At 37.3% G+C, this 61065-nt stretch overlaps 4 protein-coding genes across 4 annotated transcripts; all 4 read right to left on the minus strand.

Annotated features, from left to right (window-relative positions):
- Window positions 1-9002: 9002 nt before the first annotated feature.
- On the minus strand, window positions 9003-19054 carry LOC306773412 (beta-1,3-galactosyltransferase 1-like; the record flags this gene model as incomplete). Its single annotated transcript, XM_079263212.1, has 2 exons — window positions 9003-10107; window positions 19011-19054. The coding sequence occupies 2 exons, from the start codon at window positions 19052-19054 to the stop codon at window positions 9003-9005; spliced, it is 1149 nt and encodes a 382-aa protein (XP_079119338.1).
- A 2969-nt stretch (window positions 19055-22023) lies between these two features.
- LOC306773421 (globoside alpha-1,3-N-acetylgalactosaminyltransferase 1-like) lies at window positions 22024-31615 on the minus strand (the record flags this gene model as incomplete). Its single annotated transcript, XM_079263223.1, has 8 exons — window positions 22024-22171; window positions 22276-22353; window positions 22785-22918; window positions 23371-23475; window positions 23788-23901; window positions 24007-24115; window positions 24387-24521; window positions 31560-31615. The coding sequence occupies 8 exons, from the start codon at window positions 31613-31615 to the stop codon at window positions 22024-22026; spliced, it is 879 nt and encodes a 292-aa protein (XP_079119349.1).
- Window positions 31616-36551: 4936 nt separating this feature from the next.
- Window positions 36552-48350, minus strand: LOC306773432 (globoside alpha-1,3-N-acetylgalactosaminyltransferase 1-like; the record flags this gene model as incomplete). The annotated part of the gene is made up of 8 exons (XM_079263234.1): window positions 36552-36699; window positions 36804-36881; window positions 37315-37448; window positions 37901-38017; window positions 38330-38443; window positions 38549-38657; window positions 38930-39064; window positions 48325-48350. 8 exons carry the CDS (start codon window positions 48348-48350, stop codon window positions 36552-36554), a joined length of 861 nt encoding a protein of 286 aa, XP_079119360.1.
- A 7476-nt stretch (window positions 48351-55826) lies between these two features.
- LOC306773436 (beta-1,3-galactosyltransferase 2-like) lies at window positions 55827-58023 on the minus strand (the record flags this gene model as incomplete). The annotated part of the gene is made up of 2 exons (XM_079263248.1): window positions 55827-56925; window positions 57950-58023. The coding sequence occupies 2 exons, from the start codon at window positions 58021-58023 to the stop codon at window positions 55827-55829; spliced, it is 1173 nt and encodes a 390-aa protein (XP_079119374.1).
- Between the last annotated feature and the right edge of the window lie 3042 nt (window positions 58024-61065).

Below are 61065 nucleotides of genomic sequence, written 5' to 3' on the forward strand. Positions count from 1 at the left end.
GAGTCAGCGATCAGAAGAGCTTCCTCAAATCTGAGGTGATCACATAACACCTGATACTTAAATCTCTCTGTTGCGTCAGTTGGAAGAATGTTGTCCAGAGCCAGTCTAAAACGTGCAAATTGCCTGGGATCAGCACATGTAAACTCAGGTATTGATGGTTTGGGGCCTCGGTACGCCTTCTCTGTTGTAGCTAGAGGCTGAGTTGTTGTCGACACTTGCTCTGGAGGGAGGAGGCTGCTTCCCCAATTAGTGTCAAATGCTGCTTGGGATGTTGGAGCAGGTTGCGGTGCACTGTCCCGAGGGTCTGCATCTGTGGTACCTGCTGCTTGCTGAACTTGTACATTTCTCAGACACTGAACAAGCTCTTGGACAATGCTCGGTTGTTGTGAGGGTGGAGCAGGCGCAGGAGGAGAAGGAGGAGGATGATCGGGTTGGTCCATTGGGAGGAAGACTGGAGGTGGGGGTAATGGCCACTCCTCTTCCTCCACTGCACCTCCTTGCATACCAAATGTGTTATCTTGTTGCTGGGAAGCTATGGTGGGAGGATGTGTGGAGAGAAACGCATCCTCTGCTGACGGGTTAGAACTTCCTGGTTCCATAACCCACAAGCTTCTCGTGGCCAATGTAGCATTGCTGCAATCCATATGTCTCCTCATATCTGTAAGCATCATCTGAAGACGCCTGTTATCTTCCTGGAGTTGCTGGATAATGTTCATAACCTCAAAGGGGGTACTGGATAACGGTGGACTAGTATTTCGGGCTCCATAAAGACCAGAAGACATCTCGCTTCTCTGGCCTGAGTGTCGCAGAAGGGGTGTTATCTCGGCGCATCCCTCACTAGCCCTGTACTGCTCTGGCGAGGAAGGTGGCAGTGTGTATCCCTCGTAGTCACTCATCCATTGCGGTGGTCGCACAGCCCTCCTTGGACGGGCACCACCTCTCTGGGAATCATAATCCATCCTCACTCTGTAATCACCTGGACCCGGGTTTTGTAATGGGGACTTTCCTACGCTGATCTGGTTCAGTGTTGTTGTAATCGCGGAGTGTGCATTGGTTAAAATGCAAGAAAAAATCCAGGGGAATCCTTTAGGCTCTTTTATTTCCAGCCATGGTTCACATACTAAATGGTACATACATGTATGGGAGTGTGTGTGTGGTTCTGTAACACACAAAATAAAGAAGATATGAGACTAGTAATACAAACTTCACAGATGATAGAATCACAATCAAATTATAAACAGAAATAATGCAGATCAATTCCAACATAAAGAAGCAGCCATGCTCTGCTTAAAGGCACTGGATAGGCCTCAAAGTAATCACCACTAATTGCCTGGGTCTATTCAGAATTCAGAAATAAGATTGAGCACATTCTTGATGTCTGGCACCATGTACAAATCTAACATAGTGGGCTATTCCACCCATATGAAGAGGTATACACAATCAAATAATATATGTACAAAGTCTGCCGGACAGTCGTGGTTAGTTTACACATTAGCTTTGGTGCTAACAGGAATAATCAAGAAAAATAAAGCTTACAGCATAATCATAAGACCATAAAACTTATGCAGAACCTTTTATGTCACACTGTAAGACACCCACCTGTCTCATGGACGCACACTTAAGATAAAAACCCACAAAAGAACATGCCACCATCCCCGTAGCTTAGGACCAAACTAATAAAAAACAATTATTGAACATTTTAGCTCACAAATGGCCGCGCCCTCTGGTGGTCGGTCTGAAAACTGCACCCAAGGTACAATGCAACCACAAATAGTCCTAATAGAGTCCTGTCTTCTTAACATTACCACATGAATGAAATTAGTGGTTTGTTAACATCCTGGCAAAGGACTTGATGAAAAGTTGAATAGCATTGGACAAGAACCACATCTAAGACATTCAGGGCAGTGGGTTCTGAGGACTTCTCTCATCTAGCAAGTTGTCTGCTTAACTTTTCTTTGTAATACTTGTCAGATACTTGCTGATTAATCATTTTTAGTAATATTTTATAAAGAGGTATAAAAAGCTCAAGCTTTTTCTCCGACAAAGGTATTCTATCATTTCAATTTTTTGGTAATACAGCCAAATAAGCACACACACACACACATTGTAATGACATGGAACTACACAAAGCAGTGTGTTTACTTTAGGTTTTAAATACCATCAGTGTTAATCTTAATAAATTTGCCAAATTAGGTGTGCTGTTTTAGCCAAGAGTCTGGAAAATGTTGTGATTTCCACATGACAGATCTATGGTTGATTTAGCCACCATGCAGCCATATTACTGTACAGATAAATAACATGAAGTTAAGTGTCCTGTATAAATAAAGCATCACAGTGCGGCTGCACCATCCTGATGAGGCTTCCTGCTGACCTATGTAGACCCGTGTTTTATACATGCAGCATCATCTACCATCTTTTATGTTCTAATTATCGTCTCTGTTAAGCTGCACATGTGGAAACTCTGCTACAATGCTAACAGAAAAAGAACAGGGAACAGCAAGATATTACCTTTTACTGTGCTTAGAAAATAAAATGTCTTTTTTTTCACTTCTCAGGTGCTCAGAAGGTAGGATGAAGCTCCAAACTCCCCCATGTCTGATCCAACATCCTGGTGTGGAACCTGTCTCTTTAAATGCTTTTTCATTACAAAATGCAAGAATCATTTCTAAACAGGATTATGTACATTTACCTATTGGAGGAAAGGAACTGGAAGTTTCTCTTCTCAACCCAAAAATTCAGAAATAAAGCTATTCAAATGGCAAATAACTGTAAAAGGTGATGATATATGTCATTGCCATTTCATATTACATCGAACAAACAGTAACTTTGCTGCAGTCACTCAGGACAAAAGCAATTGAATTAAATACACAACTTTACCATATACACATTTCTGCATCTGACCTTTGAATGTAAAGCTGAAGTAAAAAAAAAAACAAAACAAAAAAAAAAAATTTCAATAAAACACAATGTCTTTATCAGTGTACAGAAATAAAATCAATTCTCATTTTTAATGTAATAAAATTAAAATGACATTTTTCACTCTTCAGTATTGATTCTGTTAACACAGTAGCTGAGTTTTCTGGGTTAAATGTGGTTAAATGTGCTGTCAGGGGGTTCTGGAGCCACTGAGCAAGCTTCCAAAGAAAATTGTCATCTTCCTTCAGACCAAGTTGAGGCCTCTTCAGGGATGGCTGTTAGAACCAGAGAGGCTGGAACCATAGTATCAAGAGATGTGCAGATTCCTACATAATCTTCACTGCTGTCATCTGGGTTTCTTTTCTGCACAGAACCAGATACTGATGTCAAAACAAACAAGTGCCTCTTAGCTTCCTTTAAGAAAGTATATGTGTTTGATTAATTATCATTTTCTGTATGTAAAATTAATGAAAAAGATGACAAACCTGTACTTCTGAAGTGAGGGTGGAAAGTCCTTAATGACAGCTGTGTTCCAATTGTTGCCTGCCTTGCCGTATCAGTCTATAACCAACATCTACCTGTAGACCGCTGGTGCTGCGCATGGCATGAGATGTGCTGGACTAAAATCTGCAAGTAGAAGTTAGAAAAATATCAGATCATCTCATGAATAGATTGTAGCTGTAAATAGCTGCAGTATATGAGTCATCAAAATATCAAAATACCAGTAGATGAAATCAAACTTTATAAAGAACTTTGATGCCAAAGTTTTTTTTGTAAAACAAAAAAAGAAGCATATTAAATAAAACAGGTTTTCGCAAACCAAACTATACAACAGAATATTAAAAACATGATAATTTTATTTCACACACTGCAACACACAACACACTCAACCCCACCCCCCCTCCCCCACCTCATATAGATTTTTAAAAAAATAAAAATATGTGAAAATATCAGAGATATTAATGGTAATGGTTCAGTGATCAAATCTGATGCTAAAAAAGCAGTAAGATGTAACTCTTTTTATACATATAATGATGAAATTATGCAAGCATCAAACTACATGATGGTCACTGTGTTAGATTAAATGATAACTACCATGTCGTGGTCGAAAGAAAACACCAGCATCATGATAAACCATCATGAATACTGTACTTACTGTGTTGTAGCAGACATGAAAAATGAGAAATAGACAAGTCTTTTACAAACATTTACATGGCAGAGTATAAGATAGATATAAGAAAATAAAACACGGGACTCATTTGCACACAGCAGGAGGTTAAACCTTTAGGCTTGTCCTGTTAGCATTAGCATTATCTGAATCAGGTTAGGTCACGTATCAGCCATGGCAAAAAATAACTTTATATCAGTTGCAAAACTTACCGACTGCATTGATGATGAGCCGCTTAAAGTTGCAAATGCCTTCTTTCCAGCCGCAGCAGGATTGATGCCATCTTCATATGGTTTTTTCCCAAATATTTGCAAAATGCACAAACAGGCCGCAGCCGGCAGAGATGCAGGTGCATTATCAACAAAAAATTATGTAATCCATCCGTCCCTGGTAGTTGGTTCTCTGATGAAGGGAGAGCAAAAACATTCTGGTGTTAGTTTTGGCAACAGACATAGGAGCAATGGACATGGGACGCATCTTCGCACAACTTAACTGTGACTGAGGCAGGCAGGTGTATTTAGCCGCAGAAGAGGGGTGTGTTTAGGCCTAGAATAGGGGTGGATTTATGCAATTAGCTCTCTGGGATGACAAAATCCCGGGGACAAAAAAAAACTGTGTTTGCGAGACTTCAGCCTTGTGGACAGTTTTGCTGTGAACAAAGCGCCCAGACGGAAAAAAACTTGAACGTGTTAAAAAAAAAAAAAAACGCTTCTGGGGATGTTAACACTTCCTGCAAACGCCAATAAAAAGTTTCATTTCTGGGTGATGACCCCTTTAACAAAAATAAACATTTTAATAAACATACATATCTAAGGCAAATCTAGGGCAGATGGTGGCCTCGCCCTCCCTAACTTTATGGCATATTACTGGGCGGTATGCCTTCGTTCTATCTCCTTCTGGTTAGATGACACATTTTTGTTGTCTGATTGGTTGGGGATAGAAAGGGAGGACTGCCTGCCCTACTCGATAGGCGCAATTATATTCTCACCAGTTGCAGTTGACAAGAAATGGTACAGATACAATCCTATAATACACAATATAATTAAAACATGGAAACAAATATTGAAGTACTTTAATCTCAGAAAAATCTCCTTTCTATTACCCAGAGCGTCAAATCCATCATTTGCGCCTTCGAACATGGATGGATTTTTTAATGCCTGGAAAGAGTTAGGGATTGTTAACATTGGGGACCTCTATATTAATGGGACTTTCGCATCTTTTGAAAAACTTAGGGGAAAATATGACCTACCTTGGACTCACCGTTTTAGATACTTTCAAATCAGAGAATATGTAAGGGAACATCTGCCTGGATTCCAAAATACGTCTCCTGATAAGCTAGATGAATGCGTGAAGCGTTGCATTGGTTCAGAGCACACAATATCTATCCTGTATGATTGCTTGCAAGACCTCTGTATACCTAGTATGGTTAAAATAAAATCTGAGTGGGAGAGGGAATTTGGAATACAATTTACAGATAATATTTGGAAGTCTATCTTAGAATACGTTCATACCTGCTCTCTAAATGCTAGACACCGCCTAATTCAGTTCAAAGTTCTTCATAGAATTCACTATTCAAAAATGAAGTTACATAACATTTTCCCTGAAATTTCACCCCTATGTGATAAATGCCTGTCTGCAGAAGCTGATTTATTGCATAGCTTTGTTTTGTGTCCTAACTGTGAGATTATTGGGTTGACATTTTTAATGTGTTATCTAAAATACTTGAAGTACAGATACAACCTGAGCCTGTTCTAATTATTCTGGGTAGTTTAGACAGATTGAGACCCCTAAGAGTAACTCTTAGGGGTCTCAAGCAACTTTTTTGTCATACGGTTTGATTACAGCTAAGAAGCTAATTTTAATGTGTTGGAAGTAGACAAAGGTTCCCACACTGAAAAGATGGTTTACGGAATTGACAGATACACTTCATTTAGAAAAGATCAGGCACTCCATTAAGGATAGAATAGAACAATTTGAAAAGATTTGGCGACCACTACTCTCCTTCCTGGAAAGGGAACGGACCCCTGACCCTCTTAATCTATATGTTTAGGGTTGGACTGGCTAGGGAGGGTGGTGTAGAGGGCACGGGGATTGTTTTTTTGTTTTTTTTTGGGGGTGGGGGGCTGTTTTTATTTTTAGGGGTTTTTTTTGTTCGTTTGTTTCCTTGAGGGCTTTTTTCTTTCCTTTTATTTTTTTTTATTTTTTTATGTAGAGTACTTTGAATTTTGTACCCTTTTGTACTCTGCCTATTTCCCCTTTTTTTTCTTCTTGCACCCATTCTTTAAATTAATAAAATAGCTGTGGGAAAGGAGAATAGGAGAGAAACTTTATTTATTTACTTTTTCCTTTTTCACATTTAGGGGTTAAGAAGAAGGGGGAAGGAAGAAGGGGGAAGAAAGAAGGGGGCGGGGGGGGAGGAAATTGTCAACTATATATGAAATTCATGTAAGATGCTTGTTCATGATTTACCTTTTCAAAATAAAAAGATTTGAAACGGAATAAACATACATAAAACCATACTCAATAAAAGTAAAATTTTTGAAAACATTTTAAAAAAAGAACTGTATGTTTATACAATGACAACTGACAATGACAACTCTATCAGTGTTGATTGATGCAGTTGACAATCCCACTAATAATTCATGTGCAAAAATATTGCTTGTGAACTTTGGAAAGAATTTAATTGTCATTTCAGTGTTTAAATCACAGACTGTAAAAGAGATGGACGGAGCCTCCATGATGTGACACATAGGTTTCTGAAGACCTGAATTGAAGCCTGGTGGGTTCCCATCATCGCGATCTTGGCAGGGGCATGGGTGTAGTCTTGCCCCGGAAAATACAAATATAGGCAAAGAGGTAGAGCAGAGATGGGGGCTGTGATTGACATCGAGTGATTGACATCGAGCAAACTCTGTGCTACCTGTAGCTAAGAGCTTACCGAGCTTACCCATATATAATCGGAGCTCACCAGCTAATGGAGGTAAGCGGGCTAAAGCTAAGTCACGTTGTTAACCGGCTAAAAACCGCAGTTTTTCTGTGTTCTTCTTACTTGAAGCGGGAGATCGGGTACCTTTTAATCAAAAGGACACACCCTTAAATATGCTGGATTTTGAAATTAAATTACTTTTAAATGGGGGAGTTAGAAAAAAATTCACTTCCCCCACAGTAACCATGAAGATAAACCTGACCTATTAAACCGAAAATAGATTTTTGTAACAAGTTGTAAACATGTTTACAGCCCCTAGGGGATGAAGAGGGAACTGCCATTTTATGCACTTCTGCATAGGCTTCACTTTTTACTGCTGGAGGTTGCCATTGGCTTAAATGTAGCCTACACAGGAATTATAGCAGTGGTACCAAAACTTTTTCTGCAAGGCACCCATTTTCATCTGCTTCCATAATGTCTTAACTATCTGTTTTATTTAGCCATACACTCTCCCAGACAATACTTTGGTTCCACCATGGGGGTCCAACCCCCAGTTTGGCAACCACTGAACTATAGCGTTCACATTATTTGTATTATATAAGTTACACTTCTAACATGTAGTGCATTGGTAGGCTGTTGTTTGCTTATTATTATGTCACTTTCAAGCCTTTACAGTATAAATGTTTTTAAAAGTGAGGTTTAGTTTTTCACAGAGAAGAAAAGAGAGAACCAGTTATATTTGTTATTCATCGTTAACCTCAGAAATTGGCTTTGCAAACTTCTCCCAGAAATATTTTCTGGGTGACTATAATCACCCAAGAGATATGATATGAACCAACATGAAGCCTTTCCTTGTGTAAAATTTATAGGATATTTTAGGATTTTATTTGACATGAATTTGTTGAAGTAGCACAAATTTTGTCTTCGAACATTTGTATTTTATTTCCCTTTTCTCACATAATAATATGGACATGGCAAGTTTATTTCTTAACCACATTCAATGTACAAGACAACTTCAAACACAAAAACATGACAAGTGTAACAGCAGGTTGCAAGAAACATTACAACTTAGATTAGATGATTGTTCCGTCAAAAGTAACAAACAAAGCGCAAACATTGCTGTTCTTAGCAATGGTGTTAATTAATTCCCATTTTTTGGGAGTTCCGATCCGATACCAATGTCTGAAAACTGAATATCTGCCGATACCGATATTTGCCAATGCCAAATCTGTTTATGTGAACATTATTGTGACTATGGTTAAAATTGCTGTTATAACTGTGTAAGATTTCATTAGGCTATAATAGATTACCCATCCTTTCTTACGTTACCTCACCAATACAAATATAATCCCATTACAGATCTGACAATTTCGACAAGTTTTATTTTGTTTTGGCACATTTTACCTAAATATAAATGTGTGTTATTTAAACAAAGATCTAGCTTTTAGTGACTAAAAGCTAGATCTTGTAACAAAAAAATGTCACATTTTCACATTCAAGGCATTTATTTCTTTTTTAAAACATGTCCAAAGCATCTCATCAAACACATCTGTGCTAGCTTGACTAGTGTGATATCGGTTGTGGTATCGGCACACTTTTATTAATACCAAGTACGAGTACACACGCTTGGTATTGAGCCGTGCATCCCTAGTGTCAATAAAAGAATAATTGTCTCATACACAGCCTATCATTATATTGAGTCTAGCTGTTTTGACACATTGACACACAGTTGCAAATCATATGAACAGAAAAGTAATACAAACTTTAAAACATTGTAGTAGTAATCACAAGCTTCCCAGAATCATTCATTACCATTTTGATTTTTCCCCTGATTTATTTTTCTCAAATATTAATAACTGAAAAGTCATTTCTTTCTATTGCAAATTTTGTTCAGATTTTTAAAAAAAATTAAATAGGATAGTATATATATATATATATATATATATATATATATATATATATATATATATATATATATATATATATACTATCCTAACAGTGTGGTCCAGGCTTCTTAAAGTCTGTCCAATAGTTCACCAACTCTTGTGGAGATCCAAGAATGTAGGTGATAATTGTCGAGTATTCACAGCGGTTGTAGTTTGTGTTATAAGTCTTGAACTGGGAAGGATTGGGTGGTGATGTGGGTGCAAGTCCAAGCTTTTTCATGCACATTCCAATATAAGCATCCTCTATGTTGAATGGTTTTATCAGTTTTGAGACCTCTACAAATTTCTCTGGAAGATCATTTGAAAAGATGTATCCCATACCCATGGCGTATGGTGGGTAAGTAGGATCAGGGAACAGCTCCTCTGGAACATACCACTTTGAGTCTTTTGAACGGACTACTTGGCTGTTCCAGAAAATCATTCCTGTCAGGTAGTTCAGCTTGGGGATTTCTGGTTTTTGTAGCATGATCACCAGATTGTCAATGTTCAGAAACATGTCAGAGTCAACCTTCATGGCGTAGGCTGCTTTATGGCAGTGTGTGGCCAACCAGTCCATGATCACCATGGTTTTGATGGTCAGATTTAGATATGTGTCCATGAAGTTACTCTGGATCAAGTCGTGATGCTGTAAATTCTCCTGTTTCAGCTTCTCATGATTATCTTCACCAGAGAGACCCAACATAAACAGAGTGACTACCACCTGCCCCTGAACCAGCTTTTCTTTGCCCCATGTCTGACGGATTGCATCCCGAGCTTGAACGTTACTTGGTGCTACTGGAACCATCAGGATCAGGAAAGGGGTTTCTTTTTTGCAAACCTCTGGGTTATCCAAAATGAAATGGTAGTTTAATGGATAGGCTTGGTGGTACTGGATACTTTGAGGTCGCACAGTGGGAGGGTCTGTGATTGTGCGAATGTAATGGACAGCTTGGTGCTTTGCAGAGACTCTATAAGCGGGTACTTTAACTTGAAAGGTATTGTTGAAAAACCAATTGTAGTGTATGTGCTGTGGAAATCTATCCCGCCATGACAGTAAGTTGTCAGACAAGGCAAAACACAAACTGAACACCACTAGACAAAGCACAAGCAGGAACTTGAACCAGGAGTGGAACAAAGGCTTCTTCTGATGGCACTGGCTCTCAACAGGCTCTCTACAAAGAGAAGAGAATTAAAAATGGTGAGTTTATCAGTCTCAAAGGATTATCTTTTCCCCCAAGTCCTGTAATGATAACATAATGGCAAAGTTACACTGAGAATTGAAAAATAATTAAATGATATCAATCTAAAAATGGGGGTGCTGGATCCCCTTGCGCGGTCATTTACAGGTCTTAATCTTTCCTATTTTCCCTGAAAGTCAAGGACTATGTGGGGCCATGTTTGTGTGGCATTTTGGGCATTTTTACAGGTTTTGTGGACAGACTGTTCTTCTGTGGTCTATAAAACTCAGTAGATTGGCGGGCCAACTATTAGTTGGACCGCCCGCTGAAATTTTCAAACATCATCCCCTTTGCTGTGGTCCCTGTACCATGTGGGGAGAATAACATGCTCCTTTGTAACCACTGGTCATGGAACACACATATCTGCAGCTCATTAGTTACTTTTTAAACTGACACCAAGCTTAAGGAATCAGACACCTTTACCCCTTGGCATTCCTGCAATCCTGCATGAAAAGTCAGTGTCCTGCCTGCATCCCACTGGAATGGCAACCTGATTTGACTATGCTCCAGTGGATGCAGCTACACTTACAAGGGAATACAAGGGAATTTTCATACCCATAAAGAAAAGGCAGAATTCACAATAGTCACTCAAATATCTATAGACTGAAAAAAGTATTATAAATAATTTTTAAAAAATGTTTTATTATTATTAATTTAGTTAAATAAGACATTGCTGTTGAATTTAATTGAGTCGACGACAAACATTTAAAAACAAACAAAATTGTCCCAGACAAATCAAAGCAGTGTGCCAAAATACTTGTTAAGAGGCTCAGAAGTCTGATTTGGTTTTGAAGAAAATATTTGATTGCAGTGATTGCCTCAAAGTTCAACAAAGTCTTAGTTTACAAGTAGTATAAACTATATAAATTTGTCATGTTTGTTTTCTTCTTTTATTATTACGTTGATCAACTTCAACTTAGTTCTGGGATAGCTTTGTTTTTTTTAATAGGGGAGCATGAATAACTTTCAGGATGACTGTACCTGTCAAAACAAATAACAGAAGCAAGTCAAAACCATGACAGAAGAAAGAAGGACACTCCCAAAGTCCAGAAATGATTAACATATTTATCACAGTAGGACCTTCATTAGCTGCCCTGGATGATGATGATAGTAGGAGCTGTGGTAAGTTTTACTGCTTTTACATGAGGTTCTGTGCTGACAAATAAGACTCATTGGCTCCAATAAATCTGAGCCATATAAGCCAGTTAATTTTGAAAATGCTAACTGCAAAGTTATGATCAAGTGAATAAAAACGTGTGAATAAAACAGCTGTTTAATCACCATGTTAGTTGTTCTACTTTTATGAAAATAGTTGATGATGTCTTAAACTATTTAAGTGCTTTTGTTACAAACAGCAGATCAAATTTAGGACTTTAATGTCTCCCTGAACTTTTTTTTGTTTTTTTTTTTTTTGTTTTTTTTTGCTGAAAGTGAGAACATTTTTTAATAATCATTCAACAAGATGTACAGTTGTAACACTTCTTAAGATTATTTACATTTTGTCCAAATGTTACACTGATACAGCATTTTCCTGCTTTATTGGATAATCAAATAATTCTTTACCTGACTGCATAATTAAATGCACAGGTCCACTGACTTGCTACATTTGCCACAACTGAAATATCAATCTTGTGCTGATGATAACAATACTCTTAAAAACTCCCCCAACTGGTTTTTACCATTGAGTAAGTGATGTACCGTGTTCATCACAGATGGAAACATGGTACCACTTAAGTCTCAGTCATCCAGGGTCACACTTTATTTCACACACTGGTAAAAATAAAGTCATAAGGGCTTTTACTCATTTATAAATGCTGTTTGTATATTCCTTTGTTTTACCTATAACATTTCACACTTTATTTAGATTGTTTTGAGTATTTCCATGACATCACCACAAAGCTTTGGTCTCTATAGATGAGTTGCTCGGAACAAAAACTCCTGCCACTTTGCTAGTTACTCTCCGTTGTTCATAATTTCAAAAAAAAAAAAAAAGAAAAAGAAAAAGAAAAAAATAAATGATAATAATAATAAACACAAAAGCCTAACTCTTTTAAAAGACAAGTACTACTTTTAACATCTTTCAAATTTAAGTTGTGAGATCAAATCAAGTCAAACCTTATTTATAAAGCGTTTTTCCAGGCAACACAAAGTGCTTTAAATGGAAAAACAATGTATGTATATTCAAATAAAACAGTTCTCCACACAGCAAAGTAAACATACGAATGTAAAAAAAACACTCATAATAATTATCATCACTATCCAAAGATGTGTTTTATAGCATCGCAAAAAAGTTCAAATTTACCTCCATTAGCTGCACAACATGAAACTTTCAAAACCTTTACAAATAACCAACTCATTTAGCAGCTGCGCGGTTTTAGAGAATTTGTTCACCGTTTAATTTGAGTAACAATCCAAGTTGTGCTGCGAGCCGTCCAGGACGTACCCGCTCGCGCAGAAAATTGATGGCTGGACCTAAAGTGTTAGTACTATAAGGAATGGCATGAAATAAACATGTCAAACAACTTCGAAAATTGGTCTATGCATTTGTCTGTGCCAGTGGTTAAAGTCTGATTATGGACCCTCATCTCCTGTGGAAGAAAAGAAATAAAAGTTTGGCATCAAGCTGCACACAACCGGTTATTAAATAAACAGGGGGGGGAAAGTTGCCTTAAACTCAAAAAAGTTATGGATAAACAAACAAACAGCGGAGGAAACCTGAAAGTGAAAACAACTAACAGCTGCAAATCTTACTTGTGTAAAGGAATTGTCCCCTCCATCTCAATGTATGATAATTTGAAGAAAACTCCGTGATCCGAGCATGGACGAGGACAATATGGATAACAGGACGCCGAACTGCGCAGTGTACGCCAACTGCTATGGTGGCCTATGTTGAAAAAGTGATGCACAGGTCTGCTGAGAGAGACAGCCGACGAGCAGGTTCTACAGACAGATGTCAAAACATATCAGAGAGAATCAGAGAAAGACAATGTAAATGTAAAAGTTCCATCATTTACGCCCGCAATAAGGTGCATTCAGGGACATTTCAAAAACTCTGAAATATACACCACACGTTATTTTTTTATTTTTTTTATTTTTTTTGCCGTATATGTTTTTACGCTGTAATATTTCAATGAATGAATGAATAAATGAACGAATGAATGAATGTTTTTACTGGGTTTATTTGTTTGTCTGTTTGTGTTTAAGATAACTTAAAAAGTTATGAACGGATTTTCATGAAATTGTCAGGACTTGTTGGAAACGTGAAAGGGAAGAATTACATTTCACAAGATCGAATAATAATTTATTTCACCAGATAAAAATAGATAGATCAATCTAAATGTATCAAAAACAATCAAACATGTCAGTATCAAATTCATGTATACATTTGTTTATGTTACAGTTACCTTATGTCTTAGTTATATAGCATTATAAAAATATTTTAGCATAAAAGCACGTTGTTTTTTAATGTTTTATAGTGATCTGTGTCATAACAGTATCTCTGCCCTTTGTAACAAACCAAACTGAGAAAAATTTGTTAAAAATTCGTGAAGTTATTGTTTTGCTTGGGCCTACCCCTTACAAATAAAAGCATTGGAGGCGCATGGAAGACCCATCCAAGAAGGCGACGCGATGAGCCGTATAGGCAGCGTGATACATATGGAAGGCCGACGTCTATGTATTTGTGATGTATATGTATATGGATACTGATGTTAACCAAACATCACCATAAAAGTGCATGAAATGGTTCGGTCCTTTCCTGAGCGCGTCAGTTTTCTCATCAGCAACAGTTCGCAAGAGACGTTCATTAACCTGCGGGTTACTAAAATGCAACACGGGCCATGGCAAGAAAGGAAACTTGTTTTTAAAAGCAAAAGAATAAAAATTAAAAAAAGATAATGAAGAGAGACCAAAAAATAAACAAGTAAATAAGTAAATGAAAAGGGTTCCAATATGCGACCCAGTTTTTCTCCAAGAACCGTGTGTCGCCTCGTTAGTTTGAGATCGGTTGAAATTAAACTAGCTCAGTGAAATAAGCTATATAGTTACTGCTTACTTACATTAACCACAATTGTCTTTGTTCGCAAGCATCGCATAATTTATGAAGACGGAGTGGTGCTCAGGCCTCTCGATGCCGCATGTTTCCCGCAGGTTGCGTCGGGCTGGATAAAAAATATTTACTGTAATTGCTGGTCATTAAGTACTTCGGTGCACTGCGTGCGATCATGTCTCGTTTGCTGTGTCCACTCTGTTGCATACATTTAAAAAAAAAAAAAAAAAAAAAAAAAAAAAAAGCTCTGTTTTCTGAATGAACGACATAAATTGAAAAAGTACATTTTTATCTGAATTAACACTGTATTTTCTAAGCCCGTTAGCATTTTTAACAGGCTTGATCCAGAGAAAGTCCAACATGTTCCCTTTGTTTAGTTTAATTCACTTTTACTTTGTTTTGGGATTGAGACTTTGGAAAATAGCCTTATTTTGTCTCTAAGTTATGTTGATCAGATCATTATTAGTTCGTGCACTTTGCGAAGACACCTGCTAACTTTGCGCTTGTTCAGACGGTTTCAGAGGTAAAACCAAATATGATATCCTGAATTAGGCTGTCTCGTTATTTGAGAAAAAGAGCTTTATTTTTTTCAAGTGAATGCAATACGTTCTCAAATACGTTTTCAGGCCAAATAAAATCATCCTTCACGTGCATATTTAGCGTGTGTTTAAACAAGAAAGATGATTTTATAAATGCAGGATGTTTCGCCTAACCCTAACGTCCTCCTTTCGGCTTGTCCCGCAGAAGTGAATCGTGTCGCAGTTGAAATGGCACATGTTTTACGCCGAATGCCCTTCTTGACGCATCACTATGCATTGATGGGAAGTCTGCCCTGCGACAGGTGTGGACAAAAAAGATGATTATATAAATGCGGGATTGAAAAACCTGACCCGCGCGTCACACCGGGTATTCCTGTGTTTCTGAAACAACAATAACATCAACAAAAAAGATGTATCATATTTTTTTCTTTTTCTTTCTTTCTTTTTTCTTTTCTTTTTTAATAACAAAACCAGCCTACTCCCAAGCTTTTTTAATAACCCATCAGTACATTTGCTCGTTGTCTAATAATTTCTGCTCTTCGGTTTCAGGATGAAGAGTTATGAAATGACTAAAGCAATACTGGCACAGGCTCATAGACACATATTGCATCTTTATTTTGTCTATTTTTGTCTATGTTCAGGTTAAAGTTAATGCAGCTGATGGCTTGCGCCAGTAGCAACCTTAGCTGAGCTGCTGATTGGCGTAGATATATGGACGTTTGTAATTGTGAGAGCATAGAAATGAGTACTCAATGCTGACAAAGGAAAAAGCGGCATTCTCTGTCCGTATATAAAGACAGCCATTAAATATAACCACAAACCTTTATCATTCCTGAAAAGGAAAATTATTTTGTCAGCTTTAAGCAGTTAGAGCAAAAATATAGATCTAAAGTTTGCAATCAAGCGGTGTGGTCTATGTGACTGTGGGGTCAAAAATTCCTGGCAGTGCACCCGTGTGAGTTTTGAAAACACATTTCAAATTTCTAAAAGGTTTTTTTTTTTTTTTTTTGTCTTTACTCATTAAGATTTCAGGACAGAGTTGACAGTTAAGCTTGACAACAGCCTTAATGTGATGAGAAACACAAAATATAGGTATTAATACTTACTTTGCAACTATCCTCTGTCTCCACCTCTACTGACGAAAGACAAAATACTTACAGTGACGTCTCTTTCATGTACACAAACAAAATATAATTGTTAAAAATATAAAATATTGCATATATTTAATTTAAAAAAAACCGTTTTATTAAGTAAGTATTTGTGGACAGTAAAGCTACGTAAATATATTTTTGATTTAGTATCATTTTAGTACTTATTGATCAAGCAACAGTTAAAAAAAAAAAAAAGAAAAAAAAAAAGCAGTGAGTGGGAGATGCCAAAATCCTGTAAATCCAATTTTTTTAAAAATGCATAAAGTTAATGAAATATGTTTAAAAAGACTTTTTTTGACGTTTTGACCATTGTCAAAAGACCGCTGTCATCACTCACTCAAGTGAAAGAAAAATAAAACAGAAACAAATAAGACTTATTTTTATATTTCAGCATTTATTTTTCATTTTGACAGGTTCAGTCTTGCATCATTTCCAAGCAATAGAGAGCACCTGAGTGAAAGCCACTCCTTAACCAACCATGCAGCAGCTCTATTATCTTCTTCAACCGCCACATTGACTATTTTTAACTTGAAGGCTTCATCGCATGCATTTCTTTGTGTGTTTTCGATGATGAGGGTGTGTACATGAAGTGCAAAATGCCAGTAAAATCCTTAAGTAGCCACATCATTCTTTGAGCCTTGGTGTGAAAAAAAGCAGCAGCTTATTGTCCAAAAATTATGGTACACTGTGTAATGGATGTTTTGCCTGGTAAAGTAATGTAAAGTTAAATAAATAAATAGACTGACTTCTTTTAAATATTTAGAAAATGTGACCATATTCAATATGGTCACAGCTTTAAGCAGTTACAGCAAAAATGTGCAATATGGCATATTGCATTCAAATGAATACATTTAATGTTGGCTTAGAAATTTTAAAACGTTTGGTCCATATTTGTCATAAAAAAAAACATATATTTGCTTCTATTGGTGGACAAAGGACAAAAACATTTCAGGTGAACAGGATAGGGTTTACCGCCATGTGTGTCTCCTCTCAGTTTTGCGACAGATCTGTTGTGAATGTTTTGTAGAATAAATGTGTCTGAATTTGGTCATTTTGGCATTAGAATGACCTTTTCTGTAATGATAATCATAATAATGATAATAATAAGAATAATAACAATAATAACAATTTATTATGTTATGGCTGATATTTCCTTCTGGATCTTTTACAGAGGAAGATTGTTGTTTCTCCTTATTTTTAATTGATTAACCAGGAACCTTCTGATTTGTTGCCATGTTCAAAGTTCTCCAAGTGAAGTCTTTGCACCAAGAATTGTTGGGTTGTTTTTTTTTAGCTTTTATTTTATTAAGTTTAAGGTTGGCCTTCCTTATCTTGTTCAGTGTGTGTTCTTTCTGGATGATACGGTCAGCATCCTCTAGTGATTTAATTATTCCAACTCCTGAGATTCTTGAAGCTTTTTTTTTTATATGTGTAGGGAAGGTATCTGGCCACTGAAAACTGTAAGGTGCTGGACGTATTTATCTCCACTCTCAACCTGGAGTGTCGAGCAGAACACTGCTTGAGGCCAGGACATTTCTGTAGCTAAGTGGACGTTGGCAAAGATGGAGGTGGCAAACTCTGAAAGAATGAGTCAGGATGGTTGGTTTGAATGGTCTGTATTTCTGTTTTCTCAGAAGATGGATACACCTGGGATACATCATCTGTAAACTCGGCAGTTCACAGCAATGCCTAATTACATCGATCCCACCTCAGGTGACAGAGTTGTCCAAAGAAAACTTAAACACTTGACAAAATTCTCATTCCTACTACCAATACTGACTGAGGAAAAGCATAGTGTGAAATGATTTCTTTTACCATCTGGTGATGCAGTTATTTTCTGCTGTGATTAAAACGATTCAAAGTAGTACTCACCCTGAGCTGTTAAGTCTTCCCCAAATCTGTGTTCTACCATGGATGCAGATTTTTAAGTTGTGTGCTTAAACTTCTGTTTAGTTCAGGCCCAAATATCTGTTGAAATTACATGGACTATTGGGTAAAGACAATTTCTTCAAGTATTCAATTCAATTTTCATTTAGACCAAATTACTAAATAAAATGATCAGCTCATTGTAATGTCTGCACTTACTAATCCCATTAATCATTTCTTAGAGTGATGTTCTCAGAAGGAACTCATTGAAAATTGAAACCGCCATCCTGCATGTAAAATGTACTTGGAGCATGCAAACACAAAAAAGTTGTAAAACAGGAAAAGCACAGACAGGGTCCTTACTGTCTGTCTTGCCGTAATGCAACATGATTGATTGTATATTGTGCAGTTACACACCCGCTCACTGATGTGGTTAATCTCTCTTTCAGATGAACATAACTCAAAAGTTCAACTGGAATCATTGGGTGTTACAAATCTGCGTGCTTTATTTTTTCTGTTTGTTTTTGTATGACCATAAGTTGTCGTTCAGAAAATGTTCCATTGTATTCTGAAAATTCATGCTTTGTATGAGTTATTTTTAAATTGTACAAATGCCCCACCCAGGCTTAAAAGAGGAGACAATCATGGTCATCTTTTCTCAAGGGAAACTGTTGTTGTAATGCTTGTAGGTACGGTATCTGTTTTAGAACTGAACTCATCTATCAGAATTAGTCTCATTGTATTCTGATCAATCTGCTTTATACGATCCTGTGTGTGAATTATTTTCATATTGTACAAACACCCCACCCATGAATCTAGAAAGATGCACATGTGAACAACTAGCAGTGTTGTGCAAGTTCATGCTTCTTTTGAACATATTGAAAGTTCAGTTCATTTATTCAAAAATTGATAATTCACACTTATGGTTCACTGTTCAAATTTTGAAATCGTTCAATCTTCAGATCATTTCAGCAAGTCATACCCTGAAAACTGCAGGGAGAACTGTGTTGTTTGGGGCTTGTTAAGAAGACAGGACTCTATTTAAGTGTGTGTCCATGAGACAGGTGGGTGTCTTACAGTGTGATATAAAAGGTTATACATAAGTTTTATGGTCTTATGATTATGCTGTAAACTTGATTTTTCTTGATTATTACTGTGAGCACCAAAGCTAATGTGTAAGCTAACCACGACTGACTGGCAGACTTCGTACATATATTATTTGATTGTGTATACCTCTTCATATGGGTGGAATAGCCCACTATGTTAGATTTGTACATGGTGCCAGACATCAGGAATGTGCTCAATCTTATCTCTGAATTCTGAATAGACCCAGGCAATTAGTGGTGATTACTTTGAGCCCTATCCAGTGCCTTTAAGCAGAGCATGGCTGCTTCTTTATGTTGGAATTGACCTGCATTATTTCCGTTTATAATTTGATTGTGATTTTATCATCTGTGAAGTTTGTATTACTAGTCTCATATCTTCTTTATTTTGTGTGTTACAGAACCACACACATACACACCCACACATGTATGTACCATTTAGTACATGAACCATGGCTGGGAATAAAAGAGCCTAAAGGATTCCCCTGGATTTTTTCTTGCATTTTAACCAATGCACACTCCGCGATCGCAACAAGACTGAACCAGATCAGCGTAGGAAAGTCCCCATTACAGGGCTGTTGGCAAGTGTATTGTCCGTGAGCCAACAAATGCAAATGCTGTTTATGTACTAAACAGCTGAAAGTACAGAGGAGCACTGCAAATACAGGACTACTGCATAAATGAAAACAACTGCAAGAAGGAAAGTCACACAACAGAAGTGCTCTAACTTTATCAAAGTTTCTGCCATGCTTACATAAAAACTTTAGATCAGCTGATCTTTTTATAATATTGTACAAGATTAACACCAAATGTAAATGAAACAGAAAATGTAACTCATCACCAACAGGACACTCCAACTTCTGAAAGATGTTGACATTTTCACATTTGTGACTCTCTGCGGCTACGATAGCGGTAATAGCATGCTTATAAAAATCTGTTTCAGAAATAAGGTTTCTTTTTGATTAGACAATGATTTTCTTTTAAAGGAACTGGAGTTTTACCTTTGTCCCAGTCTTTTTTTATACTATCCTTATAGCATAAAATTACAGCTCCTTTCTCAAAATAACTTTTTGTCTGATGAGAAAAACAACCTTGATGTAAAATCAGAGTAGACATAGTACAACTTATCATGCTATCCCAAGGAAGTTATGTCTGAAAGAAAACTGCACCTCTTTTCTAGGAAACCTCATAGTCTTAAAGGAGATAAGCTTTTAATTTTATAGCGTTATCTATGGGGTTATGGAGATAAAATACCTTCTGTGTCGCATGAATTACTTCAGATGAAAAACAATCAAATATATGAAAAGAAAGATCTTTGTTCGTGAATTCTATGTTTGTTGCCAATATCTTCATTTTCAGTCTTTCATTTGGCAAAAACAAATAAAAGCTTTTGGTGGAGTATCATATTTGAAATAACTTTTCGCATGTATATTTCTTTTAGTAGCAGACTCTGCCTAACAGATAATCTGGCTTGTAGGGGTTTTCATTCAATGCTGTTAATATATGATGATCACAACAAGACTGAACCAGATCAGCGTAGGAAAGTCCCCATTACAGGGCTGTTGGCAGGTGTATTGTCCGTGAGCCAACAAAAGCAAATGCTGTTTATGTACTAAACAGCTGAAAGTACAGAGGAGCACTGCAAATACAGGACTACTGAATAAATGAAAACAACTGCAAGAAGGAAAGTCACACAACAGAAGTGCTCTGACATGTATGATTGTGTATTTTATAATATAGCCACTTACAAATTCATGTCGTATTTGGATTCTATGGACCACTGAGGTCTCTGAAATGAAGACTGTGCAGTTTTAGAAGAGGTTCTTTGAAACTGATGAAATATTCAAATTGTCAAACCAAATCTTATAATAAGTTTGTGTCCTATTTTAAATATGGTATTGGCTAAGTGGTTTGGGGAAATTTTTACTTTTTAATTTCTATTTATCTATTTTCATCATAAAAACGAAAAATAATGCCTTGTATGCATTTGGGGTTGTTTATATGATGACCCCAAAATTTTGTAAGAGGGACTCAGTGTTGGTCTATTGGATCAGATATTTTGTTGTTAATACATTTATGTCCTCATAACACAAAAAAACTACATCTTTTTTATTTTCTGGAGTATGTGCAAATAAAACATCAAGCAATAACAAATCAATGGTGCTGAATAGCCAGTGGGTGAGACTGTATTTCAGAAACAAAGTCCACTCTGCTAGCAAATACCTCTGATTTTCAGAAAGAACATACTTAGTGTTTGTCAAGCCAGCGAAAGACAGTGATATATTTGCAGAACAAATCATGCGACAGAGGTGATACTTCTGATCTGTACCAGTATCCAAATGAAAAATTGGAAACATGCATTAGAGCAGTAGAGTGTCATATACGGTGCTCCATTCAGTAAGGTGGATATTTTTTGCAATGATGACTACATTTGTGTTACCCCAATGCAGAATTTTAAAATGCTGGTTGTTGAGAGTGTGGTGGAAATTATGCACATAGTGTAGTTTTAATACGTTACTCCTTTATTAAGCTTCTTTTTATACACCCTGAGCAGGGGCAAAGCTCTCGATACTTCTCGTTTGCAACTACTGGGCATTGTCAATAAACTGGACAGAGCACAGTTGATTTCTAGATTTATTTCTCATCAGATAAATTCCACGACAAAGAGACAAAAAAAGGAAACTTTTTTAAAACGTTCTTTTATTAAAACCTTTCTTTTGTTTTGGACCACTGTCCCTGCAAAGTATTCACTACAGTACTGTGGGCAAAAATGTGTTTGTGGGACAGAGAAGAAAACAACACATATCGACTCAAAAAGAATGCAAGTAAGCAACTACAGAATTTCCCAGTTCCAGATTCACCCTTCCAACACCAATAATATCCTAATTTGTCACTTCATAAATTATTGTAATTTCATGTCTTTCCATAAAAGTAAAGTTTTGTCCCTTATCCTGCCAAAAAAAAAAAAAAAAAAAAAAAACAATAGGTCAAAAAGCATTAAAAAAATATATAATTTTTGTACATTTTCACAAGGAACATTTTATTGTATAGCTGTATACAATATATACTAAATATGTTGAAAAACCCAAAACCACTGATCCAAACGTCTCAGATTTTTTGCCTTCATTAATACTGATGGGATATCACTGTCCACCATTGGGCCGTACTTGTGCATAATCCTTTATTAGCTGGGAGATCCTCACAACTTTAATGTCTTCTGGTACCTTATCATAGTCAGACCACAGATATTCTGGAGACAACACCTTGGTTGGTTTGTTGTATAAGAGGTACCTGCATTGAGAGAGAGGCAAATATGAATTTAACTTTTGTTCTAATACTCACTGGCTATTAAAAGATTTTATCTTCTGTGAAGTCAAAGTTATGTAACAATGTACTTGTTGAGATGACTCTCCTCTTGCCAAACAGCTTCAATTTTGTTCTTGGCATCCTCCTCTGACTGCTCATAGCAGTATCTAATTATACAGGAAGAAAGAGACAAGTCAGCTGCTCAAGTTAAATATAACTTAAGTTTCAGCCACAGATGACAGCAACAATAAATATTCTAAATATGAAGGGGTTTTTAACCCTTAATTAGGCAAGTGACTATTTTTTATCACTTTGTTTTCTTTCATTTTCAGCATAAAATTTAAAAAAAAATGTAACAACAGAATGGAGGTCTTGGTACATACCAGAAGGACAATTTTAGTTTTTTTTTTTTTTTTTTTTATTTCAAGTTATTTCATTGAGTGCCCTATTAAGGGTTAAAGGTTCATACTGTACATTATCTAAGTACATACACTGTGAAACCAAACTCCTTATTGTATACTTTAACAAAAATAGAAAACAAAAGAAAAGAAAAGATAAGAAAAGGGGAACAACTAAAATGATGTGTATTTTTGGTAACCTGACAAGCCTGTACATGTCCTCCAGGTATCCACCCCACACAGCTGCAGTGTAATAATAATCGCCTTCACCAGCAGGGATGTAAGCCTTGGACTCTGGTCGACGTTTGTAGGGAAAACCGTCTCTCTCTGTGTTCTGATAGGAAAAAGGACAAGACAATAAATCAAGCATCAATCAGATACTTCAGGTTGATAATTGAAGGTTAAAACATTTCAGCCAAAGTGGCCAGGTGGTATAGCGGGTAATCTAATGACCAGAAGGTTAGTAATTCTCCCCCAGTCAATTTTCTGGTGTTTTTGATGAGAGCAAGACAGTTCACACATATGTGAATATTTGGTGCTGTTTGGAGAGCTCATGTGCTCCTCAGTTCATCAGAGTGTAGGAAACGATTTGTGGAAAGTGCTCTGAAAATGTCCCTTATTATTATTAAAGTCAAGATGTTAAGAAAACACTCGGCCATATTTTGTCCAGTAATAGCAGGAATGTATATTTAACAGAAATTAGTAAAAGTAAACAGTGATAAAACATTAAAAATTAAACTGACAAGGAAATGAAATGTCAACATAATATAGGAAATGAAATAAAACCTTGTAGTATCCACGATGAAGTACAGCAGACAGCCGACTGAGAGATTCTGCTCCAAAAACACTGTCGATGTCCATCATAAAAAGATAATCTGCTTCATTACGGATCTGTAACCATGGCAGATTTGAAGTGATATTAAAAACAACTCAAGAAGATTCCAAATTCATTGTCCAGTAATATTATGGCTGTTTTGTTTTTTTCTCTTTTTATTATTTTGTCATCTTTTTTTATTGAGATGACAACATTACTGTTTGTGAGGTTTTGCTATTGCTGTTCTTTGTCTCACATAAGGTGCAAGTCAAAATGAATTAAAAGAGTGCCCCAACTTTCTACTGTGCTACAGCTTTGTGTGGATGTAATACTTTTAAAGCAACTAGTTCCATAACTGTGGGGGAGACTTTGTGTTATTCACTTTTTACCTTTTCATCAATGGTTGTGGTGGCCCATTTCATCCTTCCAAGCACAACCTCCTGCCAGCGTTTGGCACTAGGGACAGTGAGAACTGATATGTTGTGGCCTTTACCTAGCTGAACCTGAATAGTCATATAAGGAAACCTGATGACATATTTCATACACCAACAACAAAGAAAAAAAGAGAAATTATACACAAGTACAAATTTTGGAGTAAAACAACTTACCTGAGGAACCTGATCTTTGTTGTCAGTAAAGATATAGTAAGTAACCCTGAAACCAGTCATGAAGTGCTTCTCACCGGACTCAATGAAACCCTTCAGAAAACGGGTGTATCTGAAACAAACCAGAAAGATTAGTGTGCCACTTGTACTACACATACAGCCAAGGAAAAAAATATTAGACCAACCTTTTTTTTTTTTTTTTTTTTTTTTTTTTCCAAATTTCATGTTCATTTTAATGCCTGGCATAATTACAGGTACATTTGTTTGGAAAAGAAGGTGATATAAGTATTTTTTCTACAACTGTATGTTTTACATAAAACAACTTGTGAGTGTGAAGTAACCTCTGTCCCCCAATGACCCATAAGAACATCTTATGCACATACTTGCCAACAGCAAAAACAACAACAGCAATTCTTGGGTCCATTTTTGTATAGATTGCATCAATCACCACTGGATCAAAGGTTCCTTCCCAGACCAGAGGAGCATTCCAGTTTGTCACTGAGTTCACATCAGTACGTCTGTGAAAACATTCCAATACAAATCTTAAATGCAGTGTTTAGCGCTTAGTCTAAAAACACTCAAAACACTGTTTTTCTTTCTTTCTCTGCGATTAAGTCATGCTGGATTTTACTATTAATTTCTTCTTTGTTCATTTCAGCACAAGCACACACAATCTGTAGTATTAACCTGCCATCCAAGTAAATGTAAGTTCAGTTCTCCTGCAGTCAGTTGGGGCCAGTGACCCAAAGAAACTAAATGAACTGAAAGAGAGTTGACTCTGTGGAGCATGTTGCTTAGCATAATAGGCAAAAATGTATATACCCCTCCCCAACTTTAGTATAATTTAGTATAAGCCCCTAAAGAAGAGTTTTATTATCTGATAGGATATCGGAGTATATTTATAAATCTGAGCCATATAAGCCAGTTAATTTTGAAAATGCTAACTGCAAAGTTATGATCAAGTGAATAAAAACGTGTGAATAAAACAGCTGTTTAATCACCATGTTAGTTGTTCTACTTTTATGAAAATAGTTGATGATGTCTTAAGCTATTTAAGTGCTTTTGTTCAGTGATTACAAACAGCAGATCAAATTTAGGACTTTAATGTCTCCCTGAATTTTTTTTTTTTTTTTTTTTTTTTTTTTTTTGCTGAAAGTGAGAACATTTTTTAATAATCATTCAACAAGATGTACAGTTGTAACACTTTTTAAGATTATTTACATTTTGTCCAAATGTTACACTGATACAGCATTTTCCTGCTTTATTGGATAATCAAATAATTCTTTACCTGACTGCATAATTAAATGCACAGGTCCACTGACTTGCTACATTTGCCACAACTGAAATATCAATCTTGTGCTGATGATAACAATACTCTTAAAAACTCCCCCAACTGGTTTTTACCATTGAGTAAGTGATGTACCGTGTTCATCACAGATGGAAACATGGTACCACTTAAGTACACTTTATTTCACACACTGGTAAAAATAAAGTCATAAGGGCTTTTACTCATTTATAAATGCTGTTTGTATATTCCTTTGTTTTACCTATAACATTTCACACTTTATTTAGATTGTTTTGAGTATTTCCATGACATCACCACAAAGCTTTGGTCTCTATAGATGAGTTGCTCGGAACAAAAACTCCTGCCACTTTGCTAGTTACTCTCCGTTGTTCATAATTTCAAAAAAAAAAAAAAAAAAAAAAGAAAAAGAAAAAAATAAATGATAATAATAATAATAAACACAAACGCCTAACTCTTTTAAAAGACAAGTACTACTTTTAACATCTTTCAAATTTAAGTTGTGAGATCAAATCAAGTCAAACCTTATTTATAAAGCGTTTTTCCAGGCAACACAAAGTGCTTTAAATGGAAAAACAATGTATGTATATTCAAATAAAACAGTTCTCCACACAGCAAAGTAAACATACGAATGTAAAAAAAACACTCATAATAATTATCATCACTATCCAAAGATGTGTTTTATAGCATCGCAAAAAAGTTCAAATTTACCTCCATTAGCTGCACAACATGAAACTTTCAAAACCTTTACAAATAACCAACTCATTTAGCAGCTGCGCGGTTTTAGAGAATTTGTTCACCGTTTAATTTGAGTAACAATCCAAGTTGTGCTGCGAGCCGTCCAGGACGTACCCGCTCGCGCAGAAAATTGATGGCTGGACCTAAAGTGTTAGTACTATAAGGAATGGCATGAAATAAACATGTCAAACAACTTCGAAAATTGGTCTATGCATTTGTCTGTGCCAGTGGTTAAAGTCTGATTATGGACCCTCATCTCCTGTGGAAGAAAAGAAATAAAAGTTTGGCATCAAGCTGCACACAACCGGTGATTAAATAAACAGGGGGGAAAAAGTTGCCTTAAACTCAAAAAAGTTATGGATAAACAAACAAACAGCGGAGGAAACCTGAAAGTGAAAACAACTAACAGCTGCAAATCTTACTTGTGTAAAGGAATTGTCCCCTCCATCTCAATGTATGATAATTTGAAGAATGAATAAATGAACGAATGAATGTTTTTACTGGGTTTATTTGTTTGTCTGTTTGTGTTTAAGATAACTTAAAAAGTTATGAACGGATTTTCATGAAATTGTCAGGACTTGTTGGAAACGTGAAAGGGAAGAATTACATTTCACAAGATCGAATAATAATTTATTTCACCAGATAAAAATAGATAGATCAATCTAAATGTATCAAAAACAATCAAACATGTCAGTATCAAATTCATGTATACATTTGTTTATGTTACAGTTACCTTATGTCTTAGTTATATAGCATTATAAAAATATTTTAGCATAAAAGCACGTTGTTTTTTAATGTTTTATAGTGATCTGTGTCATAACAGTATCTCTGCCCTTTGTAACAAACCAAACTGAGAAAAATTTGTTAAAAATTCGTGAAGTTATTGTTTTGCTTGGGCCTACCCCTTACAAATAAAAGCATTGGAGGCGCATGGAAGACCCATCCAAGAAGGCGACGCGATGAGCCGTATAGGCAGCGTGATACATATGGAAGGCCGACGTCTATGTATTTGTGATGTATATGTATATGGATACTGATGTTAACCAAACATCACCATAAAAGTGCATGAAATGGTTCGGTCCTTTCCTGAGCGCGTCAGTTTTCTTATCAGCAACAGTTCGCAAGAGACGTTCATTAACCTGCGGGTTACTAAAATGCAACACGGGCCATGGCAAGAAAGGAAACTTGTTTTTAAAAGCAAAAGAATAAAAATTAAAAAAAGATAATGAAGAGAGACCAAAAAATAAACAAGTAAATAAGTAAATGAAAAGGGTTCCAATATGCGACCCAGTTTTTCTCCAAGAACCGTGTGTCGCCTCGTTAGTTTGAGATCGGTTGAAATTAAACTAGCTCAGTGAAATAAGCTATATAGTTACTGCTTACTTACATTAACCACAATTGTCTTTGTTCGCAAGCATCGCATAATTTATGAAGACGGAGTGGTGCTCAGGCCTCTCGATGCCGCATGTTTCCCGCAGGTTGCGTCGGGCTGGATAAAAAATATTTACTGTAATTGCTGGTCATTAAGTACTTCGGTGCACTGCGTGCGATCATGTCTCGTTTGCTGTGTCCACTCTGTTGCATACATTTAAAAAAAAAAAAAAAAAAAAAAAAAAAAAAAAAAAGCTCTGTTTTCTGAATGAACGACATAAATTGAAAAAGTACATTTTTATCTGAATTAACACTGTATTTTCTAAGCCCGTTAGCATTTTTAACAGGCTTGATCCAGAGAAAGTCCAACATGTTCCCTTTGTTTAGTTTAATTCACTTTTACTTTGTTTTGGGATTGAGACTTTGGAAAATAGCCTTATTTTGTCTCTAAGTTATGTTGATCAGATCATTATTAGTTCGTGCACTTTGCGAAGACACCTGCTAACTTTGCGCTTGTTCAGACGGTTTCAGAGGTAAAACCAAATATGATATCCTGAATTAGGCTGTCTCGTTATTTGAGAAAAAGAGCTTTATTTTTTTCAAGTGAATGCAATACGTTCTCAAATACGTTTTCAGGCCAAATAAAATCATCCTTCACGTGCATATTTAGCGTGTGTTTAAACAAGAAAGATGATTTTATAAATGCAGGATGTTTCGCCTAACCCTAACGTCCTCCTTTCGGCTTGTCCCGCAGAAGTGAATCGTGTCGCAGTTGAAATGGCACATGTTTTACGCCGAATGCCCTTCTTGACGCATCACTATGCATTGATGGGAAGTCTGCCCTGCGACAGGTGTGGACAAAAAAGATGATTATATAAATGCGGGATTGAAAAACCTGACCCGCGCGTCACACCGGGTATTCCTGTGTTTCTGAAACAACAATAACATCAACAAAAAAGATGTATCATATTTTTTTCTTTTTCTTTCTTTCTTTTTTCTTTTCTTTTTTAATAACAAAACCAGCCTACTCCCAAGCTTTTTTAATAACCCATCAGTACATTTGCTCGTTGTCTAATAATTTCTGCTCTTCGGTTTCAGGATGAAGAGTTATGAAATGACTAAAGCAATACTGGCACAGGCTCATAGACACATATTGCATCTTTATTTTGTCTATTTTTGTCTATGTTCAGGTTAAAGTTAATGCAGCTGATGGCTTGCGCCAGTAGCAACCTTAGCTGAGCTGCTGATTGGCGTAGATATATGGACGTTTGTAATTGTGAGAGCATAGAAATGAGTACTCAATGCTGACAAAGGAAAAAGCGGCATTCTCTGTCCGTATATAAAGACAGCCATTAAATATAACCACAAACCTTTATCATTCCTGAAAAGGAAAATTATTTTGTCAGCTTTAAGCAGTTAGAGCAAAAATATAGATCTAAAGTTTGCAATCAAGCGGTGTGGTCTATGTGACTGTGGGGTCAAAAATTCCTGGCAGTGCACCCGTGTGAGTTTTGAAAACACATTTCAAATTTCTAAAAGGTTTTTTTTTTTTTTTTTTTGTCTTTACTCATTAAGATTTCAGGACAGAGTTGACAGTTAAGCTTGACAACAGCCTTAATGTGATGAGAAACACAAAATATAGGTATTAATACTTACTTTGCAACTATCCTCTGTCTCCACCTCTACTGACGAAAGACAAAATACTTAAGTGACGTCTCTTTCATGTACACAAACAAAATATAATTGTTAAAAATATAAAATATTGCATATATTTAATTTAAAAAAACCGTTTTATTAAGTAAGTATTTGTGGACAGTAAAGCTACGTAAATATATTTTTGATTTAGTATCATTTTAGTACTTATTGATCAAGCAACAGTTAAAAAAAAAAAAAAGAAAAAAAAAAAGCAGTGAGTGGGAGATGCCAAAATCCTGTAAATCCAATTTTTTTAAAAATGCATAAAGTTAATGAAATATGTTTAAAAAGACTTTTTTTGACGTTTTGACCATTGTCAAAAGACCGCTGTCATCACTCACTCAAGTGAAAGAAAAATAAAACAGAAACAAATAAGACTTATTTTTATATTTCAGCATTTATTTTTCATTTTGACAGGTTCAGTCTTGCATCATTTCCAAGCAATAGAGAGCACCTGAGTGAAAGCCACTCCTTAACCAACCATGCAGCAGCTCTATTATCTTCTTCAACCGCCACATTGACTATTTTTAACTTGAAGGCTTCATCGCATGCATTTCTTTGTGTGTTTTCGATGATGAGGGTGTGTACATGAAGTGCAAAATGCCAGTAAAATCCTTAAGTAGCCACATCATTCTTTGAGCCTTGGTGTGAAAAAAAGCAGCAGCTTATTGTCCAAAAATTATGGTACACTGTGTAATGGATGTTTTGCCTGGTAAAGTAATGTAAAGTTAAATAAATAAATAGACTGACTTCTTTTAAATATTTAGAAAATGTGACCATATTCAATATGGTCACAGCTTTAAGCAGCTACAGCAAAAATGTGCAATATGGCATATTGCATTCAAATGAATACATTTAATGTTGGCTTAGAAATTTTAAAACGTTTGGTCCATATTTGTCATAAAAAAAAACATATATTTGCTTCTATTGGTGGACAAAGGACAAAAACATTTCAGGTGAACAGGATAGGGTTTACCGCCATGTGTGTCTCCTCTCAGTTTTGCGACAGATCTGTTGTGAATGTTTTGTAGAATAAATGTGTCTGAATTTGGTCATTTTGGCATTAGAATGACCTTTTCTGTAATGATAATCATAATAATGATAATAATAAGAATAATAACAATAATAACAATTTATTATGTTATGGCTGATATTTCCTTCTGGATCTTTTACAGAGGAAGATTGTTGTTTCTCCTTATTTTTAATTGATTAACCAGGAACCTTCTGATTTGTTGCCATGTTCAAAGTTCTCCAAGTGAAGTCTTTGCACCAAGAATTGTTGGGTTTTTTTTTTTTAGCTTTTATTTTATTAAGTTTAAGGTTGGCCTTCCTTATCTTGTTCAGTGTGTGTTCTTTCTGGATGATACGGTCAGCATCCTCTAGTGATTTAATTATTCCAACTCCTGAGATTCTTGAAGCTTTTTTTTTATATGTGTAGGGAAGGTATCTGGCCACTGAAAACTGTAAGGTGCTGGACGTATTTATCTCCACTCTCAACCTGGAGTGTCGAGCAGAACACTGCTTGAGGCCAGGACATTTCTGTAGCTAAGTGGACGTTGGCAAAGATGGAGGTGGCAAACTCTGAAAGAATGAGTCAGGATGGTTGGTTTGAATGGTCTGTATTTCTGTTTTCTCAGAAGATGGATACACCTGGGATACATCATCTGTAAACTCGGCAGTTCACAGCAATGCCTAATTACATCGATCCCACCTCAGGTGACAGAGTTGTCCAAAGAAAACTTAAACACTTGACAAAATTCTCATTCCTACTACCAATACTGACTGAGGAAAAGCATAGTGTGAAATGATTTCTTTTACCATCTGGTGATGCAGTTATTTTCTGCTGTGATTAAAACGATTCAAAGTAGTACTCACCCTGAGCTGTTAAGTCTTCCCCAAATCTGTGTTCTACCATGGATGCAGATTTTTAAGTTGTGTGCTTAAACTTCTGTTTAGTTCAGGCCCAAATATCTGTTGAAATTACATGGACTATTGGGTAAAGACAATTTCTTCAAGTATTCAATTCAATTTTCATTTAGACCAAATTACTAAATAAAATGATCAGCTCATTGTAATGTCTGCACTTACTAATCCCATTAATCATTTCTTAGAGTGATGTTCTCAGAAGGAACTCATTGAAAATTGAAACCGCCATCCTGCATGTAAAATGTACTTGGAGCATGCAAACACAAAAAAGTTGTAAAACAGGAAAAGCACAGACAGGGTCCTTACTGTCTGTCTTGCCGTAATGCAACAATTAAGTGTGTGTCCATGAGACAGGTGGGTGTCTTACAGTGTGATATAAAAGGTTATACATAAGTTTTATGGTCTTATGATTATGCTGTAAACTTGATTTTTCTTGATTATTCCTGTGAGCACCAAAGCTAATGTGTAAGCTAACCACGACTGACCGGCAGACTTTGTACATATATTATTTGATTGTGTATACCTCTTCATATGGGTGGAATAGCCCACTATGTTAGATTTGTACATGGTGCCAGACATCAAGAATGTGCTGAATCTTATCTCTGAATTCTGAATAGACCCAGGCAATTAGTGGTGATTACTTTGAGCCCTATCCAGTGCCTTTAAGCAGAGCATGGCTGCTTCTTTATGTTGGAATTGACCTGCATTATTTCCGTTTATAATTTGATTGTGATTTTATCATCTGTGAAGTTTGTATTACTAGTCTCATATCTTCTTTATTTTGTGTGTTACAGAACCACACACATACACACCCACACATGTATGTACCATTTAGTACATGAACCATGGCTGGGAATAAAAGAGCCTAAAGGATTCCCCTGGATTTTTTTCTTGCATTTTAACCAATGCACACTCCGCGATCGCAACAAGACTGAACCAGATCAGCGTAGGAAAGTCCCCATTACAGGGCTGTTGGCAAGTGTATTGTCCGTGAGCCAACAAATGCAAATGCTGTTTATGTACTAAACAGCTGAAAGTACAGAGGAGCACTGCAAATACAGGACTACTGCATAAATGAAAACAACTGCAAGAAGGAAAGTCACACAACAGAAGTGCTCTAACTTTATCAAAGTTTCTGCCATGCTTACATAAAAACTTTAGATCAGCTGATCTTTTTATAATATTGTACAAGATTAACACCAAATGTAAATGAAACAGAAAATGTAACTCATCACCAACAGGACACTCCAACTTCTGAAAGATGTTGACATTTTCACATTTGTGACTCTCTGCGGCTACGATAGCGGTAATAGCATGCTTATAAAAATCTGTTTCAGAAATAAGGTTTCTTTTTGATTAGACAATGATTTTCTTTTAAAGGAACTGGAGTTTTACCTTTGTCCCAGTCTTTTTTTATACTATCCTTATAGCATAAAATTACAGCTCCTTTCTCAAAATAACTTTTTGTCTGATGAGAAAAACAACCTTGATGTAAAATCAGAGTAGACATAGTACAACTTATCATGCTATCCCAAGGAAGTTATGTCTGAAAGAAAACTGCACCTCTTTTCTAGGAAACCTCATAGTCTTAAAGGAGATAAGCTTTTAATTTTATAGCGTTATCTATGGGGTTATGGAGATAAAATACCTTCTGTGTCGCATGAATTACTTCAGATGAAAAACAATCAAATATATGAAAAGAAAGATCTTTGTTCGTGAATTCTATGTTTGTTGCCAATATCTTCATTTTCAGTCTTTCATTTGGCAAAAACAAATAAAAGCTTTTGGTGGAGTATCATATTTGAAATAACTTTTCGCATGTATATTTCTTTTAGTAGCAGACTCTGCCTAACAGATAATCTGGCTTGTAGGGGTTTTCATTCAATGCTGTTAATATATGATGATCACAACAAGACTGAACCAGATCAGCGTAGGAAAGTCCCCATTACAGGGCTGTTGGCAAGTGTATTGTCCGTGAGCCAAGAAATGCAAATGCTGTTTATGTACTAAACAGCTGAAAGTACAGAGGAGCACTGCAAATACAGGACTACTGCATAAATGAAAACAAGTGCAAGAAGGAAAGTCACACAACAGAAGTGCTCTAATTTTATCAAAGTTTCTGCCATGCTTACATAAAAACTTTAGATCAGCTGATCTTTTTATAATATTGTACAAGATTAACACCAAATGTAAATGAAACAGAAAATGTAACTCATCACCAACAGGACACTCCAACTTCTGAAAGATGTTGACATTTTCACATTTGTGACTCTCTGCGGCTACGATAGCGGTAATAGCATGCTTATAAAAATCTGTTTCAGAAATAAGGTTTCTTTTTGATTAGACAATGATTTTCTTTTAAAGGAACTGGAGTTTTACCTTTGTCCCAGTCTTTTTTTATACTATCCTTATAGCATAAAATTACAGCTCCTTTCTCAAAATAACTTTTTGTCTGATGAGAAAAACAACCTTGATGTAAATCAGAGTAGACATAGTACAACTTATCATGCTATCCCAAGGAAGTTATGTCTGAAAGAAAACTGCACCTCTTTTCTAGGAAACCTCATAGTCTTAAAGGAGATAAGCTTTTAATTTTATAGCGTTATCTATGGGGTTATGGAGATAAAATACCTTCTGTGTCGCATGAATTACTTCAGATGAAAAACAATCAAATATATGAAAAGAAAGATCTTTGTTCGTGAATTCTATGTTTGTTGCCAATATCTTCATTTTCAGTCTTTCATTTGGCAAAAACAAATAAAAGCTTTTGGTGGAGTATCATATTTGAAATAACTTTTCGCATGTATATTTCTTTTAGTAGCAGACTCTGCCTAACAGATAATCTGGCTTGTAGGGGTTTTCATTCAGTGCTGTTAATATATGATGATCACACCAACACTGAACCAGATCAGCGTAGGAAAGTCCCCATTACAGGGCTGTTGGCAAGTGTATTGTCCGTGAGCCAAGAAATGCAAATGCTGTTTATGTACTAAACAGCTGAAAGTACAGAGGAGCACTGCAAATACAGGACTACTGCATAAATGAAAACAACTGCAAGAAGGAAAGTCACACAACAGAAGTGCTCTAACTTTATCAAAGTTTCTGCCATGCTTACATAAAAACTTTAGATCAGCTGATCTTTTTATAATATTGTACAAGATTAACACCAAATGTAAATGAAACAGAAAATGTAACTCATCACCAACAGGACACTCCAACTTCTGAAAGATGTTGACATTTTCACATTTGTGACTCTCTGCGGCTACGATAGCGGTAATAGCATGCTTATAAAAATCTGTTTCAGAAATAAGGTTTCTTTTTGATTAGACAATGATTTTCTTTTAAAGGAACTGGAGTTTTACCTTTGTCCCAGTCTTTTTTTATACTATCCTTATAGCATAAAATTACAGCTCCTTTCTCAAAATAACTTTTTGTCTGATGAGAAAAACAACCTTGATGTAAAATCAGAGTAGACATAGTACAACTTATCATGCTATCCCAAGGAAGTTATGTCTGAAAGAAAACTGCACCTCTTTTCTAGGAAACCTCATAGTCTTAAAGGAGATAAGCTTTTAATTTTATAGCGTTATCTATGGGGTTATGGAGATAAAATACCTTCTGTGTCGCATGAATTACTTCAGATGAAAAACAATCAAATATATGAAAAGAAAGATCTTTGTTCGTGAATTCTATGTTTGTTGCCAATATCTTCATTTTCAGTCTTTCATTTGGCAAAAACAAATAAAAGCTTTTGGTGGAGTATCATATTTGAAATAACTTTTCGCATGTATATTTCTTTTAGTAGCAGACTCTGCCTAACAGATAATCTGGCTTGTAGGGGTTTTCATTCAATGCTGTTAATATATGATGATCACAACAAGACTGAACCAGATCAGCGTAGGAAAGTCCCCATTACAGGGCTGTTGGCAGGTGTATTGTCCGTGAGCCAACAAAAGCAAATGCTGTTTATGTACTAAACAGCTGAAAGTACAGAGGAGCACTGCAAATACAGGACTACTGAATAAATGAAAACAACTGCAAGAAGGAAAGTCACACAACAGAAGTGCTCTGACATGTATGATTGTGTATTTTATAATATAGCCACTTACAAATTCATGTCGTATTTGGATTCTATGGACCACTGAGGTCTCTGAAATGAAGACTGTGCAGTTTTAGAAGAGGTTCTTTGAAACTGATGAAATATTCAAATTGTCAAACCAAATCTTATAATAAGTTTGTGTCCTATTTTAAATATGGTATTGGCTAAGTGGTTTGGGGAAATTTTTACTTTTTAATTTCTATTTATCTATTTTCATCATAAAAACGAAAAATAATGCCTTGTATGCATTTGGGGTTGTTTATATGATGACCCCAAAATTTTGTAAGAGGGACTCAGTGTTGGTCTATTGGATCAGATATTTTGTTGTTAATACATTTATGTCCTCATAACACAAAAAAACTACATCTTTTTTATTTTCTGGAGTATGTGCAAATAAAACATCAAGCAATAACAAATCAATGGTGCTGAATAGCCAGTGGGTGAGACTGTATTTCAGAAACAAAGTCCACTCTGCTAGCAAATACCTCTGATTTTCAGAAAGAACATACTTAGTGTTTGTCAAGCCAGCGAAAGACAGTGATATATTTGCAGAACAAATCATGCGACAGAGGTGATACTTCTGATCTGTACCAGTATCCAAATGAAAAATTGGAAACATGCATTAGAGCAGTAGAGTGTCATATACGGTGCTCCATTCAGTAAGGTGGATATTTTTTGCAATGATGACTACATTTGTGTTACCCCAATGCAGAATTTTAAAATGCTGGTTGTTGAGAGTGTGGTGGAAATTATGCACATAGTGTAGTTTTAATACGTTACTCCTTTATTAAGCTTCTTTTTATACACCCTGAGCAGGGGCAAAGCTCTCGATACTTCTCGTTTGCAACTACTGGGCATTGTCAATAAACTGGACAGAGCACAGTTGATTTCTAGATTTATTTCTCATCAGATAAATTCCACGACAAAGAGACAAAAAAAGGAAACTTTTTTAAAACGTTCTTTTATTAAAACCTTTCTTTTGTTTTGGACCACTGTCCCTGCAAAGTATTCACTACAGTACTGTGGGCAAAAATGTGTTTGTGGGACAGAGAAGAAAACAACACATATCGACTCAAAAAGAATGCAAGTAAGCAACTACAGAATTTCCCAGTTCCAGATTCACCCTTCCAACACCAATAATATCCTAATTTGTCACTTCATAAATTATTGTAATTTCATGTCTTTCCATAAAAGTAAAGTTTTGTCCTTTATCCTGCCAAAAAAAAAAAAAAAAAAAAAAAAAAAAAAAAAAACAATAGGTCAAAAAGCATTAAAAAAATATATAATTTTTGTACATTTTCACAAGGAACATTTTATTGTATAGCTGTATACAATATATACTAAATATGTTGAAAAACCCAAAACCACTGATCCAAACGTCTCAGATTTTTTGCCTTCATTAATACTGATGGGATATCACTGTCCACCATTGGGCCGTACTTGTGCATAATCCTTTATCAGCTGGGAGATCCTCACAACTTTAATGTCTTCTGGTACCTTATCATAGTCAGACCACAGATATTCTGGAGACAACACCTTGGTTGGTTTGTTGTATAAGAGGTACCTGCATTGAGAGAGAGGCAAATATGAATTTAACTTTTGTTCTAATACTCACTGGCTATTAAAAGATTTTATCTTCTGTGAAGTCAAAGTTATGTAACAATGTACTTGTTGAGATGACTCTCCTCTTGCCAAACAGCTTCAATTTTGTTCTTGGCATCCTCCTCTGACTGCTCATAGCAGTATCTAATTATACAGGAAGAAAGAGACAAGTCAGCTGCTCAAGTTAAATATAACTTAAGTTTCAGCCACAGATGACAGCAACAATAAATATTCTAAATATGAAGGGGTTTTTAACCCTTAATTAGGCAAGTGACTATTTTTTATCACTTTGTTTTCTTTCATTTTCAGCATAAAATTTAAAAAAAAATGTAACAACAGAATGGAGGTCTTGGTACATACCAGAAGGACAATTTTAGTTTTTTTTTTTTAGTTTTTTTTATTTCAAGTTATTTCATTGAGTGCCCTATTAAGGGTTAAAGGTTCATACTGTACATTATCTAAGTACATACACTGTGAAACCAAACTCCTTATTGTATACTTTAACAAAAATAGAAAACAAAAGAAAACAAAAGAAAAGAAAAGGGGAACAACTAAAATGATGTGTATTTTTGGTAACCTGACAAGCCTGTACATGTCCTCCAGGTATCCACCCCACACAGCTGCAGTGTAATAATAATCGCCTTCACCAGCAGGGATGTAAGCCTTGGACTCTGGTCGACGTTCGTAGGGAAAACCGTCTCTCTCTGTGTTCTGATAGGAAAAAGGACAAGACAATAAATCAAGCATCAATCAGATACTTCAGGTTGATAATTGAAGGTTAAAACATTTCAGCCAAAGTGGCCAGGTGGTATAGCGGGTAATCTAATGACCAGAAGGTTAGTAATTCTCCCCCAGTCAATTTTCTGGTGTTTTTGATGAGAGCAAGACAGTTCACACATATGTGAATATTTGGTGCTGTTTGGAGAGCTCATGTGCTCCTCAGTTCATCAGAGTGTAGGAAACGATTTGTGGAAAGTGCTCTGAAAATGTCTCTTATTATTATTAAAGTCAAGATGTTAAGAAAACACTCGGCCATATTTTGTCCAGTAATAGCAGGAATGTATATTTAACAGAAATTAGTAAAAGTAAACAGTGATAAAACATTAAAAATTAAACTGACAAGGAAATGAAATGTCAACATAATATAGGAAATGAAATAAAACCTTGTAGTATCCACGATGAAGTACAGCAGACAGCCGACTGAGAGATTCTGCTCCAAAACGGTTGTGGAAAACACTGTCGATGTCCATCATAAAAAGATAATCTGCTTCATTACGGATCTGTAACCATGGCAGATTTGAAGTGATATTAAAAACAACTCAAGAAGATTCCAAATTCATTGTCCAGTAATATTATGGCTGTTTTGTTTTTTTCTCTTTTTATTATTTTGTCATCTTTTTTTATTGAGATGACAACATTACTGTTTGTGAGGTTTTGCTATTGCTGTTCTTTGTCTCACATAAGGTGCAAGTCAAAATGAATTAAAAGAGTGCCCCAACTTTCTACTGTGCTACAGCTTTGTGTGGATGTAATACTTTTAAAGCAACTAGTTCCATAACTGTGGGGGAGACTTTGTGTTATTCACTTTTTACCTTTTCATCAATGGTTGTGGTGGCCCATTTCATCCTTCCAAGCACAACCTCCTGCCAGCGTTTGGCACTAGGGACAGTGAGAACTGATATGTTGCGGCCTTTACCTAGCTGAACCTGAATAGTCATATAAGGAAACCTGATGACATATTTCATACACCAACAACAAAGAAAAAAAGAGAAATTATACACAAGTACAAATTTTGGAGTAAAACAACTTACCTGAGGAACCTGATCTTTGTTGTCAGTAAAGATATAGTAAGTAACCCTGAAACCAGTCATGAAGTGCTTCTCACCGGACTCAATGAAACCCTTCAGAAAACGGGTGTATCTGAAACAAACCAGAAAGATTAGTGTGCCACTTGTACTACACATACAGCCAAGGAAAAAAATATTAGACCAACCTTTTTTTTTATTTTTTTTTATTTTTTTTTCCAAATTTCATGTTCATTTTAATGCCTGGCATAATTACAGGTACATTTGTTTGGAAAAGAAGGTGATATAAGTATTTTTTCTACAACTGTATGTTTTACATAAAACAACTTGTGAGTGTGAAGTAACCTCTGTCCCCCAATGACCCATAAGAACATCTTATGCACATACTTGCCAACAGCAAAAACAACAACAGCAATTCTTGGGTCCATTTTTGTATAGATTGCATCAATCACCACTGGATCAAAGGTTCCTTCCCAGACCAGAGGAGCATTCCAGTTTGTCACTGAGTTCACATCAGTACGTCTGTGAAAACATTCCAATACAAATCTTAAATGCAGTGTTTAGCGCTTAGTCTAAAAACACTCAAAACACTGTTTTTCTTTCTTTCTCTGCGATTAAGTCATGCTGGATTTTACTATTAATTTCTTCTTTGTTCATTTCAGCACAAGCACACACAATCTGTAGTATTAACCTGCCATCCAAGTAAATGTAAGTTCAGTTCTCCTGCAGTCAGTTGGGGCCAGTGACCCAAAGAAACTAAATGAACTGAAAGAGAGTTGACTCTGTGGAGCATGTTGCTTAGCATAATAGGCAAAAATGTATATACCCCTCCCCAACTTTAGTATAATTTAGTATAAGCCCCTAAAGAAGAGTTTTATTATCTGATAGGATATCGGAGTATATTTATTTGCATTTTTGGAACATGAGTCATCATTGGGTCCCTTGCTGTTTATTTTGTATTTTAATGACATGTTGAGTTTAAAAACATGTTACACTTTATTTCAGTTGCAGGTTATGCTAATACAGTCTTTTGTAGATGGAAAAATAAATAGTGTTTAAGAAGTAATGATTTAGAAAAATTAACTCTAAATTTCAACAAAATGAATTTCAAATGTATGGAAATCGTGTTATCAATGTGGACAGCAATTTAGTAATAAATAACTCTAAGAAATAAATGTCTTTAATTATACAAAATAAACTTAGTTGGAGACCTCATGTAAGCAAATATGTAAAGAAATAATTTCAAAAGTCTAAGTTTTCTTGAATAAAAAGTTAGTCTAAAAGCCTTTTTAAAAGACTATGGACCGGAAATCAATGGTTTGCGTGCACTAAAAGGTGTGCAAACTCACTGCAGACGCAAAGAAGTAGGCCTACAAACTGATTATTGACTGCGCCCTGCACTTAGGGTGGTGTCTTTTGGCTGCAAAATAGCGCGTGCATGTGTTGGGAGGAGATTTGGTATCAGCAATATGATATCAAACCTGAGAACAATTTTGCACATACAAAACTGCGCATTTTAACACGTTTCAAAAGGATGTGCAAACAGTCTGCGTGCATAATTGCGCACGTCTGCGGTTATTATCACCGGGGGACACAAAGAAATGAGACGCAGAGAACGCGTTTTTTTCACCCGCGTTTGAATATAATTTTGGATGAACAAGGAAACAATCATCACACATATCACTTATCCACCATTGCCATTTTGAAGCAGGTTGGATTTGGAGAGGAGTCACGCATACCTGCAAATTACAGATATTATGTCACAGCTTTATAACCCAAATCTGCTTTCCGCGCATCCTGTCGTCATTTACTAAGGCCAAGCATGTTTCTATTGTCTTTTTTAACTAGTAGCTGGATTCATAGCATTATATGAGCAAATGTATGCGCCTATATGTGGGAAATATCTTGGATCAATACTTCTTTTGTTATCGAAAAACAGTCTCGAAACGAGGCCCGCCGGTGCAGTGCCCTTCAAAATAAAGCTCCTGCTCAGAAGCTGAAACTAATTTTAATTGTATTGCCTGCATGCATTCTAAATTAGAAAAGATCTTTTACGCACCTACGGGAGTGCAAAGGATTAAAGATTAAGGTTCCATCCATCCATCTTCTGCCGCTTATCCGGGGTCGGGTCGCGGGGGCAGCAGCCTAAGCAGGGAAGCCCAGACTTCCCTCTCCCCAGCCACATTTGCCAACTCTGCGGGGGGGATCCCGAGGCGTTCCCAGGCCAGCCGAGAGATGTAATCCCTCCAGCGTGTCCTGGGTCTTCCCCGGGGTCTCCTCCCCGAGGGACGTGCCTGGAACACCTCACCAGGGAGGCGTCCAGGAGGCATCCTGACCAGATGCCCGAGCCACCTCAACTGGTTCCTCTCGATGCGAAGGAGCAGCGGCTCTACTCTGAGCCCCTCCCGGATGACTGAGCTCCTCACCCTATCTCTAAGGGAGAGCCCGGCCACCCTGCGGAGGAAACTCATTTCAGCCGCCTGTATACGAGATCTCGTTCTTTCACCGAGCAGGTGTGCATTCTCATCAGCCCCCAGCTTGGTGCCTGCACGTTGGGGTTTACCCCGGTGGATGAAAGGGTAGTTTCCTTCCGCCTCCGGGTGGGGGGACGGGTCCTGACTGTTGTCTGTGCTTATGCACCGAACAGCAGTTCAGAGTACCCACCCTTTCTGGGGTCCTTGGAGGGAGTGCTGGAGGGTGCTCCTTCTGGGGACTCCATTGTTCTGCTGGGGGACTTCAATGCTCACGTGGGCAATGACAGTGAGACCTGGAGGGGAGTGATTGGGAGGCATGGTCCCCCCCCCTCTGAACCCAAATGGTGTTTTGTTATTGGACTTCTGTGCTCGTCATGGATTGTCTATAACGAACACCATGTTCCAGCATAAGAGTGTCCATATGTACACCTGGCATCAGGATTCCCTGGGCCGCAGTTCAATGATCGACTTTGTAGTCGTATCGTCGGACCTGCGGCCACATGCCTTGGACACTCGGGTGAAGAGGGGGGCGGAGCTGTCAACTGATCACCACCTGGTGGTGAGTTGGCTCAGATGGTGGGGGAGGAAGCCGGTCAGAGCTGGCAGGCCCACACGTGTTGTGAGGGTCTGCTGGGAACGTCTGGCTGAGTCCCCTGTCAGAGCGAGCTTCAATTCCCACCTTCAGCAGAGCTTCGAACATGTCCCGGGTGAGGCGGGGGACATTGAGTCCGAATGGGCTGTGTTCCGTGCCTCTATTGCTGAGGCGGCCAGCCGGAGCTGTGGCTGCAAGGTCGTTGGTGCCTGTCGTGGCGGTAATCCCAGGACTCGTTGGTGGACACCAGCAGTGAGGGATGCCGTCAAGCTGAAGAAGGAGTCCTATCGGGCCTTCTTGGCCTGTGGGACTCTGGAGGCAGCTGATGGGTACCGACGGGCTAAGCGGCATGCGGCTTCGGCCGTTGCCGAGGCAAAAACTCGGGCATGGGAGGAGTTCGGCGAGGCCATGGAGAAAGACTTCCGGACGGCTTCGAGGAGATTCTGGTCCACCATCCGGCGGCTCAGGGGGGGGAAGCAGTGCTCCATCAATACTGTGTACAGTGGAGGTGGGGTGCTGCTGACCTCAACTCGGGACGTTGTGGGTTGGTGGAGGGAATACTTCGAAGACCTCCTCAATCCTACCAACACGTCTTCCCATGAGGGAGCAGAGCTGGTGGACTCAGGGGTGGACTCTCCTATCTCTGGGGCTGAAGTCGCTGAGGTGGTCAAAAAGCTCCTTGGTGGCAAGGCCCCGGGGGTGGATGAGATCCGCCCGGAGTTCCTTAAGGCTCTGGATGCTATGGGGCTGTCCTGGCTGACACGCCTCTGCAGCATCGCGTGGACATCGGGGGCAGTACCGCTGGATTGGCAGACTGGGGTGGTGGTCCCCCTTTTTAAGAAGGGGGACCGGAGGGTGTGTTCCAATTACAGGGGAATCACACTCCTCAGCCTCCCTGGTAAGGTCTATTCAGGGGTCCTGGAGAGAAGGGTCCGCCGGATAGTCGAATCCCGGATTGAGGAGGAGCAGTGTGGTTTTCGTCCTGGTCGCGGAACAGTGGACCAGCTCTATACCCTCTCTGGGGTCCTGGAGGGGGCATGGGAGTTTGCCCAACCAGTCTACATGTGCTTTGTGGACCTGGAGAAGGCATTCGACTGTGTCCCCCGGGGGCTCCTGTGGGGGGTACTCCGGGAGTATGGGGTACCGGACCCCCTTGTACGAGCTGTCCGGTCCCTGTACGACAGGTGTCAGAGCTTGGTTCGCATTGCCGGTAGTAAGTCGGATTCGTTTCCGGTGAGGGTTGGACTCCGCCAAGGCTGCCCTTTATCACCGATTCTGTTCATAACTTGTATGGACAGAATTTCTAGGTGCAGCCGAGGGGTTGAGGGGATCCGACTTGGTGGCCTCAGGATTGGGTCCCTGCTTTTTGCGGATGACGTGGTCCTGTTGGCTTCATCTGGTCGTGATCTCCAGCTCTCGCTTGAGCGATTCGCGGCCGAGTGTGAAGCGGCTGGGATGAGAATCAGCACCTCAAAATCTGAGACCATGGTCCTCAGCCGGAATAGGGTGGATTGCCCTCTCCGGGTCGGGAGTCAGGTCCGGCCTCAAGTGGAGGAGTTTAAATATCTCGGGGTCTTGTTCACGAGTGAGGGAAGGATGGAGCGTGAGATCGACAGACGGATCGGTGCGGCGTCTGCAGTAATGCGGGCTCTGCGCCGGTCTGTCGTGGTGAAGAAGGAGCTGAGCCAGAAGGCGAAGCTCTCGATTTATCAGTCGATCTACGTTCCTACCCTCACCTATGGTCATGAGCTGTGGGTCGTAAAGATTAAGGTTGATTTATCTAAATGTAGAGCTGTCATCCATATAAAATAAAATATGGAACTTATCACCTGCGATGGACTGGCGAGCTGTCCAGGTGTACCCTGCCTTTCACCCAAAGACTGCTGGGTTAGGCTCCAGCTTCCCCGCGAGCCTTAATTGGATTAAGCGGTTAGGATAATGAATGAATGAATGAATGAATGAACTTACGTTATAATGTGAGTTTTAATTGTAAGAACAAAAAATGTGTCATAACTTTGTTATTTAAAAAAACGTGAAACATATATAATAACTTGATAGTTTACAGCAAAAACGTGAAACAATTCATTTTATAACATAGTTCATTTTATTGTTCCAACATAGGCTCTGCCGATGTAGTGACGTGGCCTACAATTATGCATATTGGAGGAAAATACTCTGTACTGCGATTATTCACATCAAGCAGAAACGTTTCTCTTTTCTAAAATCAATGATGTATTGTTGTTCAGCGAAATGTGGGGCAGATACAATTAACAGGGTATGTGCCACCTGCTGTGCGCAGGGAGAGGAGGCTTATGTGTGTGTGTGTGTGTGTGTGTGTGTGTGATGCGTCTGGTTAACATTTAGGCCACCTGTGGTAACGCTTTTGATCTGCTGTCTTCTAAGAACTAAAATTAAAGTTACACAGACAATGCACCTTTTGAAAATGAAATGCCATGAGTCTGCAGATCTTGGCAGGCAGGTGAGGTGTGTGACGTGTGCGTGGGCTTGTTTTGAAGATGGAGCTGCGGATCGCGGGAGCAGGTGTTCAGACACAGCTGGTGATCGTGTCATTGATGTCTCAGTATTTAAACCTCGGTCTGATCGTCTCTATGTTAAGAACACACCCAGGTTTCATACTGAGTCAATAAAAATATGAAAGATCATAAAAGAACGTTTACTTTGCTTTTTTTTCTATTCTTATTCAATGTATATCGACAGGAACAACTTCATATTGTTAATACAGACTTCACAAAATGTATTTATCACTATATAATGAATACTGTCCAGTCATAAAAATACAAATAATAGTGATTTTAAAAAAAAAAAAAAAAAAAAAAAAAAAAACCTTGGATAACAAGGGCTTACTGAATTCACGTAACTAGAAAAATAAACTTCCAGGGATTTCTACAATTACAGAACAAATAAAGCTGAAAAGAAGTATAAGCTTTATAAAAATTTAAAAAAAAAAAAAAAAAGATAAATTGGTAACCATACAAAGACAAGTTTAAAGTGAATATTATTAGAAGAAGTTAAAAGAAAAGAAAATTAATATTAAATTAATACTAAAGGCACTTTAAGAAATTTAATTTAAAATATTAAAATATATTAAATCTACATCCAAAGGTTGGCCCACTCATTTTATTTAATGGCAATAATTAGGTTGTAAAAGACATGCATGAAGTAGCTAATAAATTTAACTCCTTTTGTTTTTGTGGGACCTAATCTGGCTACTGCAATTAAAACATGCGATGATGGGTCAGTAAGCAGCGCCAGGAATGGAGGCAGTGAATGTTGCAATCGATGTTCTCTGAGAAAGTGAGTGAAAAGGAAATTAGGCAAACTGTAGCTAAAATGAAATATAAGACATCAACTAATTAAAATAGATATGGTCTTTGTAAAAAAAAAAAAAAAAAAAGACAATGGGTTGTTAAACAAACCATTATTTATCTTTTCAAACAGGCAGTTTTCTTGAGAGAATGAAAGTTGCAAAAGTTATTCCTCTTTTTAAAACAGGAGACGAGCATAGTTTCACTAATTATAAACCAGTGTCTTTACTGTCACAATTTTTAGAAGTGCTTGAAAAATGATTTGCCTACAAACTGGATAACTATATTGAAAACAATTAAGTACAGAGTGAGAGTTAGTATGGATTTAGAACAAATGGATCTACGGCTCTAGCTATGATGAAAATAATGGGAGATAATACAACTGCAATTCAAGATAATAAATACACAATTGGGGTTTTATTGACTTGAAAAAAGCATTTGACTCCATTTTAATTTCTAAATTAAAATATATGGAATGGGAGGAGTTGTTCTAAAGGGGTTAAGTATCTGGAAACATGTAACAGTATGTAGCTACAATTTCCTGGCAATATTTCAGAGTGCAAGAACATTAAATATGGCGTGTCACAAGGGTCAATTTTCGGGCTTAAACTTTTTGTTTTACATATTAAGAATATAACTGAAGTGTCAAAATTATTACGGTTCGTTTTGTGTTCGCTGACAATACTATTTTTATTTTATTTATTTATTTTATTTTTTTAGTTCAGGTAATGAATTCAAAGCTCTGTCAGAAAGTATAATGAATGAAATGGCGGAACTCGAACAATGGTTTGATAACAGGCGATCAGGCTGACAGCAGGAGGGCGGATCACATGGAGGTCTGGAACAGCAGAGCAAACCACAGAACAAGCTTACTGGTCAGCCATAGATCGTTTCTATCGCCCCCCACCATGTCCAAGCATGACCCAGTTTAAAATGTAGAACAAGCACATGTTGTTCATAAGGTATGCTGCAGGGTGAACAGTTTCAATAAACGGTTGTTCGTAGAAAGTAGCAGATTTTTTAAAATGAAATTATCTTCTCTGTTTATGTAAATGGCTTATGTTAAAAAGTTATTATGTTAATCTTCTGTAAAATGGGTTTAGGCTCCCTGTTAAACTCAGTAGTGGGCAAATTTGGGGTTTTATGTTCCAAAAATGGTTATAGATAAGAAAATGCAGAAACAGATTTTTTTTCTGCTGCTTTCTCGTGTCCATAAGGAGCCAAAAGACAAACATAAGATTGTGTTCCAATATTGATCGAAGTTTGTACCATTAAGTGATGCCACATGTTTCAGAAACAGTATGTATTATATATGTCACGCTGGGTTCCTGTGGGTTAAAATATGTTAAATGGCAATACGGTGGCTGTGTAGTTCATGATGACAGCAGGAGGGCCAGCGGCAGCGGATCACACGGAGCTCTGGACCAGCAGCAGAGATCACAAAGCAGAAGGACAGAGCGTAACCTACGTTATACAAGGACGATGAGGAGACAAAATATATAGGGAGGACTGATGGAGCCACAGTAGGACAGCAACGATGTCGCAGAGACGATCAGACCGGGGTTGAAATATGAAACAGCAATGACACGATCATCAGCTGTGTCTGAAGACCTGCTGCCGTGACCCGCAGCTCCGCAGATCAAAAGCGTTCCCACAAGTGGCCTCAATGTTAACCGCACACATCACACACCCAGACACGCACATGCCCCCTCTCCCTGTGCACAGGCAGGTGGCATATAACGTTACTTGTATCACATTCCCTTGTACGACAATAAATCATTAATTTTAGAAAAGAGAAACGTGTCTGACGAGAATAATGGCAGTAAAGGGTATTTTCCTCCAATAGGCTTAATTGTAAGTCACTACATCTATTCTGCATATTAGCTTTTGGGAGATTTAAACGAATTACATTGTAAAATTAATTGTTTCACGTTTTTACAATAAAATTATCACGTATATTATGATACGTTTCACACTTTTGTAAATAATAAAACTATTACGTTGTGACACATTTTATGTTCTTACATTTAAAACTGTCACATTAAAACGTGATAAGTTCCCAATATTATTTTATACAATTAAAGTTAGTTTCACCATGCCTGCCTGAGCAGGAGCTTTATTTCGAGGGGCACTGCACCGGCGGACTTCGTAGTCCCGCCCACCAATGAAACAAAAGAAGGGTATTCTCAGTTTTTGGGGGAAAAGGGAAAAAAAAAAAACAAAAAAAAACGAAAAATCAAACTGTTTCCTCTTTTTTTGCACAAAACGAAAAAATGAGAGAACAGCTTGTTTTATTATTTTATTTCTTTATTTTTTTGCTGGTGCCTTCAGACCTGATAAAAACGTACCTTGGTCCGGTCCAAATTAGGCTTTTTTCCACACTTTATGGGTTGCTGCTCGAATGGTACAATCTAAACCGGTCATAAATTCCTAAACTATGACCAGAGGAAACAGAGCAATATTAACTCTGTCCTTTCTGTAAAGTACATAAAGCAATGGATTTAAACCTGGGTCAGTTTCACAGAGGAGCCAAGTGACCTGTACACAGCCTACTATTTGTTTAGGCTTCATTAAGCAGCGCGGATCCAGTATCCAGTCCAGCCTGTTCCACTATGCAAATGTTGATATTTACACAATGGAAAAGTTAACATTTACTTTGGGGGGGGGGGTGTTCAAACATTTGTCTAGTACTACATATTTTCTTTTCTGGAGATCTCAATTACAAGTTCAAATGCTATTTAAATTCAAGAAACAATGTTAGTGGACTGAAGAATGATATATGTTTTTATGCCTTACCCTTTCAGTGATCTTGGCTGAGGATAATTTAATCTGAAAACAAAGAAAAAGGGTCAAATTTAACTTTTGGATCTTTTTGTCATAGATAGATAATATCCTAAGGTCGCCACACTCTAATATTAGAAAATAAAATTATAACAAAAAAGGAATGAGTAAAGAAGTTTTTCATACATAATAATATTGCCTTTAGATGGCTGTGTATTAATATTTGCTCTAAGTGTGCTTGTATACATATGCTAAAACAGGAAAGTGACATGTAAGACATAATAATAAATTTGAATAAGCTTTAAACCATGTTGTCAACAGAAAATTGAATTTTAACCCAGTTGGGATGGTCAGCTCTCCAATACTCCAGCTTTCTTTCTTCGGGCATTCTTCTGTCTTTATTATCTTCTCCTCGATCTCATCTTGCTCAGAAGCAAAGACTGGTATTTGCAAGCTTAAAATGAAAACGTATATTTTTAAACGACGGTATGGAATAAATACAACTCACAATGTGGTTGTAAAATAAATAAATAAATAAAAGTTTTACATGAAATGAGAGCAGAGCTTATTTGATACCTGTTTTGTGTTGCAAAAGTTAGCTTCACTTACCTCAAGAGTAACGTCTTGTTTTTCATGTAAATATAGATGGCCCTGTATAGAAACCAGTTTATTATTTCAGTTGTGTTAAACAGACCTTTCACCAAAAAAACTTTTTTTTCTTTCTTTTTTGTTGTTGCCAGTTACAAGAAAATTTCAGCGCAGGCATGTCAAACTGTAGTCAGTTTGACATGCCCCCCCCCCCCCCCCCCCCTTTCATCGCCCTGTGTTATCATTGACTTTCAGATGTTTAGGGGGAGTGTATTCTTCTTACACACAAAAACAGCGCGTTGTAGCAGTTTGTGGAGCCAAAATGTCCCAAAACATCACTGCGCGAGGAACTGCGTGATCAGTGAGTCCGTGGCGTGCGTGCAGCTTCGACACTATTATGCCTTATTTCATATATAAAAATGTTTCTATGTCTATCTTTACAGATCAATTACTTTCTAATGATTACGTCTTACTGAAAAAAAAATATATCCATGTGATAAATAAATGTCGTAACATATAAATAGGCAGGTGGGTCAATGGAAATTTCAATTTAGAGCGACATATTCACGACCAATTATTTTTCTTAGTTAAACACTTGACTCGAAAACACTTATTAGTTCATTTTATTACGGATACAAAGGGAAAATAGGCTACTGATGTACACACGTCGGTGTCCTCAGTCAAAATGCCTCATTCTCATTGAATGTTCGTATCAAAGGTTTTAAATGTATCGACTTAACAAGTATTTGTTTTAACTTGTGCGTTGTGGGTCCCAGCAACAAAGGTTATTATTATTATTATTATTATTATTATTATTATTATTATTATTATTATTATTATTATTATTATTATTATTATTATTATTAACAACAACGACAACAAAAATGGTTTCACGTAATATTCAAGACAGCATTTACATTTTCAGTCAGGATAATTCAGCTTACAGGATGCAACACTCAACCATGACAGCAAAGCGTTAACTTTTTAATCTAAAGCTTCTGTTCAATATCACAAAAGGTAAGATACTTACAATAAAAAGAGAAGAGAGGCACAGCCAAAAATGGCAAGATGTTTAGATGGCATTCGCATTTTAGAAGTTATATGAACAATTATATCAAACAAGTTCAGTTTGGTGGAAGCCAAATGTAATACCTCCTCTTGGATATCCTTTAGTAAACTGAACAGGAAAGTCTAAGCAGCAGTGACAACTGTCTTTGCAGAGACAGGTCTAACCTGATTTCAATTAGTTGTGCTTGTCCCTTGGATGTATGGAGGACATTCACGGCAAAAAATTAAGCATACATACAAAAATGTAAAATCCTTTGATATGCCAATAAGTATACAATAATATGCTGAATCATACAAAAAATATTGAAAATTCTTATTTGATTATTTTATTTAAGAGGAAATGAAACAGTGATTTGGGAAAGATGTGCAAATTTAAAAGAGGACAGAAACATGTTAAAAGGAAACTGACATAAATATGCATTGAAAATAAATGAAGAAAGAAAATTTAGGACTGGAAATAAAGAGGACATAAATATGACTGAATAAAAAGCGTCAACAAATGAGTAAATAAACAAAATGTTATGTGAAAATTGAATAAAGAACGTGATCCCTCTGGGGGTAAGGAAATGCAAAAAGAAAATAAAACAGAAAAAATAAGCTTGAAAAATAACCAAAGCTTGGTTGTTAGTTGTTTGTTCAGACAGTAATTTGCAACCACTGGATTCCACTGACTTCCACGTTTACACGCTGCACACACATATTTTCTGTTCTTTTTTAAATAAATATATTTTTGTGGCCCCTGCGATGGACTGGCGAGCTGTCCAGGGTGTACCCTGCCTGTCGCCCAAAGCCAGCTGGGATAGGCTCCAGCTTCCCCGCAACCCTGAATTGGAATAAGCGGCTTGGAAAATGAATGAATGAATGAATATTTTTGTGGCATTCCTTCCTTAATTGTTGTCACGGCCTACACGCAGATCGTGACACATATCAGTTTATTGATTCAGACTACCTTTTATATTTTTGTATTTATTTCTTGTATCTGTCTCAGAAAACGTTTTATGTTTGTTTTGGTAATATTTGTATTCAAGTTTAAAAACAAAAGAAGTTGCTGTGTTGCGCCACTGACCTCTTGTGGTAGAAGGAGGGCTTACGTGCATGTGAAGTGCATGTGAATTAGGCATGCATGAGTGAGTAAACGTGCTTTGGAGAAGAGGAACGACACAAAGAAAGAGAAAGACTTTGAAATGGACTAACAACTCCTAAACATTGGATTAGAAGGCGCACACGGTAATTGTTTATTATTTTATATTTTGGATTTATTTGTGTTTTTGTTTTATTAATGAAAGCTTTATGTTTGCCTTTTCTTAAGTTTTTCACGGTGGTTTTGTTGGTCATTGTGTGTGTGACACAATAAATGCCAACTAAAACATCAGTTGAAGTGTGGCTTTCTCTGATCCAAACGAAAATCTTTGGGAGCAGTTACATTTCTTATTTAGGCACTTTCAGTCGCCTGTGCAGCTCGCCACATTGGAACAGCTAGCGATGGTTCTCATCCTCTTCCATACCTTGAGGAGAGACGAGCAGCGTCTTTTGTACTCATAAAAGCTGCACAAAGAGAAGCCTTTGAACAAGAGTTGAAACAGTTGAGTCAAAACGCAGTCAAACTGCCTAAATAGCATAGGTTGTACCAATTGATCCCATTCTTGAGAATGGCTTACTTAGGGTGGGAGGCAGGTTAAGAAAATCAACTGCTTCATTTGAACTTAGACACCCAGTGATTCTTCCTAAGGAAGGCATTGTCACTCAGCTGATTCTTGATTATTGTCACAAGAAAATACAGCATCAGGGCAGAGGCCAAACACTAAATGCACTCAGGGCCAATGGTTATTGGATTGTAGGTGCCAGCAAGGCAGTGGCCAAGCACATTAAGAATTGTGTGACATGTAGAAAGGTGCGAGGGTCAGCAGAAGAGCAACATATGGCTGACTTACCAGCAGAAAGAGTAGATCCCTCACCCCCTTTCACGTATACCGGACTAGACTGTTTTGGCCCTTTTTTCACCAAACAAGGTAGAAAGGAATATAAGCGTTACAGTCTTTTATTCACCTGTTTGAGTTCCAGGGCCATTCACATTGAGATGCTAGAGGATCTCTCCACCGACTCGTTCATCAATGGGCTGAGGTGTTTTATTGCCATCAGAGGTGCAGTGAGACAAATTAGATCCGATCAAGGTACCAATTTTGTCGGAGCTAAAAATATGTTTGAGAAATGTCTTTCAGAACTGGACAAGGACAGGATTGCTACCTATTTAGCTAAAAACCAATGTGACTTCCAAATGAATGTTCCTGATGCTAGTCACAGAGGTGGTGTTTGGGAACGCCAAATCATAACTGTTAAAAGTGTTATGAGTTCTGTGCTGGCACTAGCTGCAGGAAGACTTGATGACTCGTTTCTAAGCACCATGTTTTATGAGGCTATGTCAATCGTGCAAAACCGTCCACTCACCACTGACACAATCAGTGATCCAATGGGGGTTGAACCTTTAATGCCTAACCATTTGCTCACAATGAGAGAAGCAGTGCCACTTCCACCTCCAGGTAGATTTGTCAGAGAAGATTTATATACCAGAAAGAGATGGCGGAGAGTTCAGTATCTGACAGAGAAGTTCTGGCACAGATGGTGCAAAGAGTATTTAACGAGCATAAGTCTGAGGCAGCAGTGGCATGCACCCAAAAGGAATGTACAAGTAGGAGATGTAGTGATAGTCAAGGAAGACAACATTCCCAGAAATTAGTGGAAACTAGCAAAAGCAGTGGAAGCAAATAAGGATGATGACGGTTTAATGCGACATGTTAAGATACAAATGGGACAGAGAGATTCTGGAAAAGGGTGTGAACGCTTGAAGCAAGTGTCTTTTCTTGAGCAACCAGTACAGAAATTAGTGGTACTGGTGCAACATTAGTAAAATGTTTCAATGAAGATCAACAGTCTGAGGTTGATTATAATGTTTAGTTTGGAAAATTACAAGATTTTATTTGATGTGTCAATACAAACCTTTTGTAATTTTGGTGGCAGTGTATCTGTCTCAGAAAATGTTTTATGTTTGTTTTGGTAATATTTGTATTCAAGTTTAAAAACAAAAGAAGTTGCTGTGTTGCGCCACTGACCTCTTGTGGTAGAAGGAGGGGATTACGTGCATGTGAAGTGCATGTGAATTAGGCATGCATGCTATTTAAGTGAAAAACTCATTCAAGTTCATTCATTCATTCATTCATAAACGTGCTTCGGAGAAGAGGAACGACACAAAGAAAGAGAAACACTTTGAAAATGGACTAACAACTCCTAAACGTTGGATTAGAAGGCGCACACGGTAATTGTTTATTATTTTATATTTTGGATTTATTTGTTTTTATTTTATTAATGAAAGTTTTATATTTGTATTTTCTTTAGTTTTTCACTGTGTTTTTGTTGGTCATTGTGTGTGTGACACAATAAATGCCAACTAAAACATCAGTTGAAGTGTGGCTTTCTCTGATCCAAACGAAAATCTTTGGGAGCACTTACATTTCTTATTTAGGCACTTTCAGTCGCCTGTGCAGCTCGCCACATTGGAACAGCTAGCGATGGTTCTCATCCTCTTCCATACCTCTCTGATGTCATTTTGTTGCAGCGTGCTCTCCACTCTCATTTCATAATCATTCCTTGCTCCTATTGTCTCCCCTTCAACTCACACTTTTGGCCATAATAAGTCTCTCTTCATCCTCCTTGTTGAATAGTTTTTCTTGTTGAGAAGTTGAATGCTGCCGCTGTTGACCCAGGATTTTTCTTTGGGAAAGCACCATACCATTTTAACTGTTCAGTGGAGGGTGGGTATTTGCTGAGAATGTCCATGTCCGTACCTCCGTTACGTAAGTCCTGGGGTCATGTACAGTCCAATCCATACATTCAAAACAATCCATTAGAGACTCACTGACACAGGTGCATGAGAAAGAATTAAAATTATATTAAATCAAGCGGTGGGAATGAAACATCTCCAGATGTAACATCTGGATCTCACCAAAAGTCTTGTGAATGACTTCACAAGCTACTGCAGCATCTGCACATGGTGGTACCCACACAGAAATGGTGACAATTTGGGCAAACTCCCATGCTACATAATATAGTCTAAGTCAGACTGTCAGCATAGCAGATCCTTTACTTTACCTTAACATGTCCAGGAATATATAATCTATTGTTGATGAAAAGAATCAATCTGGAAACTCCACTGATAATAAGTCTGGGATACTGTTGGGTTTCCTGTGGTCATTGAGTATTTTCTGTGTTTTTTCCACATGTTAGAGAAGAAAGTTCTATTACTCGACCACTTAGTTGCCTCACCTCAGCTCTTTTATTCAGTGCAAGTTCATTAAACAATTCCATCAACAGAGACAAATCTATACATCTGAATTAAATTAAAATATGCATCATCATAGTGGACAGCATTGTCTCAACAGGAACAACAAGATGCTTCTCCAAAAACAAATATCTAACCAATGACCTGACAAGCTCCTAAACATAAAATAGGTAACTGCCTCCATCACAGTACCCTTGTCCAAGTTATGTTTTTAATAATGTACTCTGTACGACTGGATGTGGGCTATATTGATGCGACCATCCTTCATTTTCCCTCTCTTCCCTTACCCAACCTCCAATTTCCTCTGGGTATCTGGGGCTGTTAATTTCAAACTCTGGTCCTCTACCAGAGTCCTGCCAGTTTGAGGATCCTACACAGTAGGTTAGTTGTTCCTAGAACTATGGAGATGTCTGACATTTCTCCCGGCATCTGTTGAAGCCACTTCTCCAGCATGGGGGTCACGGCCGACAGTGCTCTAATGACTATGGGTCAATAAAATATTGTTCAGTTTTTTTAAGAGCTAGTAGCCAAGGCAATGTGTTAATTCATTTTCTTTACTACTTACTCCAATTAAGGGTTGCAGAGAAACCCTCTTAAAGGGGAAACTGGAGCCTATCCCAGCAATCAGCAGGCAAGAGTTTGGATACACCCTGAAGAGGTCGCCAGGCGATCACAGGACCGGATCAGCCACATCTCCACTATAATGAGCTTTCTCCACCACTAGATGTTACATTGTGCTCATTGTTAACAGCATAGCATGTCAGTTTCTTACAATAAGCTACATATGTTTCACTCCAACAACATTGATGTTTCTGTGGTTGGTGGTTTGAATTATTTTTCTTTTTGTCTTTTCGTCTTATCTAGTGACCAAATGTAATCATTTTAGTTGTTTTCGATTTAAAAAAAAAAAAAAAAGATCAGTATTAAAGTATTTAAATTATGTCACAACTCTAATTTTAGTATTGCATCAGTGGTAAGTGTGGGAATAAATGAACCTCTGCAAATATCCATTTTTTTCTTTTAACTTGTCTGTCCAGCAGTATAGCAAGCAGAATAATTGTGACTGTTGTGCTATGCTAAGCAAATTTGCTTCGGCAATAGGTGCTTTATAGGTATGAATGTCCCCTCAATTCTTATTAAGTTTTGTTTATTTTGAATAATTGTTTTACAAAATGTATAAATTACTGCTGGGTTTGATCAGATCGGAACAGGAATAAGATGGAAAGAGAACAGAAAGGAAAAGGGGGGAAAAACAGGAAATGGAGATACAAAACAATGCAATCCAATCACAGATTCTATCTAGACAATCTGTTACATCTGCACAGAAAACAAAGGACATCCCACAGACATCCCCCAATGTAACAGACCAGGCACCCTCCTCTCTTCATATTCCCATGTTTTCATGTGCCATGAGCCCTCTTTAAGAGGAACATGATGTTGGTGACATATAATGTTTTCTATTTTGACTTTCCAAAGTTCCCAAGGAAGTTATGAGCCATAGGAAGAGTACAAAGCGTGGCATACCTGTTTATACCACAGCTTCAGTGATGTTTGGACTGCTGTATTTCAAGTTTGATATGAGAAACAGAGAAATCATGCTTTCATGCTTGGATTTCTACAAAGTGAAATACAAAACATCAGTTCTTCAATAATTATTATTAACTTAGGTTTTACTGACAGGTTTATTTACAACATGACAGAGATAATTAGATTTTCCTCCTCAAAAACAACCTGCACACTCTGACAACAACCAACATAACACCTTTTTTCTACCACATGATACCTTTCATGTATTTTATGAGACCATATATTGTTCAACTGGTGTCACTGTTACAATGAGTCAGGCTGCCTTTGTACATCATCTTAAAACAGCATTAGAACACAGAGAGGGGTATAACAATAAAATCCTAACAGCATTAGTCACTAGCTCAGTCATTACCTTTTCCATCTGTCTCCAGAAGCTGGAACAAATTTAAAAAATAAAAAGTTTTGTGATAGTTGTATAGCGCATTTTGTTCACCTTCAAAATCCTGGAACCCTAATAAAAAGCTCATTTGCAGTCAAATCTGTAGCTAAACTAGCTCCATCAAGCTTTCAGTATACATCTATATGATACATGATTTCAACAGTGTGGTCCAGGCTTCTTAAAGTCTGTCCAATAGTTCATCAACTCTTGTGGAGATCCAAGAATGTAGGTGATGATCCTCGAGTACTCACAGCGATCATATCTTGTGCTATAAGCTTGGAACTGGGAAGGATTGGGTGGTGATGTGGGTGCGAGTCCAAGCTTTTTCATGCACAGTCCAATATAAGCATCCTCTATGTTGAAAGGTTTTATTAATTTTGAGACCTCTAAAAATTTCTCTGGAAGATCATTGGAAAAGACATAGCCCATGCCCAGAGTGTATGTTGGGTATTCAGAATCAGGGAACAGCTCTTCTGGAACATACCACTTTGAGTCTTTTGAACGGACCACTGGCCTGTTCCACATAAGCATTCCTGTCAGGTAGTTCAGCTTGGGGATTTCTGGTTTTTGTAGCATGATCACCAGATTGTCAATGTTCAGAAACATGTCAGAGTCAACCTTCATGGCGTAGGCTGCTTTACGGCAGTGTGTGGCCAACCAGTCCATGATCACCATGGTTTTGATGGTCAGATTTAGATATGTGTCCATGAAGTTACTCTGGATCAAGTCGTGATGCTGTAAATTCTCCTGTTTCAGCTTCTCATGATTATCTTCACCAGAGAGACCCAACATGAACAGAGTGACTACCACCTGCCCCTGAACCAGCTTTTCTTTGCCCCATGTCTGACGGATTGCATCCCGAGCTTGAACGTTACTTGGTGCTACTGGAACCATCAGGATCAGGAAAGGGGTTTCTTTTTTGCAAACCTCTGGGTTATCCAAAATGAAATGGTAGTTTAATGGATAGGCTTGGTGGTACTGGATACCTTGAGGTCGCACAGTGGGAGGGTCTGTGGTTTTGTAGATTTTGCGAAGATTAACTTTGTGCTTTGGAGAAACTTTATAAGTGGGAGCATTAACTTGATAGGTCTTGTTAAAAAAGTTGTAGTGTCTCTGCAGTCTGTCCCACCATGACAGTGAATTTTCAGACACAGCAAAACATAAACTGAAGACCATCAGACAAAGCAGTAACAAGAACTTGAACCAGGAGAGGGACAAAGGATTCTTCTGATTACACTGGCTCTCAACTGGTCGTCTAAAAACAGAAGAAAGATAAAAAGGTGAGTATATCAGTCGTAAGGGGATATCAGGAACACACAAGGTTACTCTTTTGGAAGTTAAAATCCCTAAAGTTCAGTGACATGCAAGAGTTACAGATAACAACAATGCATAAAACAATAAATGATATCAATCTGTCTTCTTAAAGAGTTAGACAAAAAATGAAAAGCATGTGTTTTATGGTTTATGGTGTAAAATAATGGGGAAAAAAACTTTAGGAATAACAAAAAATGTGAACAATGTCAGTTCAGTTTAAGAAAAAGATGGAATTAAAAAGTATAAGAATATGTTGGCAAAAGGCTGTTGAGTTTTTCTATTTAGTAATCTAATTTGGTCCTTAGGGAACTAGAATCAGCTTTTTCCCCATTGTTTTGATTATAGTCAGAATTTACATATTTTAATTTGATGTAGTTTTCCCTGAAAATGAACCATAATTGAGCTCAAGGCAGTCCAATATTTGTGTTGTTTGCAATTCTTTGTTTGGCAAGGCAGTGTATCACTTTAAATTTGAAAAATGGTAAAAACATGAATGATTACATACAATTTTAGAATAAAATGAAATACAGAAATAAATCAGTTTGGTAATTAAAGTGAGTAAAATGGGAAAGGAAAATACAGAAAAGCACAAAAAAAAAACCAATCGAACTGAAAATTACATTAAAAAAAGAAAGTAAACAGGAGTACTGATACAAAATTCAATTTTAAAAATAATAGAAATAATTAGTACCATATACAAATATATATATATATTTATAGGTTTCTTAATGGAAAAGTGATTTATTTTTTACCCAAACCTTTGTGTAATTTGGCATAATTGTTACCATGTCACAAGCCCACTAAGTTTTATGAACTATTGGCCAAATATCATCAAATGTAGTCCTTTTAATGACATGCAATGAGGTATGTTCCTGATGTTGAATTCTACTCACATAACAAGGTGATGATTTTCACTTTCCACTAAGTCAGTTAGATTGCAGAAATTTCAGAGTCAAAGTCCTTACCTTTTTATTTCATTCACAACTGAGTCTGCCTTTTGAACCCCCATGACTGGCTGCTTCCTTGTGTCACTAATCATTCTCTATTTGTCCCGTTTCGAAATCTGATTCCCCATTAAATACGTCCAAACACAAAACACAGGCAAACTTCCCCATTTCACATTTACCAGCTTGTATTTATAGTAATTAATGAGGAAGAGAAAGAAGGAGGAGGAGGACAGGGAGGGATCCTGAGCAGTGTAAACAGACTCATGCTTGCTGTAATGAAATGAAGGCAAGTTCACGTTTGGTTTCATGTAACTTTGCTGTAACTGTCATAATCTGCAAAGTTTTTTGGAATTGGGGTCTTGCTTTCTAGTTCATTGTTGTCCTATCTGGTTTTCTGTCTTATTTTGTAGTTTTCCCCTTGTACATTCTGCTTTGCTTTCTGCTTCCTGTTCATTAATGCACCTGGTTATTTGCTCATTTGCATGACCTGCTTCCTGCTAATTCGCATGTGTATTTAATACCCTTTGGTTTCATTTGTCCATTGCCACATCATTGTCATGTAATGATTGTGTTTCATTGTTTCTTCAGCCTTGTCCCTACCAGTTTAGTTTTCTAATGTTCTAATTGTGCCATTTTGTCATTGAGATTAAATATTTGTTCCTGCCTGCCTTGACACCCTCCATTTGGTTTCATATCCTCAACATACCAGGACAGTAACTTCACTGATGTAATCTTATTTTTGGAAAATCAAACAAGGGTTGGTCGCCTCTCCACTTGGAGTCATGAGCCATGAGTGAAACAACATCATACATTGGGGGGATTGACACTCGTGATTTTGAAGTCTCATTTAAAACGATGGCTCTTCAGAAATCAAACCTGTCAACATTGAAAACTCTTCTCAGCTGCTGCTGTCTTATTATTGTGTTGTGGAAATTTTATATTCTTAGATTTTAATATATTTTATAATCCTTAGCATTTATTGATATCTGATGGTTGTTGTGTAGATCTGAAGAGGTCATACTGAACCAATGAACTTAAGTTTAGTAACATAGTATCTGCTCATCTACCCTTACTGACGTAGATAATGTGTCTGCATCCAGACATCTGGACAACTAGGGAGTCAGATACCATGGTGCCATTAGGGAAATTATAACTTACTGATCAGTTTGACCTCATCTTTAGAACAACAACAGACCATTCTTGTCTAGAATAACAGATTTATGACATGCAATTGACGTCTACTCAGAGGAAGGCTTAAATGGTAGTTTAATCTAGGCTCTTTTAGATCATTTTCAGACGTTCCACCCCATCTGACCTCTGAACTTTCTCTCCAAATTGCAATTTGTATTATTCTGTTCTTTCTTATTTTCTGTTCAATAAACTTGAATAATAAACAAATTTTTATCACTTCAGAACCAGACTCCTCTTCATTGGCAGACTTTTTTCCCACAATTGTTCGTGCTTTTTTTCATCAAATAAAATCTAATTTATAAAGGACTTTTTGTCCCAAAAAGCAACATAGAGTGCTTTACATACACACACAGGCCTTCATCTAGACACAATCATGGCAACGCTATCATCTGGTCATGGAAACAGCTGCAACAGCAACCCTGCAGAGTAAGCCCCCAGTGCAGTCAGTCTCCATTAGGAAATCTCCAGAGTTAAGAATACACTGCTCCACAAAATAAAGGGAACACTGAAGTAACATGTTGTAGATCTGAATGAATGAAACATTTTTATTAAATACTTTGTTCTTTCCATAGCTAGATGTGCTGACAACAAAATCATACAAAAATTATCAATAAAAATCAAATGTATCAACCCATGGAGGTCTGGATTTGGAGTACTTAAAATTAAAGTGGAAAAACACACTGCAGGCTGATCTAACTTTGATGTGATGTCCTTTAAACAAGTCGAAATGAGGCTTAGCAGTGTGTGTGGCCTCCTTGTATCAAGTCAAATCAAACTTTATTTGTATAGCAGTTTTAAAGCTTAAAAACAACACAAAGTACTTTACATTATAAAATAATTTACATCAAAATAGATAAAACACACACACATACACCCATAGGCCCCTTTCTCCCACCCACAACCACCCTCACCCATGCCCTATTTGCTCTGTAACAGTTAAAAGAAGATGAATGGCCAGGTGCATTTGTACCAGATGTGCACCAGATAAGGAAACGATATCCTCAGGGTGCCAAAGGGCTACCCCCAACCACAACCACCCAGGCCATCACCATGGGGGCCACCCGGGTCCGGGCAGACAGGACCCACGCCACAACTGTTAGGCTGCAGCGCTGGATCCCGACCCACCAGACAGGGACAGCCCCCACAGCAACACCCATGCAGTCAGAGCAGGGGCAGCCCTTGGTGAAGAGGACCCCAATGAGGAGAGAGCTGGAGTGATAACTACACAAAAGTAAAATCCTTTAAAAAAAAAAAAAACAAATAAAATTTATACTAATATGTAAATAAATATATAAAATATATAAATGAATCAAATTAACTAAAAGGAAGAATAGATATAGGCTAATATAAGAATGTTAAAACTTAGTTAAAAGCTTAACTAAAAAGCTAGTGTGGTGGAAATACTCTGGTCTTGAGAAGTTGTTATACATCTAAGAGTCAACTGTCTTCTTACAATGAGTATTTATTATTAAATAAAACAAGCACAAGCTGGAGCTTGGAGAGAGAACTCTCTCTGCAGATGTTGAAGTAACACCCGATTATAAACCATGCTTAACTCCTCCTAGTTGCTGGGCAGATCACAGAAATCATAGAATCATTCTCTCATTCAGAGCTAAACTGAGCTCACTAAGCATCAATCACTCACTATATTACCTTTAACCTTTAAACAACTGGTCAACAAGCAGTTGACAAAAAGAGATGTGCTGCAGGAAACGCTCCCTGTCTCAGTCTTCATCACCACATTCCAGACAAGGATCAAATGACTTAAAGAAAGCCTTGTGCATAGATACAAAACACAACAGGATCACAGCAAATCCGTGCATATATGTCTAATACTTAATACAAACAAAACCCATAACAATTTTCTCCTACAGTAGGTCTTGAGCTTTTTTTTTAAAAAACATTAACAGTCTCTGCAGCCCTGAGACCCTCAGGCAGGCTGT

This window comes from Telmatherina bonti, assembly GCF_933228915.1.
Source record: "Telmatherina bonti genome assembly, chromosome: 3".
NCBI lineage: Eukaryota > Metazoa > Chordata > Actinopteri > Atheriniformes > Telmatherinidae > Telmatherina > Telmatherina bonti.